This window comes from Camellia sinensis, chromosome 11, assembly GCF_055761805.1.
Source record: "Camellia sinensis isolate YWXY chromosome 11, ASM5576180v1, whole genome shotgun sequence".
In the NCBI taxonomy this organism is placed as follows: domain Eukaryota; kingdom Viridiplantae; phylum Streptophyta; class Magnoliopsida; order Ericales; family Theaceae; genus Camellia; species Camellia sinensis.
In genome coordinates this window covers 156591182-156663270 of record NC_138971.1, presented here as the reverse complement: position 1 = coordinate 156663270, position 72089 = coordinate 156591182, and the positions used below count along the sequence as shown (strand labels likewise).

The following is a 72089-nucleotide window of genomic DNA, read 5'->3' as shown; positions in this document are numbered from 1 at the left end:
CACTTTTGGCGACTAAACATAATTTTAGTCGCCAATTCTATACTTTTGGCTACTAATTATTTTTTAGTCGTTAAAAAAAAAATTTCCTGCGCTAAAATTACCACTTTTGGCAACTAAACTTTTTTTTAGTCACCAAAAAGTTTCACTTTTGGCTACTAAACATGTTTTTAGTCGCTGAATGCTTCACTTTTGGCTACTAATTTTTTTTTAGTCACCAAAGGGCCTTACTTTTGGCTACTAAAATTTTTTTAGTTTGTAAAAGCCTCACTTTTGGCGACCAAACAGATTTTTAATTGCCGAATGTCTCACTTTTGGCTACTAAATTTTTTTTAGTCGCCAAAAGGCCTTACTTTTGGCTACTAAAATTTGTTTAGTCGGTAAAAGCCATATATCGGCGACCAAACAGATTTTTAGTCGCCAAAACCAATACTTTTGGCTACTAAATTTTTTTAGTCGCCAAAAATCTTTACTTTTGACTACTAATGCATTTTTAGTCGCCAAAACCTATACTTTCAGCAACCAAATGTGATTTTTTAGTCGTCAAAGGTGTTTTTTCTTGTAGTGTACATACCAAACTTTTTGAGTGGTTCTTTTGTATACTTAGCTTGGTTGATAAAAATTCCTTCCTTACATTGTTTGATTTGAAACCCAAGGAAATTATTTAACTCCTCCATTATACTTATCTCAAACTCACTTTGCATACACTTAGCAAATTCTTTACACAAGATTTCATTAGTAGCACCAAATATAATGTCATCCACATATATTTGCACAATAAGCAAATCATCACTTTTAGTTTTAACAAAAAATATTGTGTCAATCGTTCCTCTAGAAAAATTATTTTCAATCAAAAATTTACTTAATCGTTCATACCATGCACGAGGTGCTTGTTTCAAACCATATAAAACTTTTGATAGTTTAAAAATATGATTTGGAAAAGCATGATCTTCAAAAAGCTGGGGGTTGTTTAACATAAACTTCCTCATTTATAAAATCATTAAGAAAGACACTTTTTATATTCATTTGATAAAGTTTGAAATCTCTAAAACATGCAAATGCAAGTAACATGCAAATAGCTTCTAATCTAGCAACTGGAGCAAAGGTTTCATCGAAATCAATACATTCTTCTTAACTGTATCCTTGTGCAACAAGTCTAGCCTTGTTTCTTATAATTGTACCGGATTCATCAAGCTTGTTTCGAAAGATTCATTTGGTACCGATAATGGCGTGATTTTTAGGTTTTGGCACAAGTTCTCACACTTTGTTTCTCTCAAATTGGTTAAGCTCTTCATGCATAGCTATCACTCAATGTTCATCGAATTCGGCTTCTTGAAAGTTTTTAGGCTCAATCTGTGAGTGAAAAGCCAAGTTACTACAAATGTTTCTAAGTGAAGAATGAGTTTCAATACATTTTGTAGGGTCACCTAGGATTAAATCCTTAGGGTGATTATGAACAAACTTCCATTCTCTTAACAAATCATCATTGTTTCCTTCTTATTCTTGAGGTGGGAGAATAGGTTGTTCAATCTCTTTGTTCAACTTACATGGTTGGTTCTCTTCTTTGTAGATACTTGAATCTTTAACATTTGGTTCCAAATCTCTATTATCATTAACAATTTGCTTTTAAGCAGAGATGTTAGTTTTATCAAATGCCACATGTATAGATTCTTTCACAACAAGAGTTCTTTTTATTAAAAACACAATAAGTTTTGCTAGTTAAGGAATAGCCAAGAAAAATTGCTTCATCAGATTTTGAATCAAATTTACCTAATTTATCCTTACTATTATTATGCACAAAACATTTATAACCAAAAAACATGCAAGTGACTAATGTTGAGCTTTCTATCATGCCAAAGTTCATAAGGAGTTTTATTTAGAATAGGTCTAATTAACGCACGGTTTAAAATATAGCATGCAGTGTGAACGACTTCGGTCCAAAAATATTTAGGAAGATTATTTTTGCAAAGTATTGCTCTACTTATCTCTTCTAAAGTTCTATTCTTCCTTTCTACTATACCATTTTGTTGAGGAGTTCTAGGTGCTGAAAAATTATGTCCAATACCATGCTCATCACAAAACAATTCAAATTTCTCATTTTCAAGTTCCCTACCATAGTCGGTTCTAATATTAGTAATAAGAAAGCCTTTTTCATTTTGAATTCTACGACAGAGTTTTGTGAAAGAAGAAAAAGTTTTATCTTTGTGTGATAAAAACATAACGTATGTAAATCTTGAATAATCATCAATAATTAACAAGACAATAATGTTTACCACCTAGACTAGATGTCTTTAAAGGACCAAATAAATCCATATGCAATAGTTGTAAAGGTCTAGTTGTGAAAATATGAGATTTTGATTTAAATGATGTTTTAGTTTGTTTTTTTTGTTGACAAGTACTACAAAGATGATCTTTTTCAAATTTAATTCTTAGAAGTCTAATGACCAAATCCTTTCCCAAAAGTTTAGCAATTAAATCCATATGAGCATGACCAAGTCTTCTATGCCATAACCAACTATTTTCATTATTAACATATAAATATTTAACATCATTAGTATAGAGATCATTAAGATGAAAAACATAAGCATTATCATGGCGATTACCAACGAATAAAGCTTTATGATCATTTGTGCTTTCAATTGTACAATGTGATTTATCAAAAATAACTCGATTACCTTTATCACATAATTGACTAATACTAAGTAGGTTATGCTTAAGTCCATCAACAAGTAAAACATTTTCAATAGAAGGGTTAGGAGAAATACCGATGCTACCAATATCGATGATTTTTCCTTTCTTGTTGAACTACGCTCGAGTGTCGAAAACCCCGCTCGAGCGGACAGACAACAATGAAGGGCCCGCTCGAGCGTCAAAATCCCTGCTCGAGCGTGAGGGCCAAAATCTGGGCAACTACTCTTGGTTTCTAAGTTCAACCAACCTGTTTCAAACTCGCCCAACACAACTCAAGACTCGAATGCCAGGAGTAAAGGATGTAAAAAAGACATATATAACAACCAACTCCATGGAACCCAAGTCCGGGTACAACAGTTAAAGAAAAGGGGAAACCGGGATCGCTATAACCTCCCCCCCTTAAAGAATTTCGTCCCCAAAATTAAACACAGTTTCAGAAAAAAGGTTTTCTCCATGTCCAACAATATTACGACATGATATTTAAACATTTCGACCCATTACCGGTCAATTCCATCCCTTTTCAAGAGGTATTTCACAATGTATATTATAAGTGCATTATTATCATGCAATTTCCTTCCATTTCCAACCATTTTCAACATGCATGGTTCACAGTTCATATCATTATCAATATCTATGATACAACTCCAATTCTACAATATAGCCAACATAAGCAATATTATAATCAACTCCCATAGTAGGGTAAGTTTTACAACATATTTCCATTAAACCAAAACATTATCAATGTTTTACAACTTAAGGCATATATATAAAGCTCTTAAGTCCAACAATATTACAAAGTTTAAATACAAGATTACACATCAATAAACATGTCCGGATATTTCTCACAGACCTCTAACTCACGTTCCCAAGTGGCCTCCTCCACTTCGTGATGTTTCCACAAAACCTTTACTAAAGGGATGGTCTTGCCACGTAGGACTTAATCCCGTCTATCCAAGACTCGAACTGGTCTCTCCTCATACGAGGCATCCTCATCCACCTCTAAGTCGGTCCAATCTAACACATGCGATGGATCCGGCTCGTACTTCCGAAGCATACTCACATGAAACACGTCATGGACTCCGGACAACAGTGGCGGCAACGCTAAACGATAAGCAACCTCGCCAATCCTCTCAAGGATCTCAAAAGGCCCAATAAATCGAGGGGATAACTTCACACTCTTCCCGAACCTCATCAAACCTCGCCTAGGTGATATTTTCAAGAAAACATGATCACCTACCTCAAATGCCAAAGGCCTCCTCCTACCGTCGGCATAAGATTTCTGACGACTCTGGGCTGTAACCAGCCTCCTACGGATAAGTTCAACTTTCTCCGTCGTCTCTCTAACCAACTCCGGACCCAACAAAGGTGCATCACCCACCTCGGCCCAACACACTGGAGACCTATACGGTCGGCCATACAAGGCCTCAAACGGCGCCATACCGATACTAGACTGAAAGCTGTTGTTGTAGGCAAACTCCACCAATGGTAAGTGCCTCTCCCACGTCCCACTAAAGTCAAGGACACAACCCCGAAGCATATCCTCAAGGATTTGAATAGTACGCTCGGACTGCCCGTCAGTCTGAGGATGATAAGCCGTACTAAAGGTCAACTTAGTGCCCAAGGCACTCTGCAAACTCTGCCACAACCTAGCAGTAAAACGAGGATCTCTATCTGAGACGATTGTCACTGGAACCCCGTGCAGTCTCACTATGTCCCGAATATACAAGTCGGCAAGATGATCTACCGAATCTCTCACGCGCATGGAAATAAAGTGCGCCGACTTAGTTAACCGGTCAACAACCACCCAGATAGCATCACTACCCCGCTGAGTCCTCGGAAGACCTACAACGAAGTCCATAGTGATATGCTCCCACTTCTACTCGGCAATAGGCAAGGGTTGCAACAAACCCGCTGGCCTCTGATGCTCGGCCTTCACTTACTGGCAAGTAAGGCACTTCGCTACGAAAACAGCCACATCTCTCTTCATACCCCGCCACCAAAACTGGCGACCCAAATCCCGATACATCTTAGTGCCTCCCGGATGCACCGCAAGACGTGAATGGTGAAACTCTCGGAGTACTTCCTCTCGGCAAGACTCCGACACAAACAAACAGTCTCGGTATCTCACACTCAAGTCGGGATACACCGTCAAACCCTTCTCAACCTTCCCACCTGAGATCTTCTCTCGGAGGGATTCTACCTCAAGGTCACCTCTCTGTGCCTCTAACACTCTAGTCACAAGTGTAGGCTGCGCGACAACGGAAAACAAGGCCGCAGCCTCAACAGATTCGCCCAGTAGCAAATCAAACTCGCCAAGTGCTCCCAACATCTCCCATTCTCGGATGGCAATACAAGCTACATCACTAATGGATTTCCTACTAAGGGCATCGGCCACAACATTGGCCTTTCCCGGGTGATAATGTAACTCAAAGTCGTAGTCCTCGATGAACTCCAACCATCTCCTCTGCCTCAAATTCAAGTCTCTCTGTGTAAACAGATACTTCAGACTCTTGTGGTCCGAGAACACCTCGAACCTCTCACCATAAAGGTAATGCCTCCAAATTTTCAAGGCAAAGATCACTGCTGCTAACTCTAGGTCGTGTGTAGGGTAATTCTTCTCGTGAATTTTCAACTGACGTGAGCCATAAGCTACCACTTTTCCCTCTTGCATCAACACACAACCCAAACCCTCTCGTGAGGCATCACAATAAACCGCATAACCCAACCCTCTCTCCGGAATAATCAAAACCGGAGCGGTGGTCAATCTAACCTTCAGCTCCTCGAACGACTTTTCACAAGTCTCACTCCACACAAATTTGACTCCCTTCCGAGTCAATCTAGTCAACGGGGAAGCTAGTCTGGAGAAATCTTTCACAAACCGACGGCAATACCCAGCTAATCCCAGAAAAACTGCGGATCTCAAACACACTCTTAGGCTGTGCCCAATCTTGCACTGCCTCAATCTTGGATGCATCAACAGACACCCCTTCCCCGGATACCACGTGGCCTAAGAATTTGACCTCCCTCAGCCAGAACTCACACTTCTCAAACTTGGCATACAGCCTATGGGCTCTAAGTAACTCAAGCACTACTCTCAAGTGTGCCTCGTGCTCCTCCTCTGAAGGCGAATAGACAAGAATGTCGTCCACGAAAACGACTACAAATCGATCCAAGAATTCCCGAAAAATCCGGTTCATCAAGTCCATAAAGACTGCCGGTGCATTGGTAAGTCCAAACGGCATCACCAGAAACTCATAATAGCCATACCGCGTACGAAATGCCGTCTTAGGAATATCTTCCTCCCTGACCCTCAACTGGTGGTAACCCGATCTCAAGTCTATCTTAGAGAAACAACGGGAATCCTTCAACTGGTCAAACAAATCATCTATACGGGGCATAGGGTACTTATTCTTGACCGTAGCCCGATTCAACTTCCGGTAGTCCATACACAATCTCAAGGCACCATCTTTCTTTTTAGCAAAGAGGGCCGGTGCTCCCCACGGCGAAACACTAGGGCGAACAAAACCCTTATCTAGTAATTCCTGGAGCTGAACTTTCAACTCAACCAACTCAGCTGGGGCAAAACGATAAGGTGCCATAGAAATTGGCGCTGTGCCGGGCACTAAATCAATAGAGAACTCTATCTCTCGATGAGGTGGCAAACTAACAAGGTCCTCGGGAAAGACATCCGAATACTCACAAACCACCCTTGGCAACACAAGCTGGGTCTCACCACACTCACCACTCTCAAAGCTAGCAAGTAGACCACTAAGCTCACTTCGCCCTCGCGAATCATACCCCGGCGGCAAAACACTACCAACCCGGTCTCCCAAGAAATGGAACCACTCCCCGCTCAAGGTACATAACGTGACCCTCTGGCGGTAGCAATCGATAACAGCCCGGTATGACGATAGCCAGTCCATACCCAAAATAACATCAAAGCCCTTCATGGGCATGACAACAAACGGAAAAGGAAGCTTATGGTTGGCGACCTCTATATCACAACCTCTAACACCTTGTTTCAAGATCAGTTCACCCCCAAGAGGTGACACTACACAAATAGGAGATGCTAACTGTGCTAACTCCAATTCCAAAATAGATACAAATGCAGCAGATACAAAAGAATGAGATGCACCCGTGTCAATCAACACACTAGCAACCGAGTTGCAAAACAGAAAAGTACCTCTCACTACCGATGGAGCCGGTACTAAATCCTGCGCGGTAACAGCATACACGCGCCCTGTAGGCCTCTAATCTACCTGCTCACCTCTCGGAGCATACGACTGCTGCACTGACTGGGATGACGAGGCTCCCGGATTGGCCCTTGAGGCCTGCACAGACTGAGTTAGCTGAAATCCCTGCGTCTGCCTAGAACCAGACGCTCCCAATGTGGCACCCAACTGTGGCCAATACCTCTTCAGGTGCCCAGGCTAACCACACTGATAGCAAGACAAAGATTGGCCTCTACCCTGACTCTGGCCCTGAGGTCTAGCTGAAGAAGAAGCAGCTCGTTGACCCCCTCCCTTCTGCGGGCAAACCGAAGACTTGTGACCCAGCTGGCCACACGCAAAACAAGTCAGGCCTCCCTGACTACCTCTCCCCGAGCCTGCACTCGGCACCGGAAAGGTCGATCTAGCCACACCACCCTGCGACTGCTGAGGGTTAGAACCCCTCTGTCTCCTGCCGTCACCCTGACCATCTTGGCTCCTCTTGGAGCCTCTCTGCCCCTCATCCTTCTCCTGCATCATGAGCTCCATATGAGCTGCAGCATCTACTAAGTGTCTATACTCTCGGATATAAGACCCACCAACTCTCAGCTTGAGGCCCCGCCTCAACTTCCGCTCAAACTCATAGCAACGGCGTTCTTCAGACGCCACCAACTCAGGTGCAAACCTGGACAAACTAGTGAAAGTGGCCTCAAACTCTGCCACTGACATGCCCTGCTGATTAAGCCGGCTAAACTGATCCCTCAGCTTCTCCCTAGCCACTGCAGATAAGAACCTCTCCTGGAAAGCATTTACAAACGCCTCCCATGTACCACCAACACGAGCCTTCTTGTACTTCCACCATTGACCCGCATCTCCCTTCAGCTGGAAAGATGCCAAGGTCACTTTCAGTGCCCCGTCCTCGATGCCAAGCATCTCGAACGTCTTACTCATTTGTTCCAACCACTCGTCAGCCTTCAGTGGCTCCTTTGGATCCCCAACAAACTCATCCGGGTTAGACCGGAAGAACTCCATCTTCAAGAAAGAAGGCCCTGCCTCAGCTGTCTGATTCCCAGCCCTGAGAATACCCAAAGCCCCTGCTATCTCTCGTGCTAAGGCACTCATAGCCTGCTGGCCCGCTGGGTCGGCCATGTTGGCCTGACCAACACCCTCCTGCACTGCCGGAATATCATCCGGTAAAGGTGCTTCCTGCCTCGCAAGCCTACCACGCCTAGCACCTCTTCCTCGTTCTGTCATCCTAATGAAGGTAATACAGGACGTTAGCACATTCACAATGTGCCAAAACTAAACACTCACGTCCTAATGCATGGACAACTGTAATTCACTCCACGTAAGCACATAACACATAAGCACTTACGAATTTCATCTCCGGATAATGATAGTCCCGAGGCGTTACTAGAGTTCCGGTTAGAAACAGCATTGATCAAGTGCCTTTCCAACAAGACTCCCAGAAACCCAAGGATCCAATCAACATCCTAGAAACTACATTCCATACCCACATAGTCACATAAGCATGTTATCAATTAAGCACGTAACATATGACACTACATCTAAATCTCTATCAAGCGAGACAAACCCATTGTGATCCTAATCATTTCCCACGTACCCAAAGTATTCGAACCCGATACGCTCTGATACCAAGTTGTAACGCCCTCAAAAAAACACATTAAACCCATCAATAGAGACATGCATTGGTAATAAAGATAAACATTCTTCTATTCATCAGAGTAGTTCTTTACAAAATTATTACATGTTAATCAACAAAAGCAAATGCCCTACGGGCTTACAGCTTTCCAAGTTAACACTTGGTTACAACAAAAGAGTGCTAACTCATTTACACATTAAGCCCTTGGCTTGAATTTACATGTAATACATCAAAATTAAGACAACAAAAGTGTGTCCGCCTCTAGCCTCCCAAGCTACGTCCTTGGAGGTGGCATGCTACCTGCGCCTGAAAATGATATTCCCATATAGGGTGAGCCACAGCCCAGTAGAAATACACTAAGCCAAATATGAACAATGACTAAAAGATTAGCAGTTGATAGATGGCCAACACTGATACTTTCTCTTATCACACTTTACAGTTTCATGACATACAAGTCCATGTTACAATTCATTTTCCAGTTCCTTTCAATTCTCAATTTACAACCATGGCTCAGAACCTGGCCAACAACTCATATGAGACAGTAACTCATATCAAACACTTCCCATTTCATAATAGATAAGCATACTAGCTATATCACACAACAACAGATAAGCATACAAGCTATATCATCACTTCCACAGATATGCATATGAGCACTATCACACTTCCAATGACAAGCATATGAGCTCTGTCAATACATCACTAGATAAGCATATGAGCTCTATCTACGGAGTCCATCCTCTATCTCCTCCCAATAACATCCGGTTTAGAGGTTCATCCCCTATCTTCCCCTAAACCGTGGAGTACATCCCCTATCTCCTCCAACATAACACAATGCATATAAACAGTAATTATGCACATCATCACACAACACATAAATTTAACGTGTTCTTTCAATCATCATACTTAATGACTCATTTCAGTGATTAGTTTCCGTTTGCCTAATCATCATGCATTGTCTAAAACAATCACGACTATCCTCCACCAATAGCCCAAAGCAGTTATTTCTATACAGAAAATAAATGTAACAATGGATATATAATCAACATTTCAACCAGGTGAGTGATAAATAATCCAACTACACCCTTTAACACCTTCCCTTTCCAATTTCCACATTCTCAATTCAATTCCTCATTTCCAATAATTAATTATACAAATTAATCAATCAATGTAATTAGGGCATTTTCCATAATCTACATTTCAACCCTTAGGTTCCATTTTCATTAATGTCTTAACATTAATTTCACCTTTTTCATGCCAAACATGCATCTAGGCTTTATATAGCCAAAACCCTAACTTTTGTAAATTTACACAAAAGCCCCAAACTTTCACAAAATTACCAAACCAACCCCAACATCTCAAAATACTAAAATTTAAAGACAAAGCTCATAGTAAGGAGTAGGTTATCCCTACCTCAAAAGATGACTCCCAACCGAGAAGATGAAGAAAACGAAAGTGCTCCAAACCACAAACTTTTCGGATCAAAAGGTAGCCCTCGACGATCAACAACTCTTTCGTAAAGACCGAAAGTGAGCAAACAACTCCTACTAGATCAAATCTAAGAGAGAAGGGCCGGGTTTAGAGTGAGAAGCTCTGAAAATGGGTTTTTGAAAAAGTAAGAGAGAGAAAAGATCTTGAAAAAGTGATCCAAAAGTCGGATCTCGGATTTATATAAAAGTCACCCCGCTCGAGCGTCAAACTCCCCGCTCGAGCGTCACTCACAGACTCCCCGCTCGAGCGACGGATACACACTCCCAGAACTTTTACAGAACCAGGTCTCCGCTCGAGCGTCAACCCTCCCGCTCGAGCGTCACACACAACAACCCGCTCGAGCGTCAAAACTCCCGCTCGAGCGTACAACTCTGCAGAGGAGATACTGGAAGATGAAAAACTACGCTCGAGCGTCGAAAACCCTGCTCGACCGGACAGACAACAACGAAGGGCCCGCTCGAGCATCAAAATCCTCGCTCGAGCGTGAGGGCCAAAATCTGGGCAACTACTCTTGGTTTCTAAGTTCAATCAACCTGTTTCAAACTCGCCCAACACAACTCAAGACTCGAATGCCAGGAGCAAAGGATGTAAAAAAGACATATATAACAACCAACTCCACGGAACCCAAGTCCGGGTACAACAGTTAAAGAAAAGGGGAAACCGGGATCGCTATATTTTTGGTACCCATAGTTTCTTGGGTCCTTCTTGGTTAGTTTTGTTAGATTCCTTAATAATCCAAATCTTTTTAATTCCCATGTTCATATTCTTTTTGAATGGACAATAAGATATATAATGGTCTTTCTTTCTACAATAATGACAAGTAATATGAGGGTGTGTCATGAGAGGTGTCTTTTCAAAAATTGTATTGAGATTTTTTTGTTTCTTAATAGGGTCATATCCAATACTTGCTTTATCAAAAACACATATTTGATTTCCAAGAAACATGTTAAGATTATCTCTACCTTTTACAAAATTTTCAAGTGTTTTTGTTAAATAAACAACATTGTTTTTTAAAGTAATTTTCTCATTAGAGATAGTATCAAAATCATTTTTCAAAACAATTTTTTTTCTGTAATTCTTCTACATTAATAGATAAAGATGCAACAGATTTCTTCAACACATTATTTTTGACAAAAACTTTTCTAAATTCATCTTGTAGTTCATGGAATACACTTTCAAGTTCTTTATAAAGAGTAGTTACCTCATCTTGAGTAGAGTCTTCATCTTCAAAAGCCATGAGACATAAGTTGGCTACTTTATTTTCACTTTCATCACTTGAGCTTTCATCTTCACTTTCTCCCTAAGCTGCTACTATGGCCTTTTTGTTTCTTTTGTAATCTTTTCCATGATTCTTCAATTTTGGACAATCCATCTTCATATTTCTAGGATTTTTGCACTCATAGCAAATAATAGGCTCTTTCATGTTATCTTTATTGTACTCTTTCTTCAAAGATCTTCTTCCTCCATAACTATTTTTCTTGAAGTGCTTTTTGAGATTTCTACTAAACATGGCATAGCTTTCATCGTCACTGAAGTTTTCATGTTCTTCTTCATTTGATGAGACTTTGAATGCAATTTCACTTCTTTTTTTTTTTCAACATCCTTATGTCCTTTCATGGTGATCTCATGAGTCATAAGGGAACCCATAAGCTCATCTAATCCAAGTGTGGAGAGATTTTTGGCTTCTATAATGGCCGTGACCACTGTTTCCCAATTCTTTGATAAACACCTAAGAATTTTTCTCACCAACTCACTGTTAGTATAAGTTTTGCCAAGAGATTTCAAAGAGTTTACAATTTCAGTAAATCTAATAAATATAACTGAAATAGATTCATCAGAGTTCATTTTGAACAATTCATAACTATGAACAAGCATATCAATATGAAATTTTTTCACTTGGCTTGTACCTTTATACGTTACCTCAAGTTTGTCCTAATTTTCTTTTACCGAATCACAACTTGAAATTCTATTATACTCATTAGAGTCTAATCCACAAACAAGGGTGAGTTTGGCTTTAGCATTGGCTTGCAATAATTTATGATCCCTCTCATCACATTCATCTTCAGTTTTAGGTACACTAATATTGTCTACTAATTTTGCAGGAATTTTTGGACCTTTGGTGACAATAATCTACATGGCGTAATCAATGACTTGTAAATATAGGGTCATCTTATCTTTTCAATGACTATAGTTGTTTCCGTCAAACAATGGTGGCTTATTTGTGGCTTGTCCTTCAGCTAAGCTTACCATGGATCGTGATTAAGGCCGAAATGTACATCATTGAGGTCGTTAATTAGAATCTCTTAACTTCACTTGCTGGTCAAACTGTATACTTTATGTGTGTTAAATGTCAATCAGGTTGTACATCGTCGGAGCATAAAATGGGCAAAAAGACAGAATTTGGATAAAGTTGACTTTCCCGCACGTGCATTGACTTTTCCGCACGTGCGTTGACTTTTTCTGGGAAAGTCAAATCGACGTTTTAAACCTGTTTGGAAGTGAGTTGAAGTATAAAAAGGCAAGGAAAAGGCTTTTCTAGGGTTCTGAATTTGTTTTGACCGAAAGAGAGAGACTAGGGTTTGGAAGGGAAGGAAAACAAAAAGCTTCAAGGATGGCTCCAATGGTGGTTTCTTCTCCATCTACCTCATTCCACTTCTCTACGAGTGGCTAGTCTCCTTTTGTAGGGTTTTGATGAAACCCTAGCCATGTAATTATTTAGTTTTCTTTTTGATTTTAAATTGTGTAAAGGTTTGGATATTTGTATGGTGATTTAGAAGTTTATTTTATATAATTTTTATTATTCCTTAGAATATTTGACTTTCTGTGATTGTTGAATGTTATCCATACAATTGTTTTCTATTCCTTCACATTCAAGGTATGGGACGAACCATACTACGAGAAACGAGTCGTATCACTACCTTAGTTTGGAGTGAACGGTTCGTATTACTTGAGATGGTTCGTGCTCATATATTGAATGTGATGATCTTCTTGTTAAATGCTTTGAGCTTGTAGTTGCAAAGCATTAATCCGTTCAAACCATAGCATAATTGATTTCAATTGGAAACCCTAATTACGTGGCTAGTGGTGGACTCTTTGCCCTAGTTTTTCCCCCAATTCAGTAAATCCAATTACATTTATTATTGATAATTTAATTCCTTAGTTTAATTTATTTGTTATTAAATTAGGTTATAATCATTCAATCTTTTTATCAAAATTAATTTAGGAATTTAACAATTAAATTAGGTTAATTTCACAATAGTCCCTGTGGATCGATACCTGAGCTTGCCATTATTCTAAAAAAATTTGGTGTAGTTTAGTATTTAATTTTGGTGTGTTCAACGACTCACCAAATTTTGGCGCCGTTGCCGGGGACTTCTGGTGAAATTAGTTAATTTAAAGTTACATTCTTATTTTAATTTTTAGTTTAGGATTTTATGCTTTTGGTGTTGCTAAGTGTGCAGAGCGTTTGAAATTGGAGCTATCATTGAAGTGTAAGCGGAGCGCAGCCGAGCTTAAATAAAAACCGCAGCACTAAAGTGAGTAAACAGAAGCAAACACTCACAAGCAAAGCACCAAAGTGCTAAAACGGAAGTCAAAGCTCAAACAGAGATTGGAGACAACGTCTACACGTCAAGCATTCGCAAGGCGAGTAAAGCGTTTTCGTTAAACCGTTGTGAGTATTTCTTCTTTTGGTATTTTGCTTTCATACTTAGTGCACAGAGTCGGAAACTTGTTGTGTGTGTTTGGGTAGTGTATGCACGGGCGTCGTTCTTGTCGCCCTGAATTGCGGAGTTTGGACCTTGAACTAGAAAGGACTCTTAGGAGACTTAGGGCTTCTGCCTGTGTTCCCAGCTTGAGTATTCATATTCATACATTGAGCCATTAGAGATGGCAGATCCTAATGTCCCGAATGTGCCCAACCGGACACTTAAGGATTATTTTACACCCACTGCATATACATCACCATCATGCATCCAATTACCAAACACCACTGCTGCTCATTATGAGATTAAGTCCAGCACCATACAAATGCTCCCATCATTCCATGGACTAACTCATGATGACCCTTATAAGCATTTGAATGAATTTCTGGAAATTTTCTCGACAGTAAGGATCCAGAATTTCACAAATGAGGCCTTAATGTTGCGATTGTTTCCATTCTCGTTAAAGGATAAAGCCAAACACTGGCTAAATTCTTTACCTGCTAATTCAATCACAACTTGGGACCAATTACAGCAACGGTTTTTGGAGAAGTACTTTCCCATAGGTAAAACCAACCAACTTAGGCGAGCCATCACAAACTTTGCTCAAATGGATGGCGAGCAATTCCATGAGACATGGGAAAGACTTAGAGACCTTCTCCAACAGTGTCCCCACCACCAAGTGCCTAATTGGCAACTAGTTCAAACATTTTATTATGGCTTAACTGAGCCACACCGCCAAATGGTGGATTCGTCCTGTGGTGAGACATTTATGTCTAAAAATGATGCCGAGGCATGGCAATTGTTTGAGAACTTAAGTGATAATTCGCTTCACCATGCCTCCGCAGCCCGGCAACCCGTAGTTGGAGCCCCGAAAAGAGGGAGCATTTATGAGGTCGGGCAAAACTTAGAGTTAGCCCAACAAGTAGAGGCACTATCCTGCAAGATAGACCATTTACTAGCTACGGGACATGCCCCTACCCAGCAAGATCAGCCTCAATTCCGTGAGGCATGTGTTATATGTGCGAGCCCTGCTCATGACTTGAGTGAGTGCCCTTCGACATCACAATTTCCGGAGTTAGTCCAAGAGCATGTGAATGTGGCTCAAGAATTCTCCAACCCGGGTAATGACCCATACTCCAACACATATAATCCGGGATGGAAAAATCACCCTAATTTCTCATGGAGACCCCCTTCATAAGGCACTTCTTACAATCCTCCACCACCAAGGCAGAATTTCAATAATTTTGCCAACCAATCATCCTACCAACCACCGCAACCTTATCAACCCCCACAACCGTACCGGCAACCACAACCCTCGCATGTTCCTCAGGGCAACTCTGCCTTTGAGACTCAGGTGTTGGAAGTTCTCTCAGAACTTAAGGGGTTAGCACCGATAGTTCACTCTCACACTCACTCTATTGCCAAGATAGAGACCCAATTGGGTCAAATGGCTAACAACATGAATCAGAGAGAGGAGGGAAAATTACCAAGTCAAATTGTGGCCAACCCTAAGGGACAATACGGGGCAGAGAGTTCGGGTGGGAATGGTAAGCAACATGAGCAAGTGCAGGCGGTGGTTGCTTTGAGAAGTGGTAGGGAGTTAGAGTCTCAGTCAGTTGTGCCAGATGCAACTAGAGTTAAGAAGGGTGACCATGGGGGTACACCTAATGAGAGCAAGGGTGAGGGGGAAACACTTAAGAGGGATGACTTCGTCCCTAGCACTCCATATGTGCCTAAGGCACCTTTTCCCCAGTGCCTTGACACACCGTCCCCTTTTAATAAGAAGGCGGCATCTATGGAGGCAATGATGGAGGTTTTTAAACAGGTAAAAATCAACCTCCCCCTATTGGAGGCGATTAAGCAAGTACCATCATTTGCCGAATTTCTAACGGACCTTTGTACGCAAAAGCGTAAATTTAGGACACATGTGTCCCAAAAGGTACTACTCACGGAGCAAGTAAGCTCCATCTTGTTAAATGACACACCTCCTAAGCTTAAGGACCCAGGTGCCCCAACCATTGCATGCATTATAGGGGACCATTTCATTGATAGGGCCTTATTAGATTTAGGGGCTAGTGTCAATTTGTTGCCGTACTCTGTGTACGAGGAATTTGGGCTTGGCGAGTTGAAGCCCACTACTGTCACTCTTCAATTGGCTGATCGGTCCCTCAGAGTGCCACGTGGCATGATTGAGGATGTGCTAGTTAAGGTTGATAGGTTCTACTTCCCTGTTAACTTTTTGGTGTTAGATATGGAACCGGTAGCCAGTTCTAAGAAACAAATCCCAGTGATCTTGGGTCAACCTTTCTTGGCTACGGCCAATGCATGCATTAATTGTCGGATCGGGGTTATGGAAGTTTCATTTGGTAACATGCAAGTGAAACTTAATATTTTCTAAGCATCCCAACAACCTCATGAGAGAGAGGAGTGCTTATTAGTGGATATTGTGGATGAGATTGTGGAGGCGGCTTTGCCCTCCATTCTTGTAGAGGACCCTTTAGAGGCTTATCTAGCTCATTTTGGGTTTGAAAATTTTGATATTGATGGGTTAGTTAAGGAGGTTTTGAAATTGTTGGATGCGAGTATCATATACCCCATCTCAGATAGCAAGTTGGATAGTCCCACACAAGTGGTGCCCAAGAAATTGGGCATCACTGTTGTTAAGAATGAGGGAGGAGAGTTAGTCTCCACACGAACCACTACTGGGTGGCGAGTGTGCATTGATTATAGGAGACTAAATTCCTCGACTAGGAAGGATCATTTTCCTTTACCCAGGGGTTTGATGGACCCATTTTATTATGATTGATAGATTGATTCCTTATTCTCTTTTCTTTCCCTTCTATGCTATTCTGTTTTTTCTTTATTCTCGTTATGCTTTATTTGCGTCTAGGAGGCTTTAAATCCTCTAAAAGTGTAATCCCTTTGGTGTTAGCTGTGCCCGAACGGCATCTGACGGTCTGGTATAGCCACCTAACCGTGTTTGTAGTGAGTTCCTAGGAGACCAACTGAGACGGTGGAAACTAGAGTTTGAATGGTAAAGCCTAGAACACAAAGGTTTGGGATTTCCGAGACTAGAGTCTGGTTTAAATACCCAGGGGTGTGGAGATTGCTTCAAAACTACCTCGGCTTGAACTCTGTATGGCAGCCCCATAGGTTGAGGTAGCTTTATGCGCCTCGATTCTGGATACCGAATTAACCTAGTCTGTCACCCTGTCGGAGAATAGGGAAAGTTACAAACACAGTTAGGGAGAAAAGTAGTACCCGTGGTTTTCGCGTGAAGATTATATCTTTAGTGGGCATTCCGTTATTTTCTTATATACTATATTTATTTCGGATGTCAATTGAAGGTAGAAATGCTTAGTTTTGATTTAAAAAAAAAGAAGTTGTTTTATTTGTTAATTGTTGTTTTAAAAATAAAAATAAAAAGTGTTATAATTGTTCAATTTTACAAATATATATATATATATAAACAAAATCTGTCTTATACTAAAAAAAAAAACAAAAAAAAAACAATTTCCCGCATGTGCGGCACTGTGCACGCACATGCGGCACCATCTCACCAAAACATTGTGGGCATTGCTAAATAAGCAAGTGCGGGGGAGTGATCCTTGACCAAGCTGGACGTGCGGCTTGGGCCCCGCACATGCGGGACGCCGATTTTTAAAAAAAAAAAAAAGAAAAAATTCGCAAGGAGTTGCAAATCGCCGCATGTGCGGCCATGTGCGGAAAAGTTTGTGCATCTGGTTTTGTTTTTTTTATTTTTTATTTTTTTTCCTTTTCTTTCATTTTTAATTTGTTGAAGTTAATAAATTTTACAAATAAATAAATAAATAAATAAATAATTATTTTATTTATATTTTTTTTAATTATTATTATTATTTTTATATGTATATATATATTAAAAAAACATAAATCACTAAAAAAATAATAATAAATTGTATTTTATTTATTTATTTATTATTTTTCTATTTTCGTAAATAAAATAAAATAAAAACCCTCAGCAATAATGGTACTAACAATAATCCTAATTTAATTTTTTTTTAATTTTTTTATTTTCTATATTTGTTTAGTTTAAATTGTTTCGTTATTGATTCTCATTAGTTTAATTAGATTGTTGATTGTTTTATTTTTATTTTTATTTTTAATTTTTTTGTTTAGTTCGTGATGTTATTTTTATTTTTTCTATTCTATGATGTAATTGTTCATTTAATTTTTCAGTAGTTTCGTTTTTATTTTATTTTATTTTCTTCTCTTCTAAAAAAAAAATCTAAAAAAAAATGTGTGAAGTGTGTATATGTTACTCTCTGCCTACCTGGATGTGTACCTACAATTCTGGTAATATTCTCTCATTTCTATTTACTTTTCCATTGAGGACAATGTCATATTCAAGTTGGGGGATGATGGTTATATTTTCTTTTGTGCATTTCTATTTGGCTCATAATTCATACTTATACCTGTTTCACTTGATTACATTACTTCACTTGATGTGACTTTTTGCTAGTAGGGTGATGATATTTGCATATGTTAATTGGAGAGTATAGAAGACTTGTATGAAAAGGGTTTATTGGGTAGATACTTGCATGCGATGTTTGCACGAGGAGAGTTGTCTGTGTTTGTGGTTTTAGTACACTTGTCATGACTATGCCTTAATTCACATGAAGACACTATCATAGCGTTGATCTTTTTATTATAATCTCTGGTGTACATCATTGATAATAGCTAGAGTTGCAGAAAAGAATAAATGAGAAGCCAAGATTCTTTCGGAAAAAAAAAAAAAAAAAAAAAAAAAAACCATTTGACTAGTTTGGGTTCGTAGCCTTTTTAATTCGAGTTATTAAGCCTATGGGGGTGTCTCTACACCTAATGCCCTAAAACTGTCTGGTTTGGGAGTCATTGGCCCAAAACTTGCTACATGGGTTAATTAGAAAGCTTAAGGGACTTGGACATTGCACAGTTAAGGAAAAATAAAAAGAATGACTGGTTCGGATTCGTAGCCTTTTCAACTCGAGTTATTAAGCCCGTAGGGGTGTCTCTACACCTAATGCCCTAAAACCGTCTGGTTTGGGAGTCATTGGCCCAAATCTTGCTACATGAGTTGATTAGAAAGTTTAATAGATCAGGACATTGCACAGTCATAAAAAATAAAAAAATAAAAAAAATAAAAAAAATAAAAAAAAACTTTTGAGAATCTTGGCTGTAACAGGTTAGTTTTTTCTGTATATGTTGGGTGTTATTATGAGTTACACTGGGCTATTATAGTGGATAGTTAACTAATATGGAGATTGCACTTTACACCGATGGTACTCATGACTTGTCTACTAGCATGCACAAGTATAGGAAACTTTACTTTTGTATTAACTGAATTGTGGTTTTGACTTAATAGGTTCCTTCATGCTTGTCCACTGTGCCTTTAATGACTCATTATGTCTCAATATCACACTGTAGTGGCACATAAGTTGATTATTAGGTGGAGTAGTGTGGTCATTTGTTGTTGAGTATATATGAATATGTTAATGTTTGTGGGTATCATTTCTGAAAACCCTCACGAGACTTTACTCGTCCACTTGGGGTAACCTTGTGGTTTAAAGGCTTGTTGCATATGTTAAATGCAAACGTTTTCCCACGAAAGAGGAAATAGATAGATTTTGTTTTATTTTATTTTATTTTATTTTACTTGCTTGAGGACTAGCAAGTAGTAAGTTGGGGGATGTGATTAAGGCCGAAATGTACATCATTGAGGTCGTTAATTAGAATCTCTTAACTTCACTTGCTGGTCAAACTGTATACTTTATGTGTGTTAAATGTCAATCAGGTTGTACATCGTCGGAGCATAAAATGGGCAAAAAGACAGAATTTGGACAAAGTTGACTTTCCCGCACGTGTGTTGACTTTTTCGCACGTGCATTGACTTTTTCTGGGAAAGTCAAACCGACATTTTAAACCTGTTTGGAAGTGACTGGAAGTATAAAAAGGCAAGGAAAAGGCTTTTCTAGGGTTCTGAATTTGTTTTGACCGAAAGAGGGAGGCTAGGGTTTGGAAGGGAAGGAAAACAAAAAGCTTCAAGGATGGCTCCAATGGTGGTTTCTTCTCCATCTACCTCATTCCACTCCTCCATGAGTGGCTAGTCTCCTTTTCTAGGGTTTTGATGAAACCCTAGCCGTGTAATTATTTAGTTTTCTTTTTGATTTTAAATTATGTAAAGGTTTGGACATTTGTATGGTGATTTAGAAGTTTCTTTTATATAATTTTTATTATTCCTTAGAATATTTGACTTTCTGTGATTGTTGAATGTTATCCATACAATTGTTTTCTATTCCTTCACATTCAAGGTATGGGACGAACCATATTACGAGGAACGAGTCGTATCACTACCGTAGTTTAGAGTGAACGGTTCGTATTACTTGAGATGGTTCGTGCTCGTACATTGAAAGTGATGATCTTCTTGTTAAATGCTTTGAGCTTGTAGTTGCGAAGTATTAATCCGTTCAAACCATAGCATAATTGATTTCAATTGGAAACCCTAATTACGTGGCTAGTGGTGGACTCTTTGCCCTAGTTTTTTCCCCAATTCAGTAAATCCAATTACATTTATTATTGATAATTTAATTCCTTAGTTTAATTTATTCGTTATTAAATTAGGTTATAATCATTCAATCTTTTTATCAAAATTAATTTAGGAATTTAACAATTAAATTAAGTTAATTTCACAATAGTCCCTGTAGATCGATACCTGAACTTGCCATTATTCTAAAAGAATTTGGCGTAGTTTAGTATTTAATTTTGGTGTGTTCAACGACCCACCAGATCGAAACTCCCAGATGGTTAAATCTAAAATAAGAGTCTAGGCTCTGATAACAATTGTTACCCAAAAGACAACTTAAGAGGGGAGTGAATTAAATTTTTACAAATAAAATAATAATACCCTAATAAAAATTATGACTAGCACAATAGATAAATATAGTTAATGAAATAAAAATAATTAAAACAAGTGTTCTAACAACTATGACAATTAATGATTTTAACACAATAAAAATATGAAATATAGCTATGGCAATTTAAATAAAATAAGGAGATAAGGGAGAGAGAGGCAAACAAATTTACAGTAGTTCGGTTTCAACTCGGCCTACGTCCACTCCTCAAGTTTCACTTGAGATTTTCCACTATTTGCTAGCTTCACAGGGTGCTAGCAACCTTTTCACAGATGGAGCAATCCTCCACGGATTTTACATAGACTTTCTAAATCCAAAAAACACTGAGAGTACTACACTCTTACAGGATTGAAAATAAGGTGTTTTTGCTTTCAGAGAAAGCTATAAGAATTATCTCTCAAAGATAGATATAAAAATGAGACTTTGATTTTTCTGTAATCCTCACACAAAAAAGATGGGTTTAAAGCTATATTACTTAATGTATAATTTCTGAGAGATGATGTAAACAAAAATTGAAGAACACTTCTCAGAAAATTTTTCAGAGAATAGATGAGAGTGATTTTAGATCAAAGAATATTTTCTGATTTCTATAACTTGTTTGTAGTTACTGTCACTTGTTCACATCAGAGGCTTTGGTATATATAATGAAACTTATAACCGTTTATAGCCGTTATATTCATTTGAATTTATAATCGTTTATAACTGTTGTATTCATTTGAATATATTCCACTCTATCATTACTAATTTGAATAACTTTCACTCCATCATTACAAATTTGAATATCTTCTACTTAAACCTTTTGAACTGCTGCTGTGCTGGGCTGTTTAAACCTTTGTTTTTAGGCTGTTTGAACCTCTATTTTGGGCTGTTTGAATTCCTGATTTAATCAAATATTAAAGACATTCTAACAACATTTTGGATAAAGGTTTAAGTGAGAAATAATGGGACAAAATAAATTTTAATTCTATTTTTCTCTTTCAAATAAATTATCAAAATAAATGTTGATTCTATTTTTCTCTTTCAAATAAATTATCAAAATAAATTTTGATTCTATTTTTCTCTTCTAAATAAATTAAAACATAATTAAATAAATTATCAAAATAAATTTTGATTTTATTTTTCTCTTCTAAATAAATTAAAACATAATTAAATAAATTATCAAAATAAATTGTGATTCTATTTTTCTCTTCCAAATAAATTAAAACATAATTAAACAAATCATCAAAATAAATAAGTCGAACCAGTCATAAGTATATTTATATTACGAATTTCATAGTAAAAATGCCCACTCCATACTGTTCTACCTACAAATCACCCGCAATTGCAAAATTATTTACCACTATACCTTTGAAATAGCCTACTTAAAGTCAATTGATCAAGATCTCTTCTTTCAATTTCACCAAATTGCTAGCCGACGTAATTTAATTGCTCATTACACAAATTTTCTCAATTTCCATACAGATAGGCTAGATGTCCTCAGTGGATGCTAACCTATTTTCTTTTTCTTAATTACAGACGCCAAGTCAGAAGCCTTCCTCTAAATTATTTCCTATTAGTCCAACCAGTCAACCCATTGTTGAACCCCCAATTAATCTAGTCAACAGATACCAAATTTGCCTCTGACCCCTTTGCTTTCCAATCACTTACACCCATGCCTCTTAGTTATCCAAACCAGTCAACATCAAGAATAGATTATGTTCTTAAAACTCAATCACCTAAACTTTTTTTACAAAGAACAAGTCCACAAAAACAGTCATAATGTCATTGACTTAGTCAAAACCTATTTCCCTCCTAATTAGCATTTCATCCCATCTCATCCAGAAAAGTAAATCACCTTCTACAAAGTTCTCTTTTTCTATCATAAGTCCATAGTCATTAAACTCATTTATGACAGAGTCAATACCAGTAAAATCATTTACCAATACACAATATTGTATTTCCCAATAAACGGGGTCTCATGTTCTTGTTGTAAGATCTTCTTAATCATACGATACAATATAGTTATTTTGATTATATTGATGCAAGAGCCATGGTTCAAAGTCCTCTTGCATCAAAATGAAACATACAGTCACTCTCGTTTTTTTTTTTTTTTTTGCTTTGATTATCAATTCAAGTCAGAATTTCTTTCTTGGTTTTTGAGATGGTGGTTTCAACATGGTGCCATACCAGAAATTATCCCCTCAAACCTAATGGATCAAGTCACTCATTTTTCTATAGTCTACAAATTGAGTCAACATAAGAGTCAATTTCCAATATTACTCAATTTCATGTCCAAATATAAAGTTCCTTGGATATTCAAATGACAATATCATATTGAAGATAACATAGTCATTAGACAACATTTTGTCAAATGGTGGGATGCATTTAAAGCCAGCGCATTATTGATCAAGTCCAAAAAGAATTTCCAGTCAATATTTATGCTCATACTCTAGCAGTGGTCAAGTCTTCTCAGTAGAACCTAACTGCTTTAGTCACTCAAGGAAGCTCACTTCCTCTCACAACAGTCAGAATTGGAAGCCCAACAGCTAGCTCTAGGCCTCCCAAATCCAAGTCATCCATGTCAAAGCCCAAAACAAAAACAAAAACAAACAATGAAGAACTTATCCAGATTACGAAATTGCTATTTAGCCAAGCCAAGTCACAAGATGAAGACAATACTTTAAATAGATCAGCCTCTTCTGAAGCCTCTACTAGTCATGATCCATATGGCTCCCAATATCAAGATGCTCAGGACCCATATGCTTAACACAATATCATCATTGGATATCAAATATATTCAAAAGTTTCAATCAATACTCTTCTTTTGAGAAAAACTGCTTCTGAATAAATTCGGATTCCCAATCAGTCACAATGATAGTCATGCCTCTCTAGCTTTTGATTTAACAAAAAAAAAAAAAAAAAAAGAGTAAAATGGTCTTTTCAATCACTCACCACAAAAAGTAAAAACAGACCTCGTGACCCTTCATAGTAGCAACCAGAACCCATGTGACTACACAGTTCACATTTGGCTTTTTCTGGCCCGTGAATTTTTCCAAGGGGAATGGAGGAATTCAAGTCACATGCATCTCTATAAAAAGGGAACTCCCCAGTCTTAAGAGGACACTTGAAATTTTGGAGATTTCTCTCAAAAACTCTCTCATTGTAATTTGCCATTTTGTAATCTGTATTTTGAAGAACTTGTATTTTGATGTAATGATTCCAATTTCCAGTAAACAATAAATAATTGTAAGTCACTCTTATTTCAGTCTATTTTAATCTGTATTTTGTTTTGATTAAAAATTTATTTAGTTTTTATGCTTTTCTGTTTATTTAATCTAGTTTTATATTATTTTTCAGCTATTTTTTTCCTTTCCCTTTTCAGATTCCTTCCCAAATTCCTCAACCAAACACTGCGTAAGATTATTTAGAAAGAGTAATGCTAGGGATACTAACATTTTTATCAAATATATGAGCAAATGTTTCACATACACCCACATCTATGTGAGGTACTTGATCAAATATTTGATAGAAATGTTGAGGCTATAACATTTTCCTTTTTTGGAAAGTCAATTTTTTAACTTTCTTACACATTTTTATTTTTATAAAAAATTAAAAAAATCACTTAAAAAAAAGTCAATTCTCAAAATAACTCTTAGGGTGAACTAAAATGGAACACTTTTTATCTTTTTATATTTTTTGAGTTACATCACCTCTCTACATTTTACATATTTTTTTGTAAAATGTCAAAAAGTGTACTGATTAAGATCATTCCAAACAACTCTAACATATATATATATATATATATTATATCTTTTTTGGATTACATTAGCTTTCTACTCTTCTGCACATTTTTTTGTAAAAAGTCAAAATGTGTACTTAAATATTTTAATTAAAAAGTCAAAAAATATTATAAATTATCAAATTATTTTCTTTGTTTTTCTATATCTCTTTTCATAAAAAGTCTAAAAAATCATTAACAAAATCTATTCCTAAACGAGGTATCACAAAACAGGACCCCCTTTTTTTTTTCTTAGTAAAAAATTATTTACAATATAAATAAAATTACATTTGGACAATCAAAATTGAACAATTACCTAAATTCAACAATTTGTTTCTTATAATGAAAAAGAAACAAATAGTTCAACAAGAAATTAATGATTTAACAAAAACCATGGAAGATATTATCAATCCCTACTAGACCCTCTAACCTTTCAAATAGAAATGCATGGATAGTTAAAGAAGGCTAATTTTTTTTCCCCAAGATTGTAGGATGTTAGGATGTTAATATGTTAATAAAGTCAAATTACAACTAATGGGGTCGTCACTGCTCCATCAGTTTGGATTTTTACCCTTTCCCTCATAACACCTTAGGCTATAAGACCAATGGTTCAAACCCAAGGTCTAAAAGAAAACTTGGTATACTAGTATATTTTTGACCTTTTTTAGCAATTATTATAAGGGCGTATTCACATTAGTTAATAAAACATTAAATGTTCGTACATTTGTCAATAACTAATTTCTTAAGAAAATATATAACCATGTTAAGCTTGACCCGTTACGAGGCCTTCTATTGTAACACAACAAGAACAATAATGCTCATCAAATTTGAGTACCAAATGTTAGATAAATTGGTAAATAACATGAAAAAGTAGAACGCATAGTGACATATTTTATCTAAACTTTCATACCAAGTTTGATAATGGCAAGAAAATGATCAATTGTCTCGATTAAATCTTTACACACAAGAAATTCAAATATTGGCAAAAGAAAATAAATGATGCACAAATTATGAAATTAAAAATTTACAAGAACAATCGTATAATAATTTTTTAAAAGGTCAAGCTAATAACAACTTTATAGAACATCACTGAGAGAATGTCGATCTAGCGAGTATGAGTAGTTCATTTGTATTTCTTCCCTTTTTCTTTTATTTTATCAAGCATAAAAATAGTAGAAATAATTAAAAAGAAGTTAATTTTTACGCACTTTTCATACCCTCAAATATTTTTACACATTGGACAGTCATTAACAATTCCAATTATTATAACTCAAAAAAGAACATTAGGGGTGTACATGGTCCGGATTGGTTCGGTTTTGAGAAAATCCAAGAACCGAACCGATCCTAATGGTTCTGTGATTTTGAGAACCAGACCAAACCGTTACACTTGCAAAACCGGACCAGAACCAAACCGAAAAAACGGTTCGGTTTCGGTTTGGTTTATGGTTCCAAAATTTTCTATTTACAAGAATAAATTGTTAATATTAGCAAAATAATTACTCCAACTAATTTCATTTAACTCATGATAAAAACTAACAATATTAAGGCATTACTTAATATTACATATCTATATCATCCTAATATCATTAAAATTATAAAAAATCAATTAATAAAAATAAAACTTAATATTATATTATATATATATCTTTTAAAATTCGGTTCGGTTCGGTTCGGTTTGAACCGTGATTTTTTCATAAAATCCATTAACCGAACCGTTTTTATGGTTCTCATATTTCTTAATCCGAAACCGAACTAATTCTTAATGGAACTGAACCAAATCGTATGATTCGGTCTGGTTCGGTCCGGATTACCGGTTTGAATGGATTTTTGAACAGCCCTAAAGAGCATGGACCAAGGTTTAAGGGTCGGTCCAAGGTTGGTCACATTGGATGCTTTTAAACCTTTTTAAAAACTTTTTATTTTATTTTTATTTTTATAAGTACCTTTTTTCATAAACTTCACAACATTTTAATGTGGAACTAGGCAAGTTTTTTATTTTATTTTTTTTTTGGGCCAGAGAACACGGGCCTGTTAACATGTAGTATTTTACAAATTTTAAGTGAAACAGAAGGCCCAGCCCAAACCATTTAAGGCAGATCAGGATTGTGGGTATATGTTTGGATCTTAAATTTGTGTTAGGAAAAAAAAAGCTCTAATTCACACTTGAATTAGCCTACGAAAAAAAACTTCGGATTATTTTTAAATTGTGTTTTGGATCATGGATTTGAGTAAAAATTTAGAAAAAAAGAAAAGAAAAAGAAAATATGTGAGTGAAATATAACTATATTTCATAGATATAATACCATTCTCTTTTAAATAATTTCGAAAATTATCTAAAAAGTATTCTCCCCCACGATCTGATCGGAGAGCTTTGATATTGCTTTTCTACTTCATTACAAAATTCCTTGAACTTTTCAAAGGATTCAGAGGAACGAGAAGTCACATAGCGCGACAATAGGTATACAATAACAAACGCAGTTTTTTGTTTTTTTCACTAAAAAATAAAATGTAGGCAAATTTTTAGGATTGGGACACCACTTGGGCTCCGTCCGTGAAGAGTGGGTGTGGATCACTCTGAATTCTCATCCATTTAATACAAAATGGGCTCGAGCCCGTATTTTTTAGTGGAATAGGTTTGAAGCCCTAGTCAGCAGGCCCAAAAAAGCAGATCAGCCTGTTAGCAAAAAAAAATTGAACAAATATTGCCCCAAGCCCAGTCCACTCCCGTGGTGTGCTCTGTGTAATTCAAGTTTTGAGTGCTTCTAAACATTACCAAATCAAAATTTTTCATCGCACTCATATCATCGAATTATATAATATAAGTAAAAGTCTCAAAAGTCTAATTTATTTTTCTATGATATTTGATTTTTTAAATACAAAAAATATATTTGTAATTATTCTAGAAAAATTTAGGAAGATTTATATATAAATCCAATCTTGAGGAATGATAATCCATTTAATCTCAAGAATTTTTTTATAAACCAATTAGTCTCATTGATTTTGAAAATGTAGATTTAATATATTATTTAGAAATTAAATGTAAGGTTATACCCTTATTTGTATTATGTTTCCTTTTTGTTTTTCTTTTGTACTAGAAAGATAATGTAAACAATCTATGAAAATTAAATTGGAGATGAATTTTTATATGAGAATTTTTTTTATTTAAAAAACATTTCAAAAGGAATACAAAAATGATTTGAAAAACGGGATCCTTCAAACATTCCAAAAGAATGTAAATTCTTCAAACATTTCAAAAGGAATACAAAAATTCCTTAGTAAACTTTGGAAAAATGTATAATTTCAAACTGTAACACTCCAATATAATACTCAAACGTAACACTCCAATGTAATATTCAAAAAAAAAAATGTTAGTATACTTTTTTCAAATGTAACACTTCAATATAACACTCAAAAAAAATTCTTTAGTGTAACACTCCAATGTAAAAAAAAAAAAAATTTCTTAGTATACTTTTCTCAAACGTAACACTCCAATATAACACTCCTAAAAAAGGATGTGGGATTCTTCAAATCATTCCAATAGGAGTACAAAAATTCCATAGTAAGTTTTGAACAAATGTATAATTTGAAATTGTAAGTGTTACGTTTGAAAAAAATAAATTAATTTTTTTTAGTATTTTTGTGTGTATTACTTTGGAGTATTATGTTTGAAAAAAATACACTAATGAGTTTTTTTGGAGTATTACGTTATTACGCTTGAAAAAAATGCACCAAGAAGTTTTTTAGTGTGTTATATTGAAGTGTTACATTTTTATTCAAAATGTGAGATTTGTTCTAGAATGAGGGAAAATTCAAAATCTTTATATTGTGGATTATTCAAATGTGTAATTTTACATTTAGAAAAACCCACTTTTATTCCTAAAAAATTAAACCAAAAAATGTATGTGACTATCCTTTTATGTAATTTTCACTTTAATGGGACATTTGTGTTTATAAGAAAAAGTGAAGGACTAAACAGTTCAGAAGATTACATTTTGAGATTTATTGGTGATTTATCCAAAAATTTATATATATATATATATATATATCCAATCTTGAGAAATGAAGATTCATTTAGTACTAAGGATTTTCTTATAGACCAATTAGTCCTATTGATTTTGAAAATGTAGATATAATATGTTATTTGAAAATTAGATTTACGATTTTACCCTTACTTTTATTATGTTTTTTTCTTCTTTTTTCTTTTGTGCTAGAAAGGAATGTACACAATATATGGAAATCAAATTTGAAATGAATTTTTATATGAAATCTTTTTAATTTGGAAAACATTTCAAAATAAGTATAAAAATGACCTTAAATATGAGATTTTTCAAATATTTCAAAAAGATGTTGAATTCTTCAAACATTTCAAAAGGAGTACAATAACTCCTTATTAAGTTTTAAGACAAATGTAAAATTTCAAATTGTAACATTCCAATGTAACACTCAACCGTAACACTAAAAAAAAATCCTTAGTGTACTTTTCTCAAATGTAACACTCTAATATGACATTTCAAAAATACTCTTTAGTGTAACACTCCAATATAATACACACAAAAAACTTCTTAATCTACTTTTCCCAAACGTAACGTTCCAATACAACACTAAAAAAAAAAAAGATGTGGGATTCTTCAAACCATTCTAAAAGAAGTATAAAAATTAATTAGTAGGCTTTGGGTAAATGTATAATTTCAAACTGTGAGTGTTACGTTTGAAAAATATACATTAAGAATTTTTTTTTTTTGGTATTACATTTAAGTGTTACGTTTGAGATTATATTGATTGGAGTGTTACGTTTGAAAAAAGTATACTAAAGAATTTTTTATATGTGCTACATTGGAGTATTATGCTTAGAAAAAATACACCAAAAAGTTTTTTAGAGTGTTATATTGGAGTGTTACGTTATTGAAGTGCTATATATTAGAGTGTTACATTTTTATTCGTAATGTGTGATTTATTCCTTAAAGAGAAAAAATTCAAAATCTCTATAATGCAGATTGTCCAAATATATAATTTTACATTTCAAAAAATTCACTTTTATTTTTAAAAAATTAAATCCAAACATATAAGTCAGTAGAGTTCTAAAACCAACTACTCAAAAGGAAGGTTTGAGCTCCATTTCACTAATGGAGGAGATCTTGAGCTCAATCCTGTCGCTTGGCCAGGCGAATTGCTTTATGCGCCTTATTACAGTAGTCGAACGGCTAATTCCAACACTTCTGAATCTGGGTTTCAACTGGTTTTCAGTCAATCAGCCGATATTTACGTCATGAAAGGGAATGGAGGGGTTGTCCAACTCTCATGGCAGAACATCGCTCAAAACCCAAACAACTACTATCACGCAACGTTGGATTTTGATGGTGTTTTCAGGGAATATACTTATGCGAAGACTTCTGTTGGTGCCCAGAGCAAACGGGGGCACTCCTAGTTGTCAATGCCCAACCGGGTATTCATTCATGGATCCAAACAACAATTTTGGAGGATGCAAACCAAATTTCCCTCAAGGTTGTGGAGTGGATGATGGAACGAAAAAACCAGAAGACGTGTATGACTCGGTCGAGATTCAAGGCGTGAATTGGCCATTTGGAGATTATGACAGTTTGAGACCTTATAATCAAACTCAGTGCCAACAGTCTTGTTTGAACGATTGTTTGTGTGACGTTGCCATATTTAGCAATACAACATGTTGGAAGAAGAAACCACCGCTGTCTAAAGGGAGATTCAAATTTGCACTAACTATTATCAAAGTAAGGAAAGGCAACGTTCCGCCTTCGGGAAGTTCTGGTTATCCAATTTCCAACTCAAAGAAAGACAAGCAAATTCTCTTGTGGAGCTCCGGGTTTGTCAACGTTGTATTACTAGTCGTAATTTCCCTAATGCTTTTCTCAATTAACAGGAAAAGATCAAGAAAGGTCGTATATGATTCAAGTGTTACCGAAACAAAATTTGCATCTTTTCACTTTCGAAGAGCTGAAGGAAGCAACAGACGGGTTCAAGGATGAATTAGGGAGGGGTTCTTTTGGGATTGTTTACAAAGGTGTATTAAAATTTGGTTCAAAGAAACAAGTTGCGGTCAAGAAGTTGGACAAGTTGACACAAGGAGAGAGGGAATTCAAAGCCGAAGTGAATGCAGTTGGGAAAACCCATCACAAGAATCTTGTCCAACTGTTCTGATATTGTCAAGAGGGGCCTCACAGGCTTCTAGTAAACGAATTCATTAGCAATGGAAGTTTAGCAAATTTCCTCTTCGGCCTTCCAAGACCTGATTGGTATCAAAGGACTCAAATGGCTCCAGGGATTGCAAGAGGACTAGTTTACTTGCATGAAGACTGTAATGGCCCGATCATCCACTGCAATATAAAGCCTCAAAACATACTTATTGACGAAAATTTCACAGCACGAATTCTGACTTTGCATTGGCAAAATCAATATTGCTCAACCAAACTCGAACTCATACTGGAATAAGGGGAACTCGAGGATACGTGGCTCCAGAATGAGAAAAGTTAGAGATTATGAAATTTTTTTCATGAAAATGATCATGAAAGATTTATGATCATTGGATTACCTTGATTAGTGTGTGGTGCTTTATTCTAAATGTAATCTAAGGGCCACAAAACTTTCATGATTATTTTCATGAAAGGTTTTTCATGATACCTAGCATTACTGCTCCAGAATGGTTCAAGAATGCACCTGTGACAGTTAAAGTGGATGTCTACAGTTTTGGTGTCATGTTGCTAGAGATCATTTGTTGTAGAAAGATGGCAGAGTTTGGGGAAGAAGAAAAAGCAATACTCACAGATTGGGCTTATGACTGCTATATGAATGGGAGACTTGACATTTTGGTGGACAATGATGTGGCTGCCATCGAAGAAAACGGGACCCTGGGCCGGTGGATCTTGACAGCGTCTGGTATATACAAGAGGATCCTTCAAAAAGGCCTACACTGAAGATGGTAACACAAATGTTAGAAGGATAGGTTGATGTTTCTATTCCCGCTAGCACTTCTTTCAGCTATTCTTCTTCATGAAACATGAAGATAGGCCGATCTAGATAAGTCTCTTTTTTTTTAATTTTCTTTTTGTTGATAATATGTGAAAATATTGTACCAAGAATAATTGTAAGGGATGATATGTTTTACAACAATGTTATGTATGAAGAAAAGTGTCCATAATTTAAAATGCATATATCAGATTGATTCAGAATATAACTCATACCACGCCAAGTCTATATCTAAACTACATATTTATATTATGAGTTCTGGGTACATAATTTTTTGTTAAAAGAATTACATGAATAATTTTTTTTCCAGATTTAGTATTCTATGTCTGAAACAGCTAGCCCATATATATAGATATTAAGAAAATGCTAATGGCCACACGAAGACTGTGCATATAGATAGGCGTACAAGCTTGTCATGTGATAACTTGTTACCATGCAGGACTTGTTTCATATCATGGAGTAGTTTGATTTACGAAAATCTGAAGCAGTTGAGTAGAATTAGGAGTGTTGAATTAGTTTTTGATTTAGTTGGAGCCTTCCTATTTTTATGGCAATTACCAGGGGCGGAGTCACCTAAGGTACGGGGGGGTCACGTGTCCTTCCTAAATTTTCAATATTTAAATTGTTATTCATATATATAAAGATTATGTATTATGTATCATTTATAAAATTATAATAGTAACCCTCTTTAAATTATGTAAAATTTTTTTGCTTTTTTAAAATTTTTAAAATTTTCTATTTTATTATTTTCTTTATTCTTGTATGCTTTTAATTGATAGGTCAAGGCAAGAATTGAATCAATTGATAATTCATTTCTTATTATAAGATTTGTTTAGTTGCTTATTTCTTCTCATTGTAGGACACTTTTTTTGAGTTGATAGAATTGAACTTATTGATTATTTGGTTCATAGAATTTAGTTATTGGGTCACTACAAGAAAATACAGTTTTGGCGATCACTTTTGCCGACTAAAAATATTTTGGTTGCCAAAAGTTGTCGAATTGGTGACCAAAAATTATGTTAGTCGGTAAAAGTACAATATTTAGTTACTAATTTTTTTTAGTCAGGGTATATTAATTTTTGGAGACTAAAAAAAATTTTAGTCACTAAAAATCTCAAAATTGGCGACTAAAAAAAATTTAGTCGCTACATTTGCCACAATTGGCGACTAAAAAAATATTTTAGTCGCTGTAAAGATTGTTTTGGCAACTAAAATAATTTAGTCGCTGAAAGAAAAATAAAAATTTATTTTTTATCTTTGGCGACCAAAATTTTGGTTGGCAAAAATATAATTTCAGCGTCTAAAAAAATATTTTAATTGCTGTATAGATAGTATTGGTGACGAAAATAAATTAGTCGCTGAATGAAAAAAAAAATTGCTTTTTATCTTTGGCAACCAAAATTTTCGTCGGCAAAAATGTAATTTTAGCGACTAAAAAATATTTTAATCGCTGTATAGATAGTTTTGGCAACTAAAATAATTTAGTCGCAGAATGAAAAATAAAATTTTGTTTTTTTATCTTTGGCGACCAAAAGTTTGGTCGGCAAAAATTTAATTTCAGCGACTAAAAAATATTTTAGTCGTTGTATAGATAGTTTTGACAACTAAAATAATTTAGTCGCTGAATGAAAAATAAAAATTTATTTTTTTATCTTTGGCGACCAAAAGTTTGGTCGGCAAAAATTTAATTTCAGTGGCTAAAAAATATTTTAGTCTCTGTATAGATAGTTTTGGCAACTAAAATAGTTTAGTCACTGAATGAAAAATAAAAATTTGTTTCTTATCTTTGGCGACCAAAAGTTTGGTCGGCAAAAATTTAATTTCAGCGACTAAAAAATATTTTTGTCGCTGTATGTATAGTTTTGGCAACTAAAATAATTTAGTCGCTGAAAGAAAAATAAAAATTTTCTTCTTATCTTTGGCGACCAAAATTTTGGTCGGCAAAAATTTAATTTTTTTAGTCGCGGTATAGATAGTTTTGGCAACTAAAATAATTTAGTCGCTGAAAGAAAAATAAAAATTTTCCTCTTATCTTTGGCGACCAAAATTGTGGTCGGCAAAAATTTAATTTCAGCGACTAAAAAATATTTTAGTCGCGGTATAGATAGTTTTGGCAACTAAAATAATTTAGTCGCTGAATGAAAACTAAAAATTTTCCTCTTATCTTTGGCGACCAAAATTTTGGTCGGCAAAAATTTAATTTCAGCGATTAAAAAATATTTTAGTCGCTGAATGAAAAATAAAAATTTTCTTTTTATCTTTGGCGACCAAAATTTTGGTCGGCAAAATTTAATTTCAACGACTAAAAAATATTATGGTCGCTGTATATATAGTTTTGGCAACTAAAATAATTTAGTCGCTGAAAGAAAAATAAAAATTTACTTTTTATTTTTGCTGACCAAAATTTTGGTCGGCAAAAATTTAATTTCAGCGACTAAAAAATATTTTGGTCGCGGTATAGATAGTTTTGGCAACTAAAATAATTTAGTCGCTGAATGTAAAATAAAAATTTACTTTTTATCTTTGGCGACCAAAATTTTGGTCGGCAAAAATTTAATTTCAGCGACTAAAAAATATTTTAGTCGCGGTATAGATAGTTTTGGCAACTAAAATAATTTAGTCGCTGAATGAAAAATAAAAATTTATTTTTTATCTGTGGCGACCAAAATTTTGGTCAGCAAAAATTTAATTTCAGCGACTAAAAAATATTTTGGTCGCGGTATAGATAGTTTTGGCAACTAAAATAATTTAGTCGCTGAATGAAAAATAAAAATTTGTTTTTTATCTTTGGCGACCAAAAGTTTGGTCGGCAAAAATTTAATTTCAGCGACTAAAAAATATTTTAGTCGCTGAAAGAAAAATAAAAAATTTACTTTCACTCATCACTCTTTCTCTCTCTTTCTCTCTGTGTCTCTATCTCTATCTCTGTGTCTCTATCTCTTTCTTTCTCTCTCTCTCACTCATTACTCTTCTCTGTCTGTTTCTCTCTTTCTCTCTGTGTCTCTGTGTTTTGTCTCTGTCTCTCTTCTCTTTCTCTTTCTCTCTCTCTCACTCATCACTCTTCTCTGTCTGTCTCTCTCTCTCTGTGTCTCTCGCTCATCTCTCTTCTCTCTATCTCTCTCATCTCTCTGTCTCTCTTCTCTTTATCTCTCTCGCTCCTCGCTCATCTCTCCCTGTATCTCTCTCGTTTATCTCTTTTCGCTCTTTTTCTCTCTCTCTCTCTTTGTCTGTCTCTTTTCACCCATTTTTTCATCTCTTCTCTTTCTTTTGTCTGTCTTTCTTTTACTTATCACTCTTCTCTCTCTGTCTGTCTGTCTGTCTATTTGTCTGTCTGTATCTCTCTCTCTGTGTCTCTCACTTATCTATCTCTTCTCTCATCTATTTTCTCTTTTTGTCTCTTTCGTTCATCTATCTTCTCTTTATCTCTCTTGCTCATCTCTCTTCTCTCTCTGTCTCTCTCGCTCATCTCTCTTCTCTCTCTGTCTCTCTTGTTTTTTTCTCTTTCACTCATCACTCTTCTCTGTCTGTTTGTATTTGTCTCTGTCTCTTTTTCTCTTTGTCTCTCGCTCATCTCTCTTCTCTCTATTTCTCTCATCTTTTTTCTTTCTCTATCTCTCTCACTCATCTCTCTATCTCTCTCTCTGTCTCTCCCACTCATCTTTTTTTTCTCTCTATCTCTTTTTTTTTCTATGTTTTTCTCTCGATCATATCTTTTCGCTCTCTTTCTCTCTCTCTTTGTCTATCTCTCACTCATCTCTTGTTTATCTCTGTCTCTGTCTCTATCTTTTTCTCTCTCTGTCTCTCTTTATCTCTTTCTCTTTTTGTCTTTCTTTCACTCATCACTCTTCTTTCTCTATGTCTCTCTCTCTATCTGTCTCTCACTCATCTCTCTTTTACCACTTATTTTCTCTACCACATTCACTACTACTGCAAATGTTATTCCACTACCAGCATTATTACCATTGTTTCCACTCTACCTCTACGACTACCATTACTACCACCATCGTTACCATTCCACCACCACTACCACTACTACCACCGCTACTACTATTGTTACCTCTCCTTTACCACCGCCACTCCATCTCCTCTACCACTACCACAACTTCACCACTAATCTCCTTCGCCATTACCACCACCACCATCACCTCTTATCCATCACCTTCACCACTACTGTCGTTCCCTCTTCTCTATCACAAAAAATTAGTTCTTGATTTTTAGTAACAAAAAAAAAAAAAAATGGGCCACAAAAAAAAAAGTTTCATGTATCATAAAAAATTAATTTTATTTTAACGAAAAATAATTTTCATTAAAATATTACCTCTACTTTTACAAAAAAAAAAAAAAAAAAAAAAATTCATTAAAATAAAAATGAAACAAATTTTCCCTTTTTTTTCACTGACCCGCCCGCCCGCCCAAACTTTCCCCCCTTTTTTCCCTGTCTTTCCCCCATTTTTTCATTTCCTTTCAGGTTTGCAAAGCCCTAAGTTTCGAAACAACACTCTCTCTCTCTCTCTCACGGAGGCGAGCGACGAGCGGCGAATTTTGGTTTGGACGAGCGACCAGCAGGACCATGATTCTCGACAAGGGTCAGCTTCTCGAGACCGAGCAAATGTTCCGCGACGCCGGTGAGAAGTGGCCTGTTATTATCCCTGAGGAGGAGATCCGCCAAGCAGCCCTTGGTACTAAGGTAACAATTTCTGATCAAATCTCGGCATTTTTTGATTCATACATTTGATCGAACAGTTGGTGGGTCTTGATTATTCTTTCTTCATTGTTGTTGTGGGTTTGATTTTCTGTTACATGAATTTGATGGGTTTTTTGTTTAATTCAAATTTTCTTTTCTATATATATATATATATTATGAGCAATTGGTGGATTCTTCAATCATGCCTCTTTATGAAACTTGTGAGAGATATTTGGTTCAAAGTTGGAAAATTTTTGGGACTGGAAATTTATGTGTCAATGTTTTTTTTTAAAAAAAGTTTTTCAAATAATCTAGGTAAGGTTTTTTTTTTTTTTTTTTTTCCTTAGCTAAACTGTAGCAATCCGGATTTGAATTTGTTTTCAATAGTTTGTGTTTTAATTCAACTTCAGAATTGATTTGATTTGTATTACCCCTACTTCAACCAAATATTTTTCAGATTCAGACTAACTTGTTGCCATTGTTGTAGTGTCATCTCTTCAGCAGTTTATCTTCAACTTCTGAGATTTACTTAAGTTCAATTTTGATCTTTCTAGAGAAGCCGACTCTAGCAGCTCCAGGTTTTGCTTACAGGGATATTGTCACTAGTCAATACCTTCACACCTTCTTATCTCTTCTATAAATATTTCCTAATTATCAAGTGTTTTCTCAACCATTCTCTTTTATTTTTCTCTATCTCAGAGCTTATAGGCTTGATGGATGTACAGGGTTCCATCTTGTTTTGAAACAAAACCTTCAGAAGGTCACACTAAAATAGAACCTGATGTTGTCCATGGTCAAAGGAAAGGATATCTTAGTTTTCTTCTAAATTTATAGCTACCATTCCAGTTTCCCATCCCATATTGGCAGAATCTACACCCTGTATATAACTTCTTTGATGATTTGTTTTTTGTCTAGATTAAAATAAATTTGTATGTATTTGTCTTTAGTTTTTGATAAGTTCACTGGAATTTGGTTGTTAAATTTTAAAAAATATTGATTGGATGTTGTTATGGACAAACACAATAATGGTGATGCTCCAAGGTCTAAAAATATGGGTTCCATTCATAAGGTCTAAGTTGCAGAAGAGCTTCTTTTATCTCTACCGAATAATTGTGCTACTAACTCCTTGTACTAAACTGTTTTATTGCTGGCTACCTTTTGAACTCTTTATCTCAAACTATGTACTTTCTTGATTGATATACTTCCTTTTTGAGGTATGGACATCATGGCTGTTGCTTTTGTTTTTAGGTTTCGAGTCGCTATACCTTAAGCCAATGGTTTTCATTATATGATATGTTAGGAAATTCTCATTCATGGGCAACTTTTAATTAAGTAGGATGTTCCAAGAGCTGGAGTAAAAGAAAATTTATTTAAGTGGAGCACATTGAATCTGAGGGTAATGTCGATTCCCTCATTAGCTTTGTACAGGCTGGGAACTTGAAGGGGAAAATAACTAGGTGCGGTTGAAAATATAAATGCTGAATTTTTTTTCCTTATTGTGATAAATGTATCAACTTGTGTCTTATATTTAGCCTATCACTTTGATTGCCTAATCATTTTAATGTTTTTGATAAAAATTTGTGTTATCCCTTTGGTTGGCTGTAGGTCAACCGAATTCTTCAAGATGTTCAATTTAAAGACCGGAAGTGGTTTAAGCAATTTGTTTCCCAAAAGTGAACTTTATTAATTATCATTTTAATGTCTTGCAGTCTTTGTGAAAATTGTCATCAAAAGTGAACTTTATTAATTATTTAATTAATCTATTCCATGAGTTGTTTTATTTTCAGGAGCGATTAAGAGGCAGTGGTGATGATATTGTAGCCGCAAGGATGGGTGCAAAGTTAAATGTTGCAGGGTGGATTTCTAAACAAATAGGTGGCGTTAGGTTAGCTATCTGGACTGTTATCTATTGATTTAAATTGCTTGTTTTCACAATACAGTCATGCAACCACCTTAAGTCTCAAGTCTGCAGTTAAATTCTGTTTTGGTTTTTGTTGTTTTTAGATTAGTTTAATTGTTTTGGTTATTATGCTAAACCCCAAATAAAAAAGACTACAATATGGCACCAAACTTGGCTCAAAAAGAGTTATTATGTTTACTTCTAAAACAATGGTTGAAAGAGACAACAAAAGCTTTATAATTTTTTTTTTAAAAAAATTTAATGATGATAAGATCAATAAACAAAGAGTAGAATGGTTGAAAGAAACTGGACTACTATTGCTTGGAAGCTTAGAATCACCATGGGATTTGCTCCTTCCTGTAATTTCCCCTTTTGGAATTGGAATTTGGAGCTATATTATAAAAACTTAGGCTTATAATTTTGGGGATTTCAAAGGAACAGAACAAGATGGAGAAAAACCCTCTATCCCTTCTCTCCCTCTCTTTAATATAGACACAAACAAATTAATAGCATATTTGGTTTTCAATTCAGCCATCTTTGTTTCCCTATTACTATATCACATTCAGATATAGTGCCCACCCATGCAATAAAATGGATTCTGTGTTCTTGAAATTTTCTTTCTGAATGGTGAATTTTGTTACAGAAGTCCTGTTTGTGCATTCTTACTGTTAGTACATAGAATTTGGAATATTTCAGTAACTATCAACCTGAAGATAGTTCACAACTAGATGTAGTAGGATCACCTTTTCATATCTCTGTTTGTAAAATTCCTCAAAAGCTGCTAAAAAGTTTCAGGGTGTTTTTTCTTTTGACTAGAACTAGTTTCAAAAAATATTTTATTTTGTTTTCTCAAGTGTTTCAATTGGAATGAGTTCCTTCTAAGCCTATAGGAAATGTTTAAGTTTTATAGTATATGTTGAGATCAATATTTTAACCTCAATCTCTTCATAAATTCAAAATGCAGACATACCAGAAAATGTGATCACTAATGCTTCTCAAAGCATGGCCACTGTGAATTGTGGAATCCAAACTATTCTATATTCAACAACCTAATACTGCTGAAATCTCAAACTGGAAAATTCCAAAATAATTAGGACCACATATTCAAACTTAACAGGGTTGACTTTGTGATTCTCTATCTCTAAATCACAATGTATTCTTAATTATCGAATCATAGAATCAAATCTTAATATTCATATATTTTAAGATTTTTATATGATCTAATGATCACGATTGCATTAAAGTGAGAGGATAGAGAGATTTGGCACAGAGGATCCTTAACCTTGAGAGATACACAATGCATACCACATGAAAGAAAATTATTACAGGTCACGACAATTATTAACTCCAACCCTTGCACAATAGAGCCCCAAGTTTGCACCACAACATTGTGTGTTTTTAAAGGTTGTTATGATTGGATTCTCCTTAGGACAACCCTTTTTATAGTTAGAGATAACTAGCTCTTCAAAGTATTACAAACTGATTTGAAAACACAAACTATATTTGTTTTTTTAATTTTTATTTTATTTTTATCGACCACAAACTATATTGGTTTGGTTTAGGTCCAATTCTATTTTCTTTTTTTGGGTGAATAAGTCATAAAATAAAACAAGCAAACTATACAGATATACAAGGGGCATAGCCTAGGCCCTAACAAGAGCTATACAAAATAAAAACCCACATAACAAAAACAACAACTAAACTAGCCAAACCACCCGAGCTACGAACCACATAATCCTGTTCATAACCCCCATCCAAAAAAATGAGGGGGGGGGGGGGGGCATGAACAAGAACCAAAATAGACCCAAAAATATTTCATTAGCTTTGGATTTTTGCAAGCTGAAAGATATTTAATAAAAAAATATTTCATTAGTCAGGTGAAAAAATATTTCATTAGGAAATCTTGTTTGGTGCAGCCTATGGGACTTTGCTTATAGCTTTTTCTTTTTTTATTTTAGAAATCAGTGTCAGAACTTTTGTAGGAAGTCTCCTTGTTACCACAAATAACAAGCTGCTGTTGTTATTAGAACTTTTGTAGGAAATCTCCTTGTTACTACAAATAAAGGTATGTCCAAGAAGAAAAGAAATTTTTGCTTTTCCACTTGTGTGATTAATTTTATTTTATAGAAACTCCTCACTATTATATTTGATCAAATATTAGGTGGAAAGCTATCCTTATTTTTAATACGACTTCAATTACCAATTAGGTGCCCATTTTATGTTTCTTTTTTCTCTTTTCTTTGGTTGGGACTTTTTATTATTTTGTTTATATCAAAAGTTCTTGCTAATTTAATCCACATGACACAAAGAAACCAAGATCAAAAGTTTTTCTCATAATTATATCTGATCTAATATTAGGTGGAAAGCTATCTTTAATTCTTAATATGATTTCAAATACTCATTATGTCTTTTAATTTTGTCCTTTTCTTTGGTTTGGTCTTCTTATTAATTTGTTTATATTAAAAGAGCTCAGTAATTTATTCCACATGGAACACAAAGGAACCAAGATAAAAATGATCTCCGTGATAAAGGTCTGTTGAGATTGGAAGGACTTGAATTTTGAATCAGCAATGCTATATGGTATATATAATGAAACCAAAAAAAATGTTTCTGTTTTGATTTCTGAAGTATAGATGTACTCCATTCAAAAAATCATCAATTCCCAATATTGTTGGTTCTCCAACCTTGTTTCACCAATCTACTTGTATGTTTCCCACTTGTTCAGTGTTTTCCATGTCTTTTGCATTTCCAATATTGATAAATAATGCCTATTTTATGATCATGTAAACATATCTTCAAAGACTGTCATCTTGTTCTTATAATATTTTCCCTTCTCTTCTTTATGTATTAATTTGGTCTTCTATCTCTCTCTCTCTCTCTCTCTCTCTCTGTGTCTGTGTGTGTTTGTTTTTTTAAAAAAAATAATTGCAGAACATGATAATGCGGCATGTGAATCACTCTGCTAGTGATCTGATTGATCTCTTGCAAGGGCTTCTGTGATATGACCGAGCAGAGCAGCTCAAAGCAAAGGAAGCTCTTAGACATCCCTACCCGAGAAGGTGTGACTTTGCAAATGAACACACGACGTTTTGGTTATGTTTTTATTATACTGTTTTGCGTTTTGAACCTAAATTATTATAGTGAGTGGCCAAGAATCTACAGTTCATGAAATGCAAAATTTAGGGGAGTAGTACTTCAATTTTTCTATATATATATATATATTTTAATTTTTATCTGTTAGATTGGATATATGCAGCAATTGTTGTGAAAATTATAGTGTTGTTTTTCTTATAGATCAGTGGTGATATGTGGCCTTGACTAGTTGTAATTTCATTACATTGGTTCTTCTTATCTATTTCAATTAGGTGACTGGTTGGGTGGTTGAATACCAAGATAATCTGGTAAGCCGTGGTGTTGATGAGTCCTTAGCTCAAGTTTGTTCCAAGAGTGGTGCAATGGATCCCCTTATGAATGCATATGTTGAAAGAATGCAAGCTACAACAAGGGTAATCATAATTTTTTTGATAGCTTTATTGGTTTGTTACTTGGTATATAACATTGCTCAAATCACATGTCTTTCCTGTGCCATTTGCTGTCACTATTTTCTAGAAATGGTACTTGAATATCCTTGAAGCTGAAAAGGTACAACCACCAAAGAAAACAGATGATGAGAGGCTATATACACCTGTTGCTGTTGATTTGTTTAGGATCCTTGGCGAGCAAGTGCAAATTGCTCATGAAAATAACATCGATATCATGCTGTACAGAACTGCTTTGTCCATTAATCAGGTAAGCTCAGCTTTACAAGTTTTACTTAAATTATATATCTTATTCAATTCTTGACATTCTTTTTTTTTTTTTTTTTGGTACAGATGGATGAACTCGTGCATGAAGGTAAATAGTATAGGACTAATTGGCGCTATAAGCATTTTTGGAAGTATTATACATTTTTTGATAGATGTGTATGGAAAATATTTCGATAGACTAGTAGTTATATTTTTGGATGGGTGTATATGGAAAATATTTGGGTAAACTAGTTATATTTTTTGATAGATGCACATTGATAAAAATTTAAATTGTAGGAATATGTACTTTGGAATTACTTGTGGATGTAAACTTATAATAGTGGTTAACTTTTATTAAACAAGTTTAGGATTGGATGATTTATGTATTTCGTTGAATGTTCATGATTCAGATACTTTGTTGGTATGAATAATTCTTTTTAATTACAGATTATATTGAATGGATTGGATGGAATATTTGTCTTCAATTGCAGGTTTATTTTGTTGGATGTTGGCGACTAAATTGTGGTCTTGCCGACCAAAATGTTGGTAGGCAAAATGATGCATTTGGTGACTAAATAATTAGTCGGTAAACTTTTGACAACCAAAGAGTTTGGTCGTAGTCGCGCAAACATTACTTTTGGTGACTAATATGTTTGGTCGTGGAATGTGACTTTTGGCGATTAATCTATTAGTTGTGGATCATGACTTTTGGCGACTAACATGTTTGGTCGGGAATATGTCACTTTTCGTGACTAAAGTGTTTTAGCGACTAAATGGATTAGTCGCAGTAATGATATATTTAGCAATCAAAAATTTAGTCGATAAATTTAACTTTTTCCCGACTAATAAAAGATTTGGTCGCTAATTACTTTTGTTGACCCTCAATTGGCGACCAAAGTGGCGACCAAAAAAATTAGTCGCGAATAACTTTTGCCGATTAAAAATGGACTTTTGCCGACCAAATTTTTAGTCGGCAAAAGTGCAATTGGCGACCAAACTTTTTGGTCGTGAAATGTGACAATTGGCGACTAAGATATTTGGTCGGAAAAATATCACTTTTCGCGACCAAAGTGTTTTAGCGACAAAATGGATATGTCGCAGTGATGACATATTTAGCGATAAAAAATTTAGTCGGCAAATCCAATTTTTCTCGACCAATCAAAATTTTGGTCGTGAATTACTTTCCGCGGCCCTCAATTGGTGACCAAAGTAGCGACCACAAAATTTGGTCGCGGATAATTTTTGCCGGCTAAAAATGGGCTTTTAGCGACCAATTTTTTGGTTGGCAAAAGTGTTATTTCTTGTAGTGAGTGGATTTATATGTCACATTAATGTAAATCTCAGGATAATTGTAATAAAAATAAAAATATAAATGTATAAGTTTAATAATATCTCACGGTTACTTGTTAAAATTTAATGTTGTGATTAATGTATGAGCCTCTAGATTAAATTTGTGCTTGACAATTACCATTGTATGAGTTTTATTAAAAAAGTGAAATGAATAAAGAAAGGCATCTGATTTCGTATCTACACCTGTGTGTGTAAAACCGGAGGACTTTGGTTCCCTCCAAAGCAATGCAACTTTACTCTGTTGAATTCAAAATAGGTAAAACTAAGAGTGGCCTAGCTATACTATAACCCTTATGAAATAGACAAAAATTCAGTACGAGTACAGAAATCTATTAGAAAAGAACACAAAATATAGATGAATATACACATTTAAAAGAATGTTATTCGTTCATATATTTTTATGTCTAGTTTAGTAACGTTTCTGCCTATGTTTGGGAAGTTGAGGCTTGAGATTCTTTTGGCTAAAATAACTACTAAAAAACAAAATAAGCTTTTTAATCTAATAAAATAAAAACATCACATCAAATCCACAATCATTATAATTTTGCTCTCACAAAAGTCAAAAAGGTTAAAAAAACTCATCCCAAACGAGGCATTTTAGTTCCAAACTAAAAATAATATCTCAAACGAGACATTTTAGTTCCAAACTAAAAATAATCAAAATGTCAAAAAGTCAATCCATTTCTCAAACGAACCCTTTATATTCTTAGATTTATTTGACAAACATTTTGCTTTATACGAATTGTTTAGTAGCATTGTATAGCGTCCCCTCCAAAATTTCAAATCCAGCACTCCTTGCAAGTTCTTCCATATATGCTTTAGAATTTCATTGTCACATCTAAGCAGCTTTGGTCAAGCGTTTGGAGGTAGCAACTTAATTTATTAATGAGTTTTGTGAAGATTCATAAGTGATATGATAGGACCTCTAATGCTATTATTATGTTTTGTGAAGATCATATTTGCAATATTAAATCAATCTTTGCCAACATTTTAAGTCAATGATGACCTAACCCAATATGTTTTGGATAAATAGGAATGACAATGGGCCAGGGCGCGGTCAGGGATCACACTCCCTGTCTCCAATTGTAAAAATCTCCCTGGCCCCAGCCCTGGCCCCGACCCCGATCCCCGACAAATAACCTACCACCATTCCCATCTCCGTCCCCTAACGGGGATCGAATTTTCCCAATCCCGAAAATTTCCCGCCCCCCCAAATATGTTTCAACACCATCATCATCAACAACAACAACAACAACAACATCAACATCATCATCATTATCAACATTATCAACAGAATCATCAACATCAACATATCATTTTCAACAATATCATCATCATCATTATCATTATCAATATCAACAGAATCATCAACATCAACATATCATTTTCAACATCAACATACCAATAAAATCATCAACATATCATAAACCAAAAAAAAAAAATGGACAGATACACACAGACATATATGTATACATACATACACAAACAGATTTGAGATCTGTGTCACAGAGAGAGAGAGAGAGAGAGTGGACGATCGGTATCATCAACAAATCCACTAGCCAAAAAAAAAAAAAAAGACAAATACACACACATACAGATCTGTGTATCTGTGTCAGAGAGAGAGAGAGAGAGAGAGAGAGAGAGAGAGAGAGAGAGAGAAGGTGGATGATCGGTGACGATGGACGACGGAGGAGATCAGAGGAGGCGATGGTAGACAAAGGAGGACGATTGGCGTCGCGGACAGTGGCGATGGACGACGGAGGAGGATGATTGGAGATTTGGAGGCGATGGGTGGCTGTGATTGTGAGGACGGAGGCAATAGACGACGAAGGAGGCCGATTGGCGTCACGGACAGTGACGATCGACGTCTCGAATAGTGCGAGAGTGAGAGAGAGAGTAGAGGGAAAAGAGAAAGAGAGAGTAGAGAGAAGAGAGAAAGAGAGAGACACAGAGGAAGACAGAACTGAGATGAGGATGAGGGTTTGGTTATCATATGTGTATATATATATATAGAGGTAAACTAGTAATTTCACTTCGGGGACAAATGGAGACCGGGACGGGGACGGGGACAGGCCGGGTACGGGGTTGGGACACTTATCCCCATCCCCGACCCGAATCTAATCGGGGATTGATTTTTAAATACCATCCACGTTATGTTGGAGATATTTTTCGAAAAAAATGCTCAAATCAAGGTCAGGGAGTCAGGTTTCCGTCGAGTCGGGTTCAAATTGTCATCTCTATAGATAAATATCAACTCATTGAGATAGTGACAGAAATATCAAATTTATGAAAAATCTTTTTTAAGCAAGTCCTTGTATAAACTTGTGTCAGATACCAGACTGATTTGTTTCGAGAATTTCCATGAGTTTTATATTCTTTCTCACTGTTTCACTTATTTGATATTTCTCCATATGTTTTTATGAATATATTTGACATTTTCTTTTCTATTTTCTTTTTATTTTTGTTTTTTGTTTTTGTTTTTGTTTTTTTGTTTTTATTTTTGTTTTTTTTATGTGTTATTATAGAAGAATGAGTAAGCGAGTTAGAGAAGAAAAGGCTAGCACCAACAATAACAATTTTTTATCATAATCATAAGTTACAAATATCCTATTAATTAATCATTTTGACAAAAACTGTGATTTACAAAAAAAAAAAATTTATACAAAATTTTATACCAAAATGATGTATCAATAGTAATCTTAAAAATATGAGTTGCATTATAGGAATTCTGTTTTCAAAGTGATAAGATCTAAAGAATAGGGGTGGGCGCGGGTCGGTTGCGGTTATGGAATTTTTAATTTGCCATTCATCTGTCGGATTGGTAGATTAGAGAAAATCAATCCGCATCCGTTCGCTAATCTGGCGGATGTGGATTGAGCGGATTGGCGGATGGATGTGAATCGGTTTGACGGTTTAAAATTTTATAAATTTTTAACATAATTCAACTTGTGCACTTCCTCAAAAAAAAAAGAAAAAAAGAGTATTGCAGTCAATGACTTAAAAAAGTATTACAATCATTACATGCCTCATCCAAAAAAAGAAAGTCTGAAACTTTAGAATATTATAATCAGTGAATGCATCATCCACATATTACAATCACAACATGCCTTATCCACATAAAGTATTACAATATATGATTATTAAAATATAAAAGCAATTCAAACCACCAAAATCATAAACAAAGCAGTAGTAGAGATTGTATGCTTCTTTATTGTTACATCTATATCTATTTTTGAAAATAAAAATCAACCAGCATATATCATCTTTTTTATTTATTATTTTTAGAGTTAGATTTAAAAATCAAAAAATATAGATAAATAATACATTTATTTTTTTCAATTTAAAAAATATATTTAAGTTGAAAACTCTTTTTCAACAGAACATATTCAACAGAATATTTAAATTTTTTTTCAATTGAAAACACAAACAAAATATCTAAATAAATTGAAAACATAAAGTTTTACAAATTATTAGGGGTACTCGCTGTTTGGCGGTTTGGTTACGGCTAAATGAATCTCAAATCCGCCATCCGTCCAAAACTAGGCAGATTGGAAAAAATCAATTCACAACCATCCGCTCGTCATCACGCATCGGTTCAAAATGCGGCTGATCGGTTTGGTTTGGTCGGTTTGGGCGGATCGATATACTCGCTGCTCACCCCTACTAAAGAATGCCACATGATTCTTAATTCAAACTTGGCCTTGTTTGGGATGCTACTTTATTTATTTATTTATTTTTTGATTTTTTTTAGCTAAAATAGCCAATAAAAATTAAAAAAAAAGAGATTAAAATAACAAATAAAATAAACTATCACATCGTACCTATCAATCAGTTACTCACTTTTTCCTCACAAGCATTTATTCAACTACGACTAAAATAGTCTAATCATCCCAAACACAATTTTTTTTCCCCATCTCATAAAATAGGTAAACAACCATGCTATATCTCCTAATTTATCACTCATAAATAATTCCTAATGATATGGCATTGAGGTTAGATCACATATGATAGAATGTTTGACAAATCAAAATTTGACACTTGTCAAACACATCATTAAAGTAGTTTGTAGGAATGATAAGGGGTTGTTCGGTTTTTTTTGGCTAAAAAATCGCAAAAGGACAAAAAAAATTTGCCAAAACAAAGCTAAAAAGTCAAAAAAATCAAACAAAAATACTAAAAAAGTCAAAAAAACTAAAAAATCAACTAAAAAACTCATTGCCAAATGAGCACTAAATTAGGTGTCTCAAATATTTTTCATAGCAAAAAAGCTAAAAAAATCGATTAAAATAGTCAAGTTTCTAAACACGCTCTTTATACAAAAATTTTATTCTTACAACATTCTTTTGAAAATAATTTTATCATTTGGTACAGTTTCTCTAAATTATTTATAGTCTTTTTTTACTATTTGATATAATTTTTACTTATAATTTATTTATTCAAAATAATTTACATAAAATGAATAAATATTTTTAACTTTTATTTTTTAATTATTAATTATTAATTTCCAAAAAATTGCACTCGTTCATACATGGGAGAAATCCATTGCTTCTAGAACATCAATGGTGGTAACAATTTGGAAAAACTATAATACAGTGGACGGTTAAAAAAAAATTATAAAAATACATGAGGTGTAAGTAATTTTGTAATGAGATGAAAGTAAAATGCTTTGAATGTGCAAGTGTTGACGTTTCAAACTTTTTCAATGCCAACACAACTAACACTATTTTGGGAAGTCATAATTTTGATTAAAAAATTCAAAGTCATTATATAAAAAAAAAAAGAAGTTTTTTTTACATATTTTTTGAAAAAAAATTTAAAAAATCACTTGAAAAAACAATTTTTAAAACAACTCTAAGAATGTTTGGAAACTAAATATTTTAGTTAAAAAAAAAAAAATACTACATATTATCAAATTAGTTTTGCTACTTTTTTAATACCTCTTTTCATAATATTTTTAATTTAAAATTACTCAGAAAATTAATTCCCAAACGAGTTGTAAAAAGGATATTAAAAAAAGAAGACTTTTTCTCAATAAAAAATTATTTGCAACATAAATAAAATTATCTCTTGACAATAAGAATCGAACAATTATAACAATCCAACATTGTGTTTCTTATAATGGAAAAGAAACAACTAGCTCAACTAGAAATTAATGATAAAAATAAAGATTGATAGCTCGAATTCATCTTGCCCGAATGGTTCAAATTTGTGTTTGCCAGTCGATTGCCCGGACGATCAGTGCAACACTTGTCTACCGCAGTTGTTACCTTGTCAACCGCGATTGTTAGCCTTCTTACCGGATAACCGGCCGATCGACTAGCAAGCCAAAATTCGAGTCATTCAGATAAGATGAAATTTGAGTTACACAACATTAAACCTCATAAAATGGAAGAGATTATTGATCCCTACACTAGACCCTTTGACCTTTCAAATAGAAATGCATGGACAGTTTTTATTTATTTATTTATATTAATCGGGAAATAAATCTTCATTGTAAAACTAATAAAAGATTAGATTCATCTAGTACAGCAATGTCATAAGATCTCAAAAAGAGATGAACCTCTATAGAACAAAGGATCCAAGCCTCTATGGAGGAGGAAAAAAGACCCTCATAAGGAAGGGAAACAAATGATTATTACATTAACAAATTAAAAATTAAAACACCAAAAATCAAATCCAAGTCACCATCAAACTCATTTAAAACTCCATTGCTTCGCAGCCTTCAACTTAGAATCGGAAGACCTCACATTTTTCGGTCAAGATAGAACATTAACATTGAGATGGTTTAGCGTGAAACAAACGCATTATCCAGCATTGGCCTTCAGATTGTAAAAAAATCTGAAACTAGATTTTAAAGTTTTAGGCTCGAGAGTGGAGAAAGTAAGGTGGTGATGACCGTATTGGTAAGGCAAACATCAAATCTGAAATAAGAACCAAATCTAGAGGATGATCCGAGGGGGGAGGGGAGAGAGAGAGAGAGAGAGAGAGAGAGAGAGAGAGAAGAAGAAGGGAGGAAGATCATAGAGGTAGAGGAACCACCACGGTCTATCTCTTCCCTTATAGGAAAATCTAGAGAGAAAAGTGAGAGAGTTTTAGGGTTTAGGGAGAGGCACAGACATTGGGTTTAAACTAATATATTTTTTGCAACTCAAACCATAGGTCTATTTTTAAATCTTTTAGACTATTAGATCCAAGTTCTAATCTCTTTGGGCAAAAAAGACACAATTTATCCGAAAGAACACTATATGTTGAAATAAGCTTATCTATCTACCTATTGAAATCATCCAATTTGTCTATCTATTGAAATTTACCAAACATATTTTCCTATTTGCTAAAATTACCAAACAACCTATCCATTAAAATATGACACATGTCCACCAAATCTAATAGTCATTATTTATTGGACTAATTGACACAATCCGTTAAATTAATAAACAAAATAGAGCAAATTAAAATAATATAGACCAAATTAACATATCGTGTAAATTACATGGACCATTTGCATAATATATCCAATAAAATAATAACAGTTTGGTGACAAAAATATTGTGTCTAAAAAGTGATTTTGTTCCTAAATTTGTTTCTCTAAAACCTTCATTTCTTGTAGTGTCTAATGTACAATTCTTTTCTAATTTTGGATGAAGAATGTCTATTTTTTTACTTAACCATCGGCATAAATGTCTTATCTAAAAAAAAAAAAAAAATTGGTATAAATAGAGAAGAATGCTTGAGACACTTCATTTATCACCTGTCATTCCCTCAAAATAATACAATAAAGATAACTTATATGCGGAATAAATATGAGAAATAACATACCTTCATACATCAGAGTCTACTGTTTAACAACCAGTTAAATGCCATGTAGGCTTACATCTTTCCAAGTCATTGCTTGTTTATACAAATTGAGTCTCGCTTATTACGTCTTAAGCCCTTGGCTTTACAAATGCCAACATACACACAACAAAACATAATTAAGAAGCTCTTGCTTCCCGAAAGTCCATCCATGCTATTGCCTAGCACTCGGCCAAACGACAAGTGAAGTAGTACAATCCATTACTACATTACACTTATGAAATGGTAAAACCCATGGTTTGATTTTCAAATCCGAAAAGCATTCCCTGTACACATGTACAGGCAGGGGGTGAGCAAAGTCCACCGAACAATCTCATATTAAAACATTAAAAGATATGCGGGGACAAAGATACTTATACATATACGTGAAATTATATCATGTCAAAACCATATGATTTTATTACAAAATCTCTTAAATCCAAGGCCTACATATTCATATGCCACTAAGACCAATCTTATTCCATTTTCCTTCAATTCATATCCAGTTCATATATGCTATTCAATTCATGAGTTAAATTCATTATCGTTCAACAACCAAAATGAGACTACAACTCAATGGTTTTCCAATTATGCACAACACACGTAAACACTTCAAACGTGCCATTTTACGGATATTTCGTCTGAAGGAATCAGCACCCATTTATATATAAAATTTCGGGTCTTTCACCCAGGACACTCCGGCCAACTTGCTTTAAATGGAGTCCACCCCTTTTCTCCTCGCAAACAAATATACATATACAATGTATTTATAAACATAATCACATATAGAGTACATCTCCTATCTCCTCCTAATAAACATACATATACAATGTATTTGTAAACATATTCATATATGGAGTAAATCCCCTATCTCCTCCCAATACACATACATATACAATGTATTTATAGCACGGTCATATTCAATGACAACCAACAATAGATTAGTATTAAATCACCTAATCCTCATACAATTTCTACAACAATTATGACTATCCTCCACCGATAACCCAATACATTTATCTCTAGACATATATTCAATTTCAAGATAAATAGTTTATTCACAACTTCCAAAAGTGTAAGATAATACATATCTAATTTCACCATCTATACCCATAACTTTCCAATTTCACATTTTCAATGCTAATCCCAATTATTTATACAAAATATTAATTTAATCAAAATTAGGGCAAAATCTCTCTTTCACCAAATATCAACCCAAACACCAAAATCAATTATTTTGGCACAACATATTCTTATATTCAAGATTTATACTCAATTGCCTCATATTCATCAAATACCCCTCTTTTCATTTCGCACCCAAATCCTAGATTTGTCCAAACCACAACCAAATCTCATCATCTATACACAATAGCAAATAACTAAGTTAAAAACCATATTAGAGTGTAGAAAATCTCTACTTATTAAATATTACCATTTTGATCAAAATTCTCATTTCTCATTTCAATATAATTTCTAATACAATTCCAAGAGATAATACAATCATATCCATATTCATATAGTCTCCACATGTTAATCAACATTCCCAATTTAGTCATTTCAAGACAAATTTATAACATATTATATATCAAACTTCTAAAGTTTCATCATTTCTCATCCTTCCAAGAAATCCCTCATTTACATGCAACATGGTAAATTTTCACTGATAGCCAAAATAGTTATCTTTAACATATTAATTAAAAGATAACAACATGGACATACAATCCAATTTGGAATCTCCCATGATTCCCATCATTTAGAAACAAATCATATTCCATATTTTATCAAATATGAACAACTACACTACTTTTCATATCACAATCATGTCTGGTAACCTCTCAAGGTTCATTTCTAACCGTGTCAGTTTTATTCCAACAAATACATTAAGTAAAATAATACCGTTAATGCCCAAGAAAACATCATTTTCTTTCCAAACTCATTCTCTAAGCATTATTTAGCTATGACATCTTATTTTGATCGAAAGCCCCAAAAGTTAAACATAATTCCTTTGTTTTCTTTAAAAATGCTCTTTTGGCTACAAACCGGTAAAAATTTCAAAACCAATCGAATCGAAGTCCGTTTTTATTCAAATTTAAAATATAACTCTTTCATAACCTTACAAACATATTCCAAGTTTACACTTTCACAATTTGGGCATCAACTTTTTATTTTTCTCAAAATTTCTCTTTTAAGCAAATAAAACACAAAATTTTCAAAAATTCTAATTAAATTATATACAACTCTAAACTCCATATAATCAAGTAAAAGTGCATAAAAAAGTGTAGGAAAAATCTCTACTTAACAAGTTACACTATATTTCTCAATATCAATTTATTTTTCTTAAAAATAAATTCCAAAACTCAAGGATGAGATAAATATTTCAACATTAATTTCTCAAAATAAATTATCTAACTATAATATGATGTAGATATAATCCATACAACTATTAAATTCTATTTTCAAATTTCTCTTACAAAATTAACAACACAAAATGATTTTTCAAAAATCAATATCAAAATACCAACATTCTTAACATTTCAACATAATTTTTCTTTAAAAAATTACCAAACAAAAATATGAAAAATATTTATATGCAATACCTTTTATAATGATATATTTTCTCAAAATACCCTAACATAGCTTTAATGTAAAAATATGGAGAAATTTCTTACCTCAAAAAATGAAGAAAAGCGGATCTGGAAGGCAAATCTTACCTGATCATGAATCTGAGACTACCATTGTGAAGATCAAGAGGAGCTCTCCAACTTTTGTTTACAACACTTTTACAAAATCTCACTCTAAAGACTCTCATTTTAAGCTTAAAGTTTGAGAAAAATGGTGAACATGGGGAGAGAGAGAGAGAGAGTTTTGCAAAACGAAAGGCAAAAAGGAGGGGAAGGCAAAGGCATGGGGGAGACAACCCCATGTGGCTTTTGTGGCTTTCCCAAAAAAAAAAAAAAAAAAAAATCCAAAAATATTACAATTTTTGTAATAATATTTTCAAATTTTATAATATAAATTATAAAATGACATAATTTTTCTCACTACAAAATATGATATTTTTTTTACATTACAAAATATAATATTTTGCTCACCACGAAATATACACTCATTTTATTCACTACAAAAATATATAATTTTTTTTTACCATATGGTACATACCATAAAATCAACTATTAAATATTTATTATAATCTTATATAATAAATAATAACAACTCCCAATATGGTTACTACCAATCACATAATTAAAAAGGCCCAAACAGTTAAACATAAGTTATTAAACAAACTCAATTTAAATTAAATCTAAGTCATGGGTCTTGAATTTAAATTCCCACTCATAAGCCAAACATCACCCAATTACATATCAAATTAGATCCAACAAATCTATCCAAATCATGATTTAAACATTAAAATTTAAATAACAAAATTCTGCTATAAATTAAACTAAACACCAATCAGTCCGTGAATTTTCATAAAATAAATACTCATCATTTAATTCTGAAATTTTTATCCAACGTGCTAGACTCATATGGAAACAACATTTAAAAATTTCATAATTTTCTGAGATCGGTAACTATTTTTAAAAAATACAAAACCAAACTATTTTCACACAGAGTTTACACATCACTCAAATTCAAAAATTTGCTCAATTGAATTATGCACTAGCTGTTTAAAAAAAAAAAAAAATCTGGGTCACTACATCACCCTTAAAAATCACACTTAATGATATTTCTAATAAGTGTCAAATTTTAATTTGTCAAATATTCTATTGCGTAGTATCTAACTTCAAAGTCACATTATTAAGAATCATTTAAAAATGATAAATTAAGAGAATGTAACATTTATACTAGGGATGTACACGGTCCGGATTGGTTCGGTTCTGAGAAAATCCAAGAACCGAACCAATCCTAACGGTTCTGTGATTTTGAGAACCAGACCAGACCGTTACACTTGTAAAACCGGACCAGAACCAAACCGAAAAAACGGTTCGGTTTCGGTTTGGTTTACGGTTCCAAAAATTTCTATTTACAAAAACAAATTGTTAATATTAGCAAAATAATTACTCAAACTAATTACATTTAACTCATGATAAAAACTAATAATATTAAGGCATTACTTAATATTACATATCTATATCATCCTAATATCATTAAAATTATAAAAAACCAATTAATAAAAATAAAACTTGATATTATATATATATATATATATATCTTTTAAAATTCGGTTCGGTTCGGTTCGAACCGCGGTTTTTTCATAAAATCCATTAACCGAACCGTTTTTACGGTTCTCATATTTCTTAATCCGAAACCGAACCAATTCTTAATAGAACCGAACCAAACCGTACAATTCGGTCTGGTTCGGTCCGGATTACCGGTTTGAACGGATTTTTGAACAGCCCTAATTTATACTATATATTAAGCAAAATGGAGTTTTTAATCCCAAGCCTTGTGGGAGCTCCAATCTCCCAATCTAAATTTTCTGATTTTTTGATTTAAAAAAAAAAACCCCTTAGCATTTATTAACTTCTCCCAACCCCCAAGTCTTACCCTCATAATAACATTTTAATACATTAAGAACAAGCATAAATTTTTTTTTTGAAATCCAACACATATGAATTCCTTGAAAAGTTCCAACACATATGATTATTATCCCTTATAATAACACTTTAATGCATTAAGAACAAGTATAAAAAAAATTTCTTGAAAAGTCCAACACATATGATTATTATCAAAATATTAAATTTTAATATAATAAAAAAAAAGAAGACATTTAATTCCTTGAAAAGTCCAACACATATGATTATTATCAAAATATAAACCTTTAATATAATATAAAAAAGGAAAAAAAGAAGACATTTAAAAAAAAAAAAAAAGACATTTAAAAATCGCAATTTACATATATAGATAATTGTAAGTATATGAAGAAAAAGGGGATTTCTAAACCCCAAGCCTTGTGGGAGCTCCAATCTATCAATCTTAATTTTCTAAATTTTTGATTTAAAAAAAAACCTCAACATTTATTGATTTGGTCAAAATCCCCTGATCAACATTTATTAACTTTTTCCAATCTACATGCTTGCATTTATTGATTTGGTCAAAATCCCTGATTAGCATTTAAAATTCTCTTATACAAATAATCATAGATACAGCCAGTGCATAGTAATTGCAGTTGCCTTTCTAATTTCTCCTGTACACTATGGTTAGTGATAAGATTGTTAAATTATTTTTATAAAAAATCTTTAAAAACATAATTTATATATTAAAAAAAAATTAAAACAAATATAAATATCTATAATTATCCTGTACATAGCACGGGTGATAGGCTAGTTATTGATAAATGGAATAGAGGGTAGAAATCACATAATGCGACAATAAGGCAGTTGTTTTTTTCACTCAAAAAATAGAGTATAGGAAAATTTATAGGATTGGGACACCACTTCTGCTCGGGTAAGTGTAGTGGTGTCGATCACCCCAAATTCAAACCCATTTATAAAAAATGGGCTCCAGGCCGAAGGTTTTATAGTAAAGTAAGTTTGAAGCCCAAGTTAGAAGGCCCAAAAAGCAGATCAGCTTGTTACCAACCAAAAATTGCACTATTATTACCCCAAGCCCAGTCCACTCTTTTGACATGGTGTAAATTAGGGGTGAGCATGGTCCGGATTGAGATAAAACCAGGACCAATCCGTTTTCTACGATTCCTGAAAAATCGGAACCAATCTAATCCATTTAAATCGTCTAACCAATCCGTTTAAATACGGATTAGATCGGATTATGACCATGGATCTCCATAATTAAATAACAAAACAGATATGTCCCATATAAAAAAAAAAATTACTTACAGATAAATTGATTAATAATGATACAAGTATGACAGATTGATTACTTACAGATAGATTGATAAAAAAATTTACGAACAAATAGATTGATTAACAATGGCACAGATTGATTAACAATGATACAGGTATCTGTTACTTAAAAATAGATAAAAATTGAAAGATAAAAATATATCTATACACACACCCATATAAAAATAGAAAAATAATCTAAGATGAACAATGATCAACATAGATGAACAATAATCTGAGATACACATATAATGATCAACAATCAACAGAGATTTTTTTTACAGATCTATACACACACCCATATCAACAAAGATTTTTAAAGACAGATCTATACACAGACCCATATAAAAATAGAAAAATAATCTGAGATGAACAATGATCAACAGAGATGAACAATAATCTGAGATACACACACAATGATTAACAATCAACAGAGATTTTTTATAGATCAACAGAGAGAGAGAGCTCACCGAGAAAGAGAGAGAGAGAGAGAGAGAGCTCAAACAGATTTATTCATCAAATATGACAAATCTGAGGTTGGAAAAATCAACAAACAGAATATGATTCCCACAAGAACAAAATATAATATATACACACATATATATATATAGATAGACGGAGCTCACCGATAGAGAGAGAGAGAGCTACAGCTACCGATTTGAGATGGATGATGATCGGAGATGGAGAATCTGAGAGTGTATAAGAAAGAGAAGAGAGAGAGAGAGAGAGAGAGAGAGAGAGAGAGAGATAAGACTGTGTGAGGTAGTGAGTGGGCGGCGTGTGAGGTTGAAAATCTAAGATGGATGATCGAAGATAGATGATGATCGGAGATGCAGGATCAGAGAGTTTCTGAGAAAAAGAAAAGAGAAAGAGAGTACTGAGAGAGAGAGAGAGAGAGAGATAGAGAGAGAGAGAGAGAGAGAGGGAGATAAAAGTGTGAGAAGCCAGTTGGTGAACGGCGTGTAAAGTTAAAGATCTGAGATGGATGATTGGAGATGCATGGTGATTGGAGATGGATGATGATTGGAGATGGATGATTGGAGAGTGTCTGAGAAAGAGAAAAAATAGAGAGTATCGAGAGAGAGAGAGATGAGAGTGTAAGAGGCAGTAGTGAGTGAGTGAGCTGAGTGGCGTGTGAGGTAAATTAGGGTTAGTGTTTAGCTTTTATATGAAACATAAAATTATATTATGTGGAAGGGTGTATGGTATAAATATAGACTAAATTTATATGGTCCGGATCGGTTCCAATCCTGAACCGATCCGTGGCCTACAGATTTTTAAATTTCTAATCCGAAACTGAACCATGGATTCAAAAAACCAATCTAATCCTATCGGATTAAATTAGACCGGATCAAATTATGAATTATACAGATTCCTTGCTCAGCCCTAGTGTAAATCGAAGTGGAGGGATTCGCTTTACAATGGTGTAGCTTGCTTTTCGTGCTCCTTTCGGAGACGACTAGCCCTACAGTTCGGACTTCCGTGATTCTGAATCTAATTCCACAAGTACAATGTGAAATAGATAAACACAAATGAGTCCAAATCTGGCAATTCTTTTGAAAAATTGATTTTGAATCAAAATGCCAAAAATGGATTGTTTTGCCAGATTTCAGAGTTGCTACCTAAATATTTTAAAAAATTTAGGAAACCCGAGACTTGTACCAAAGGCCACTTATCCGTCATCATCAAAGTGTCTCAGCTTGGGAACTTCGGTACGAGAGGGGAAGGTCATGAATTGAGCACCCTACTCGTCCGATCAAAGATCGACCTCTACTAATTATGATGTGATTCTTATTTACATTATATGCTCTTGTTCCGATTTATTAGGCTAACTTACTATGTGATGCACACAAGTAGAGACTACTTTGCAAAAAAAAAATTGGAACATTTTGATTTCATGTTTATTTGAAAAAAATTTGAATATGTACCACTTGAAAAAGTGATCTCATATGTACATTCATCGAAACATTCCAATTCAAGCAATTAGCCTTCATCCAGTAGTATTCAAGCAAGTATATCAATTAAGTACTTAGCCTCATGGTAATCATGCTTGACATGGCAACAATCACATACATGCAAAATGCTAAAGCAATAAATGCTTATCCTAATTCTCGAGGCAAGCCAAAAGAGGGAAACTAGTTAGAAAAATGCATAGTCCTAACTAATGAAATATGCCTAATGCAACACATGCAATATATAATTAGAAGTCCAGCTACTAGCATAGCATTCGAATCAATTTAATAACATGCAGTCTTAAACACGTTTTCAAAGAAGTATTTGAACGACAATGCTTGTTAGAATGATGAGCCAAACCTTATGCATGCAATACACATGGATGCAAATCATGAAAAATGCTAAATGAAATGTGACGCTCTAAACTATCCATCATAAGCGGGTAAATAAAAAAGAGAAAGACGTGAGGTTGGAAGACATACACGCATTATTACATATTTGTCCTCGCACAGGAGGGTCCGAATGAATGGACTAGCTAATTTAAGCTTATTAACTAGCTGTTAAAAAACCAAATGAAATAAATTAACTATACTAGCTAATTATTACAACACCACAATTAACTAACTATTCTAGCTAATTATTACAAATTGGAACTAACAAAGTAATTACACTAGCTAATTAGTTATAAATTAGAATTAACTAATTAATTACAACACAAATATAATTACTACTTTAACTAGCTAGTTGAGTGTAACATATTGCTAGTGAACACAACTTTAACGGGCCTCAAGAAGAGAGGAATGACTCATGTATGCACACGGACTTCCACAAAAAAAAATGCTCTCTGTTCTGTTACCAGAATGCTTCTGTTGCACAGCCAGAAAAGTGCATTGTTTTTGCTTTTGCCTTTACTTTGTTCTTTTGGAAAAAAGACACTGTTTGGGTAGAAAAAGTGGTTGGCAGGCCAGAAGTGGTGGCCGGCCACCCACTAATAGTGGCATGCCGTACATTAAAAGTGGCCTACCAGCCACTAATGTTGGGTTTCTTCTGATGCAATAGAAAACAAACAGAGCACAAATAGAGCATTCTCAAGGGATGTTTTCCCCCTTGCCTCTTCTTATCATCAAACAGGTCAAAGGAGGGGTAGGCTTGATTCGCAAGCCATCAATTGGCGCAAATTCATTGCGTGATGACTTATGAACCAAGGGATACAATTTCAATAAATGCTATGAAAGACTCTCAAAACCTCCTCTCTATCATGGATTGATCAAAGGAAATGGTGGACATTAACTCTTGAACCGTTTTCATCACTAACAAGTATGAAACGACTCAAGACTCAAGGGTTCAATTAACGTCCGATTGAACCCAAGTTGATTTTATTCTCTTGTTTCATTTTATTCCAATTTAACACCTCTTTTAATTACCTTTCCATTCATTAGTCAATTAAGTCCAAAATGAGCATCAAGTCCACTAATGGAGGGAAGTGTCAAACCAAGTGTTGTTTTAGGCATGAGAGGGAGATCAAACCAAGTGTTGTTTTAGGCATGAGAGAGAGATCATGCTGTTGGTAATGAACCCCCAAAGGGATTAAACCATTAAGCACAATTTCACCCCTCAAGCTTAAGCAATACTCTTTTTGAAACAACTCTCAAAACAAAAAGAAAAAGCCATGAAAAAAAGAGAGATTGCAGAGATGCTTAGAGGTGATTACAAGTATAGAAAGCTTGAAATAAATGCCATCAACTCAAATAGGTTGGTGACTAATGCCTAAAACACCGAACCTATTAGCATTATTACACTACAAGCATACTATACAAAGCATAAATGAAGCTAACACATAAAAACAGTCCTAAGTTAGCTTAAAATAGTGCTGGAATCAAGGTAAAAACAGCAAAAAAAAGTAAGCTAAGAAAAAGATACAATTGAGCTAATAAACAAGCACAAGGAGGGGAGGCTACCCCCTCCATTTTTAGGACTTCAAAGCATGGTTTTTAGCCTTTGGAAACCCCTAAAAATCAGTGGTAAAAAACTCAAAAAAAAAAAATTGATGAAAATGTGGGACACACAAAGGTAAAAACCTAGGAAGCAAGGTTCAAAGAAGGGTGGTCAACCCTTCTACCTTTAATGGCGTTAAACCACAAGTTTCAGCCCAAAAATATAGGTGAAAGATAGCTCAAAAACAGTAAGAAAAGATAGAAAAGAGATGGCACAAAAGAACTAAAATATATACCTCTTGAAGAGGAATGATCTTTTGAATTACAAACCACTAATTCCTCACCCTCAAGACCTACAATGCAAGCTTAAAACACCTCAACAAAGAACCCTTAAGATTTGGTTTAGAGTGTCTAGGCAAAGATTATGCAAGTTGCAAGAAAGAGATAGAAGGGTAGAAAGAGAAATATTTTCCGAACTTTTTGCTCCTCAAAATTTTCTAACCTTAAAATTATAAGAGGGAGTCATCTATATATAGAGATATATGAGACTATCTTGGAAATATCCATACAGACACTGTCATGACCCGAACCCGCCCCCGTGGGTTAAGGACATAACCGGCCAGTAATCATGAGATTACCTACGGCCTCAAACCAAACCAGACGTATTTTAACAGAGTTAATGGGGCCAAACGAAAGCAATTTTAAAACTTTGTCCATAGAGCCGTGCTTATATGCACATCATAACATTCCATATATACATATGTTAATAACTCACAACAGAAAGTATAGTAACATAAAGTTCTATACAGACATGATCATTCAAATCTAAGTCAGCCAAAACAAAGCTATATACAGACGTACACAAAGTCCTCGCCAACATGACAAAATAACATAGAATGGCAGAAGGGCGAAGACGTGTCTCGTGCGTGAGACGCAAGGGCTGACTCTTCAAAACCTTAGTTGTTCCATACAGACTTCACTGGGGCTGGGTTTGGACTTCTCTTGGCTCACCTACAAACGCATAAATGAGCGTGAGCGATAGCCCAGTGAGTAATATCAAATAAAAGAGTTATACAAACGGTATATAGAACAACATGTTTCAAACGGCCTTGGGCCCAATTCATATTTCTATTTAACATATATATATATATATATACACAATTTAAGTCAAGTGACTGTGGTTCCAAACATACTGGCCTTTGGCCCATTTATCTTCCATTTGTCAAACTGGTCTCTGGCCCATTCAGGCATGTCAAACTGGCCTCTGGCCCATTCCTTCATGTCAAACGGGCCTCTGGCCCATTCATTCATGTCAAACTGGCCTCTGGCCCATTCATGCATGTCAAACTGGCCTTTGGCCTTTTCAAACTTTCATATCAAACTGGCCTTTTGGCCTTTTCAAACTTTCATATCAAACTGGCCTTTAGGCCCTTTCAAACTTTCATATCAAACTCTGTCCACCATTCAAATTAATGAACTTTACAAAACTTACATAGAAGTAAGCAATTGGACAACAACGTATTTCAAATATTACTCACAGTGACCAGCTTGTGTGCCTTGGAGCTTGACCTTACACATCACATAACACATATGGGTCACAACCGATTCAATCCGTTCTTAATTCACATATTCCTCTTTAGGCTTAATTCTTATTCTTCTAACTTATTTACAATGCTTAATGTATGCCTAAGAGTACTTAGAAGTGAAAGGGAATGGAAAACGGAACACAGAATGCATTTTCAAAATTTCAGGAAACAGGGTCCCCACTCGAGGGTGGACTTCCCCGCTCGAGCGGACCCATGAGGTCTGCAAAAGTGCTGGATGCATCGAATTTACGCTCGAGCGTGAAGTCTGACGTTCGAGCTGAAGGTCTGTCTACATAGCTCCCCGCTCGAGTGTGAACTTCCCCGCTCGAGCGGACACCATGTCTGCAAAAGGTTCTGGGAGCACGTATTTCTCGCTCGAGCGGCGGTTTCCACGCTCAAGCGGACACCAAAAATTCTGGGTTCTCCAGCAATGTTCTTGAGCCGAAATTTGACATTCAAAGGTTCCAAAACACATGATTTCAGTTCAAAAACATGTAAACACATTACATTATATGAGAGTATGAAAGTATGACACCAAATTGTTCAAAGTCATCATTTAATTCCCACATAGATCGACATTTCTTTCGTATGATCAAAATCCAAACATTCAAACTTCATACCAATTCCATAACTTCTTCAATCATGCATGCATGTCAAATTTTGACTTCATTTCTGTTACAAATGGTACAAATGATGCTCCAAATCATGAAGCTGCACAAAACTACTCATGCATGTAAGGTTTGATGCTGCATTCTTCATATTTAACATGCTACATGCTAGAACACCCAAAATTGTAACAATTATGCACATGCATGTTCATTTTAACTTCAAATTCAGCTCAATCTTAGCCATGAGCTACCATACCACTTGATTTCACAAAATTACATACTTAATTCATAAATCAAGAATTGATTACTCACCTAGGAGCTTCAAACACTCAATGTTCTTTGAGTTTTAACTTCCAATTTCACAATCTTGAATCAAAACGCATAACTCCTCATCCTCTCTCTCTAGAACCTGCCCTCTCTCTCCCTCTCTAGAGAAATCTCAGCCCAAATGGATAAAAGAGAGGAATTGAGTTCATTGTGCCCTTTTATGTAAGTCCCACTAGTCAAAATTATTAATATTAATAATTGGGCACTTAATTAATCGTTCTGAATCTAATTATTTTGATCCGAATCAATTTTCAATCAAATTTCACCGTAGGCTCTAAAAATTATGCCAATCACAATGGCGCAGTCAATTCGGGTTTTGTGGCTGATAAGGCCTTCAATTTAATTTCCAAAGCAGATAATTGAACAGATATTCCTACGGTGAACAGATAGAAATTCAAAACCACATATTTTTACATAATGGCACACAAAATCATGTCAAACATATAATCATATTCGTATTTAGGGCCAATTAGCATAATAGGGGACAGGGTTATCACAGACACAGCTGGTAAAAAGATCTAGATTTTTACACAAGTGCCTGGCCAGCCACTAAAAGTGGGCGGTAGGCCACTAGTGGGTTTGCCGGTCCATGGATAATCATGCTTGAAAAACTACTATTTTGGTCCAAAAACAAGGCACAAGATTTGTAGGTTCAAAACTGAGGTTTCTTGTTGAGAGAATCGAGCATTTGACAAGCGTGTACATTCATCATTGGGTGATCAAATTAGTGGCGTCCAAGTCTTAAGGGCGGTAAAAATGGGGTGTGTACAGCTGTCTCTCTTTGACAAAGCTTAGAGTCATGAAATGACGTGAATGAATATCAATGTCCAAAGACGACCCATTTTGACGAGACCATAAGACTTGGGCAAACAATCAAGACATAAATTAAAGTGGTTAAGCTCAAAAGCTGCCTACATATCCCTTTGTAAGGAATCAAATCAGCATAGTTCAGGAGCAAGATGCAAATGATATGCACAAAGAAGACACTTTGAAAGCTGAACTCACACATTTCGCGAAGCCGGCTATTTTGAAAATCCATGATCATATAAGATGATGCAACAAGCAATAACAAGATAACATCATATGAATGAGCTTTAAGCTTAAATCAAAATAGTTTCACACGAAAAGAACTAACAACACACTTTAACCACGCTGAAACCGTGAGAAGAGGAGAGAAAAACCGCTCAGGGTCGCGTTTCATGCATCCTGAGATAACTCTACCCACGCTGAAATCGCGACAAGAGTAAAAAAACCGCTCAGGGTTGCGTTTCATGCGTCCTAAGATAACGCTACCCACACTGAAATCGCGATAAGAGGAGAACAACTGCTCAGGGTCGCGTTTCACGCATCCTGAAATAACTCTACCCACGCTGAAATCGTGAGAATATGAGAGAAAAAACAGCTCAGAGTCGTATTTCACGCATCCTGAGATAATGCGATAGATGCAAAAAGTATGAGATTGTGCGATAGATGCACAAGGAAGTAAGAGTGAACGAGTGCGATAGATGCACAAAGTGAACAAGTGCGATAGATGCACAAAACGAACAAATGCGATAGATACACAAAGTGAACAAGCTTAATACAATGACAATGCATGTTTTATGCACGATAAGAGACAACTGAGAGATGACGTTAAGTGAAAGCATGTTCTATGCAAGAAACAAAAGCATGTGTTACGTAAAAGAATTGAAAGCATGTGCTATGCAAAAGAATTGAAAGCATGTTCTATGCGAAAGCCAATTGAAAGTATGTGAGAGTGCACGTTTTATGCAAAAAAAGATAACAGACATATAAATTAACAAAACGAACAAAAGCGATGTTCGACAACAACCTGTGACTTATCACTCGGAGACTTTGCAAAATGCTAAAAAAAGATACACCTTGTTCATATTTGGAATTGGGGCATGTTCGCATGCCGAAGTACAGAGGGCATTGGAATGGCGCAACCGGAACACAATTTCGAGCTCCTCGGAACTCGAATCCAATGCAAATACCTCAATCCTTCTTTCTAGACCCAACATAGGACCTCCCATACACTGTTAGGGAAAAAGGGGAACAAAACCAACACTAGGCCCCAAAAGGGGCCTGCTGGCCACTAATGAAAATTCCAGGGCAAAAAGGACATTTTGGCTCGGGTCTATTTAAACCCATGACTAAACTTCATTTCCTTACACACCCAAGTCTGAAATCACCCTATCTCTCTCTCTAGGTGCTTTCTCTCATTAGATCTGTGCTTTGCACGCGTTTTCCAATGCTCCACGCAAACTTTATTCTTAAACCCTCTTTGATCCTCTATACTTTGAACCAATCAGATTTTGTTTTCATTGATTTTTTCAGGTTTTCAACACTTTGGGCTCGTTCCCCTCAAGTTTCTCTTGGGTTTTGTGAACTTTGCCGGGTTTTGACTTTTTTTCCCATTTTCTCTCTCCTAGGGTTGACTTTTTCCAAGTTTTCCCTCTTTTCTCCATTTTCACCCACTTTTCAGATGGCAAATGACATTCCTCACGATGATGCCCCTCCCGAGGTTCTACCTGCACTTTTACCCCCTACTGAGATAGAGGAGTCGTCGGTTGCTAAGGCCAGCATGGTGGCGGAAGACATTATTGCCAATTTCGAAGCAGAGTTCGCTCCAAGGCTCAAGCGTGAGGTACTACCATTGTCGATGAGACCCTTTGATTCGGACACTTATCACCCTCGTACATGCACGCATGATGGCGCCTGGAGGCATTAGGCACTTTGATGATTTTGCTGATGGCGTGCCGGAAGATATCTTGTTGAGAAAGCTGGATTCCACTTTTCCTACGGCACTACTAAGGTACAAACTATATTTTCACGCTTCCCTTCCTTTCATTTGACTGTATTTCTTGCACTGCCTTTCATCTGACTATTCTTTTATCACTATTTCACTCTTTCTTTACCACAGGAGAACTCTCGTTCTTGTAGAGGTTACGGAGTAGCAATGGCGAGGGATTGGTATCGTGAGCTTTCCTCCAGGGTCCGTGACCTTGTCGATGAGGCTGGCTTTGGCTTACTCTATACTGGGCTCACATGACACATAGCTAGCCAGGCTCTACTTGGTGCATTAGTGGAGAGGTGGTGGGATACCACCAACTCCTTTCATTTATCTTCCGCTGGGGAGATGACGATGACTCCCTACGACTTTTCGATGATCAAAGGCTTAGAAGTAGGGGGTGATCCGATTCACTTTGACATGGATTTGGGCAAGTGGGAGGCGACCTGGATCTACTTGCTCGGAGTAAACCCGCCTCTGTACAAGCCAGCTATGGTAAGATATAACTGGTTCTTCGAGAACTTTCGCGGAAGTCAGCCCGAGATGCCGGAGGAGGTAGAGCAGTATACCGGGGCTTCTTGATGTTCCTTCTCAGTACCACCTTGTTCGGGAACAAGTGGAACACCATGGGTTTGTATTTGTATGGTCAGATATAACTGGTTTTTCGAGCACTTTCGCAGAAGTCAGCTCGAGATACTGGAGGAGGTAGAGCAGTATGCCGGGGCTTCTTGATGTTCCTTCTCAGTACCACCTTGTTCGGGAACAAGTGGAACACCATGGGTTTGTATTTGTTGAATGCCCTTGTGACCCTGCTCTGGGCCCGATTTTATGACTGGGGTGGAGCTGGCCTTGCCCCACTCTACGGCTATATGGGTTTCACTTCCTGTCTAAAGAGAGAGAGGGTTGGAGGCTACTGGAGAGCCTGGGAGGCATGCACTGCACCTTCGATTCTGTTACTTATGCTTTTCGCTTTGCATTTTATGTTCAATGTTTGTTCATGCATTGTGCTTTCTACTTTGAACTTTCTGCATCTATTCATGCATTGGTGATAACACTATTGACCTTTTCTTGCAGTTGTGGGTTTATGCTTATTTCCTGACTCTTGCTCTAGAGCCAATGGACAAGATTCCTCCAATCGTGCCTTACTCATGGTGGTATGATGGAAGGTGCCATCGGCGAAGCCGCGACGACATGGCATTTGCCTTTTATCGTCGCTACTTCGACATTGTGGTTGCCCATGAGGTAATCTAAAACTCACATTTTATTCCCATTGCCACTATCCTGTCCATATCATAACAACTGACAGCAACTAATAACCTGTACTACCTCTATCTGCAGATCACCTGGCAACCTTGGACAGCGATGCCAGCCGAAGTTAGGGACTAGTATACCAGGGCCTGGGCCACGTCTTGATACCAGATTTTGTTGGAGGCCCCACTTTGCGGGGCCTAGTTCTTGGGAGAGCGATTTATCCACCAGACCTTGGGCTTGCTTGCCCCAGTTGTTCCTATGTCCCCCCAACATCCATGAGGATAGCTGATAACCTCCCAGCTGAGGTAATTATTCAGTACATGGTGGGGCTAAACGCTGATTACTTTAGAGCGGAAGGCTATTATGCGACTTTCATCTGGACTTATCTTATGCCACCCCTGACCGGAGTTCGCACAGGTGACGCGACAGGTGCTCCCTTGGCTAAAGAGGCTGCTCAGGAGGCCGGGGCCGGTATTGAAGGGGCTCCTCCAGTTGTGCAAATTGTCGGTTGGCCGGCGATTTCTACTGTGCTTACATGCTGGCAGCTGACCGGGACTGCCTATCAAATTCCGATAGGGCCGCCAGAGACAAGGCACGAGTCTGTCAAAGCTCCGGGCGCACCTCAGGTATGGACCACACTTTACAACTTGCAACATGCACTTTTCTTTTTTCAAACACTGACTATTCCAGATACTGATCATTCAAATGCACTTGTAGGCACCCACAGAGTACACATAGGGCCTCCTCCAACTAGTTGTTTCTTGGTTGGCATGGTGCAGATGAGAGAGACTCTGTTTGGTCTCCATGGTATTCAGGTATATTTTTCTCCTTCTCGCGAATCGCAATGCTTTTCCCACTACATTGGCACACCATACTCCCATTGATACACTGATACTTATACTGTAGACTGACATGCATTCACACCACCCCTTGCTGCACTGATACATTACACTGAGACACTGGACTGATACACTACACTGACACACTGTACTCATACTGTATCTGGCTTTTGCACATTACACTTACTGCATGCCACACTTATTCCGCATGCATTCTGTAACAATACATACATTGTATCTGATATGCTGACACTTATTTTTCAGATCCCCCTTGCACCGAGGGCACCAACAGCAGCGACAGCACCGGTGACAGCTCCTTTAGTGACAGAGATGAGAGGTAGACAGGCCTTAGCACGCGACCGAGATGAGCACCGAGGCCGAGGCAGAGGCAGGGGTGTTTGGGGTCGATCCCAAACAGAGGAGACTTCTTCTTCCTCGGAGCCAATTTTGAGTGGCGACAATGCTGAGACCAGTGATACTGATTAGTCATTGAGCCGATGCTTTGAGTCTGAGAGTGGGGACAATGATACTGGTTTCGGGTCAGGAAGCGAAGACAACGCCGAGGTTGGCTTTGAGGCAGAGAGCGGAGATGCTGATGCTGGCTTTGGCTCAGAGTCTGATCTTGATAGTGGTACCGATGGAGACAGTGGCCCTGAGTCCCCTCCGAGGAAGAGGATGAAGAGGGCCTCTTGATCTTGATGCGACTAGCACCGTAGCTTCTTTTATTTTGTAGTTTAACACTTGTATAGCTTCAGATAGTTTTTCTACTTTTGCTTTTGAAAAGACTTGTACCTTTTGTAAAAAAAAACCATGATCGAAGTAAAACCTCCCAGTTTTTATGAAAAGAGTTATTGTTTTACACTATAAGCACCGCACTTGCATAAAATGAGAAATGAATGATGTTTGCAACCAAAAATGCTTGTAATGGAACGATGTTCTTAATTAGATAATGAGTCGACCAACGACCAAAATACAAAATAAAACTCGATAAATGAAGAAACAAAGTAAAAAAGTAACCTAAACACAGGTACTTACACTTGCTAAATACAAAAACTCAAAACAAAACCCCCAAAACACAAAGCCCAAGACAAAATCAAAACACCAAACTGCCAGGCCACAAAGTGGACGGAAGGCCACAAAGAAAGGGCGACTAGCCACTTGTGGTGATCTATCAAATGGCTGACAGTTGGCCTCCACTCACAGCCCTATCATCTACAAAAGATCCTCCTTCGCGATTTCTTTACCAGAACCTCATTTTAATTGTTGTTTCTTCCACAAATGGAGATATTTCTTGTCGAGAAGCTCACAAATTGGATAGCCACTATGGACAGCACGGAAAAGGTAAATTTTTGAGGTTTCGACATAAACGCGCTTTTTTCGTTAAGCCGTACTTGACTTTGTTTTCCATTCTTCCATGTCGCGGCCTAGTGTTGGGACCCTATTACGCATATATTTCGCTTCGAAGCACAAGAAATATGTCCGACCTTTGAAGAATTTCAAGCATTAATGGAATCTCGGTGCGACGAGAAAATCATGCCTCAATCCCATTTTGGCCATGCCTTGGTTTTGGGACGGATGTGTGGGCTTACTTTGTACAAAGCTCGATCTTTGGCTCATGACGGGGAGCTAGATATACCCAGCTTGATTTATTGGTTCTCTGACATTGGAGACAAAGGCGACCTTCTCTGGTGAGGTTTTAGGCAACATGCCCTCTATTTATGTATGCGCGCATATTTTCTCCTTGCCCCTAGTTATGGCGAAGCCAACATCAAATTGATTAAAGTAGCCTAATGCCTGAAAGAGGGCAAGAGTTGCATTGGTTTGACACTGGCCGAGACCTTAATGCGTTTAGATGCTTTTCATCGGCGAGAGACCACCAGGTTTGCAGGGAGTCCACCACTGCTCCAAGTATTATTTCCCGTCCTGTCTTATTTATGAGTCTCACATCACTCGACACTCATGCTCTATTTTTCTCTGCCATTTTCTTTACTTTTCTCTTAATGTACATCTCTCTATTCTTTAATCTCTCTTCTTTTTCATCCCTTCCCAGGTATGGCTCATGGATAAGCTGAAAGTAGTGGACCCTTGCCCCGAATATCAGCCCAACCTTACTTCTTCCGCTAGCGACTGGTGGACTTTTCCTCAGAGGGATGGTGGTACAACTGGATGTGCAGCAGATCGGCGACAAACATAGTTTGGAGTTGCCTCTGGTTTAACTTGGCTGAGATGAGCTATAACATGACCCGACAACCAAGCATTCAGTTGATTGGCCTTACGTATGGCGTGTTTTACTTCCCTTTCCGGTTCAGACGCTAGTTTGGATATGATCAGACTCGTCTAGATGAGGGGGTGGAATACCCAGCTCCATTCTCAATTTATGCTTCCAACCTAACTCAGTACCTTGCTGCTTGGAGGATGAGAGAGCTTCTAGCCCCTGCCCCTAGTTTCAGTTACGCCCTTTCTAGCGAGTGCTTGGCTTCGCTTGAGGACGAGGCACAAGTCGAGCCAACTATGGCTACAGATGCTTCTGCAAGTACAAGCAGATGACGCAGGAATACCTGACTCATCTATGTCCCTAATTTATTGCTTTGACTTTTCTTTTCAAGTTTTATAATGTAAAAACAACTTTGATTTAATTAGAGAGTTAGAGAATGTACTTGGTGTTGAAATTAATGGAATTAAAGTTGTGAGCACTAAAAAGTTTGCTTTTAGTCCCAAAATGGTCTAAGTTGTAAAAAGGTAAAATTTTGAGAAAAATCAATTTTTATTAAAACTTTTCAAAGTCATTTTCGGAAATGATCACTTCTTGACATGCACGGAATCAGTCCTTAAGATGCACAGCCCCAGAACAACAGATCACAACTACCCATAACTGTTTTCATTATTACTGCTCTGTATTCCACCAGAAGATCACGCAACCCAGACTAACAGATAATGGAGACAGAAGACCCGAACAAAGAAACAAATAGGACAATTGTGTTAGAGACGGTTACGGCCAAACTTCATAATGAAGTTGCCTATGTATCCCAAAGATGGGAATCAGGTATTACGTAGTTTGGTTTAGGTTCACTCGAATATTAACTCTCTCTTTTTGCACTCTAACTTTTACCAAAGTTGCCCTTTTGGGTTTTCAACCTCGCGAGCTTAGTTTTTCTTTATTTCTAATTTTTTATGCTCTAACTTTTGCCTAGGTCACCCTTTCGGGTTTTTGGCCTAGCGAGCCTCTCAAGGGTAATATTTCTTCAACTTATCCATGTTGACCGGCTGCGAGAACTCCAGGCTATCTAAGTCCATGAGGACAATCACTCCTCTTGGCCAAATAGATTTGATGATGTAAGGACCAGTCCAATTGGGTCTGAACTTGCCCCTAAGGTCATGGATAGGCCCTCGGTTATCTTTCAGCACCATATCTTCTTCTTTAAGATTTCGAGACTTAACTTTCTTGTTAAAAGCCCTGGCAATTCTGCGCTGGTAGCCTTAAACGTGATACAATGCCTTCAGCCTTCTCTCGTCAAACAGCATCAATTCCTCAAATCTATTCTGTTGCCAATCCGCTTCTGCTATCTAACACTCAGCCATAATCCACAACGACGGTACTTCAATTTCAATTGGCAGAACGGCTTCCATCCCATATACTAACGAATAGGGGGTTGCCTCTGTAGATGTCCGGATTGAAGTTTTGTATCCCCAGAGTGTGAAGGGCAGTTTATCCGGCCAATCTTTGTATGTTTCCACCATCTTCTGTAAGATGTTCTTGATATTCTTATTAGCAGCCCCAACAACTCCATTAGTTTGTGGTCTATACATCGATGACGTGTGAAAAGCCACATTATGTTTCTCAAGCAGATCCACCACCTCTTTCTTGAAGTGTAAGCCGTTATCTGATATGATTTCATTCGAAACTCCGTACCCAAAGATGATGTTGTTTCTGATAAATTTGGCCACATGCGATGCCTTCAACACAGCATATGACTGAGCTTCCATCCACTTTGTAAAATTGTCAATTACCACCAAAATATACTCATGTCCATTCGACCCTTTTGGCAAGACTACACCGATAACGTCGATTCCCTAGACTGAGAAAGGCCATGACGAAGTCATGTTTTAAAGCTTTGACGGCGGGATGTTCATGCATTTGGCATAGATTTGACATTTGTGGCATCGCTGCACAAAACCAATACAATCCTCCTCCATAGTTGACCAGTAATAACCCTGCCTGAGAATTTTCTGAGCTAGCATCACACTGTTCATGTGCGCACCACATTCACCCCCTTGGATGGCCTCCATGAGGTGCTTTGATTTCTCTGCTTCAACGTACAACTTGTGCATTCCCAGATGACCTCTCTTGTACAGTTTACCTTCACAAATGATGAACTGGATGGCCAGATGTTGTATTCACCCCCTTGGATGGCCTCCATGAGGTGCTTTGATTTCTCTGCTTCAACGTACAACTTGTGCATTCCCAGATGACCTCTCTTGTACAGTTTACCTTCACAAATGATGAACTGGATGGCCAGATGTTGTATTCCCCGTTTGTCTTTGGCATTTGCCCCTGGTGGATATGTCTCATTTTTTAAGAAATTCTAAATATCATAATACCAAGGGTTTTTGTCTGGAACTTCGTCTATTACGGCAATGGTTTCATAAGCCACTATGTATTTTTGTTCAATGATGATTGAACACATCTTTACTCTAAGCGGGATGTCTACCATAGAAGATAGAGTTGCCAGCGCATCAACGAACTAGTTGTTCTCTCTCAACAGATATATAAACATCAGTTTTTCAAACCTCGGAATTAGTACATCCAGGGTCTGATGATAAACCTTCATCTTCTCTTGCTTGACTTGCCAGTCTCCGTTTGTTTGAAAAACAACCAAGTTTGAGTCCCCAATGACATCTAACCTTATTGCCCCTAGTTCTAGGGCAGCTTCTAAACCAGCAATACACGTTTCATACTCTATTTCATTA

The 72089-nt window shown here is 35.8% G+C and overlaps 1 protein-coding gene, 1 long non-coding RNA gene and 1 pseudogene across 8 annotated transcripts; 2 read left to right on the top strand and 1 right to left on the bottom strand.

Annotated features, from left to right (window-relative positions):
• Nucleotides 1-25045: 25045 nt before the first annotated feature.
• On the top strand, nucleotides 25046-31464 carry LOC114311988 (G-type lectin S-receptor-like serine/threonine-protein kinase LECRK3; annotated as a pseudogene).
• Nucleotides 31465-35846: 4382 nt separating this feature from the next.
• On the top strand, nucleotides 35847-42191 carry LOC114312022 (exocyst complex component SEC6-like). 7 transcript variants are annotated; one of them, XM_082895936.1, is made up of 6 exons: nucleotides 35847-36123; nucleotides 37726-37995; nucleotides 40952-41079; nucleotides 41386-41526; nucleotides 41630-41809; nucleotides 41893-42191. In XM_082895936.1, the coding sequence occupies exons 4-6, from the start codon at nucleotides 41476-41478 to the stop codon at nucleotides 41920-41922; spliced, it is 261 nt and encodes an 86-aa protein (XP_082752062.1). In that variant the 5' UTR covers nucleotides 35847-36123; nucleotides 37726-37995; nucleotides 40952-41079; nucleotides 41386-41475; the 3' UTR covers nucleotides 41923-42191. The 7 variants fall into 7 exon arrangements, with proteins under 7 accessions (XP_082752062.1, XP_082752059.1, XP_082752063.1 ...); XM_082895933.1 differs by having other exon boundaries at nucleotides 36608-37995; XM_082895937.1 differs by having other exon boundaries at nucleotides 35893-36123; nucleotides 37908-37995.
• Nucleotides 42192-49956: 7765 nt separating this feature from the next.
• On the bottom strand, nucleotides 49957-53075 carry LOC114311975 (uncharacterized). The gene is made up of 2 exons (XR_003646698.2): nucleotides 52698-53075; nucleotides 49957-50273 (listed from the first exon to the last, which is right to left on the bottom strand). It is a non-coding gene; the product is annotated as an uncharacterized LOC114311975 (long non-coding RNA).
• Between the last annotated feature and the right edge of the window lie 19014 nt (nucleotides 53076-72089).

Coding starts and splice junctions, on each gene's coding strand:
- LOC114312022 (XM_082895936.1), top strand. CDS start 41,476: ATGGATCCCCTTATGAATGCATATGTTGAAAGAATGCAAGCTACAACA. Junction 41,527..41,629: donor GAATGCAAGCTACAACAAGG/GTAATCATAATT, acceptor ACTATTTTCTAG/AAATGGTACTTGAATATCCT. Junction 41,810..41,892: donor CTGCTTTGTCCATTAATCAG/GTAAGCTCAGCT, acceptor TTTTTGGTACAG/ATGGATGAACTCGTGCATGA.